Raw genomic sequence first — 72089 nt, 5'->3', positions numbered from 1 at the left:
CTGGTCACCCACATGTGTGGGTCCCAGCTGCTCCCTGCTCCCCTCACTGAAGCAGGTGTGCAGGGTTACTGCCCTGGGAACTGCAGGGCATCAGTGGACATGGGGCTGGCTGGAGGCAGGGCAGGGGCTGACTAGAGGTAGGGTCTGGCTGCAGGCAGGGCAACGGGTGCAGGGCTGGTGCGGGCAGGACAGGGTGTGCGGCAGGGGCGGGCAGGAGACAGGCTGGCTGAGGGCAGGGAGTGCGGGGCTGGCTGGAGACCGGGGCTGGAGGCAGGGCAGGGAATGCGGGGCTGGCTGGAGACGGGCCGGTCAGGCAGGGCTGGTGCAGGCAGGGGCTGGCTGCGGACAGGGGGTGCAGCCCACCCTGTACGGTGGTTGCCCCCTCTTCCTCCCTCCCCCACCAGGGTAGCAGCAGCAGCCCGGGCTCAGGGGCTATTTAAAGGGCCCAGGGCTCCCCTGCTTCTACCGCCCCAGCCCTTTAAATAGCCGCCAAAGCTGCACCACTTCCCAGAGCTCCCCAGGCCCTTTAAATACCCCAGCCCGGAAGAAGCCGTGTTATACCAATATAATAAAACCAACAGGATCTAATTAAGAGGATAAGGCAAAGATGCCACATTTATTGTAAATACCATAACAAAACAAAAGACAACAGTAAACAACGTTGTTTTACTACTTATTTCTATCACTACTTATTCCTTATACACACACACACACACACACACACACATATATTCATTCACACAATCATTCATTCAGGTTCTGTACAGATGTTATAGTTACCAGCCTAGACATTGCTCATGGCAAGTTACTGGCCAGGTATCTTGGTCATGAGGATGGAGCCAAGTCTGTGTCAGATGCATTTGATGCTCCTGGAGGCTGGCAGCAGAACCATAGACTCAGGCTGTGGCTACACTTAGCACTTCAAAGCGCTGCGCGGTAGCGCTGCTGTGGCAGCGCTTTGAGCGCTAAGTGTAGTCAAAGCACCAGCGCTGAGAAAGCTCTCCCAGCGCTGTCCGTCTCCACCTCCCTGTGGGGAATAACGGACAGCGCTGGGAGCCACGCCAATGTGCAGCGCTGGAGAGGGTGTGTTTTCACACCCTGCTGCAGCGCTGCAAATTTGTAAGTGTAGCCAAGCCCTCAAAGTCCTCAGTCTTTAGAGTCCAGTTTGATAGGAATTTATTCCTATGTCAGTCCATGAGACTGTTCATTTTGCTGTTGCTAAATCAATCAGCAGGTGGCTGGCTCCATTCTGTCAGATGCTTGTTTTTCCTTCCTTTGAGGTACTGGGGGTCATCTGGTTGATCCCACTTGACACCTTCTTCAGCCGACACTGAATTCTTCAGGCTGGTAACTTCCTAACCATTCATTCATTGTTTAAACTAGGCATGCATTCACATACATTCTCTATCTTAATTACATCTAGTTCACTGTCTTTTTACCTTTAGGGTGTTACCAATTTATGTGACCCTCCTGTCTTTTAACAAGCAAAGATAAAGTGAGATGAAAACTTACAGAGGGTGGGGATCTCTATTTATACACTATAACAGCTACTGTTTTGGCTTACTTAGAGATAATTAATGTTTAACAAGTTTTATACAAAGTATTTCTTTGAGCTTAACAAGTTTTATACCAAGTATCTCTTTGAGCAGGCTTCACACAGATACAGCTGGTGGCTTGCAGGTTAGAGGCTAAATGTTGGGAATCACAAATTTACTTCTAACATAAACCTTAAGTTATAAAGTATTAATTAACAATAAATTAATAAATCATTTCTTTTATAAACCATGTTTAATATAAACCTTCTTTAATATCCCTACAGCCGGGCCACCCGGTACAGCGCACTGCTCTTGCCAGTACACTGTACTGGGGCTTGGGCACAGGGCCCTCTAGGGGCGGGGCCCGATTCAGGGAATTGGTTGAATTGGCCTAAAGCTGGCCCTGCTGGCAGCTCCAGCCTTTTATAGGCAGAGGCTGGCTGGTGTGTCACACAATCTCTTTATTACTCGCCTGAGATGGGTCACCTGTTACTTGTGGCTCTGAATATGCATATAAGGAAAAATCCCCAAAGGTCTGACCATCTATGGCCATCAGGTAGCAGTGATATGGAAGTGCCATCACCACAGCGGTGACCATAAAGTCAGGTGTTTTGACCACCTATGGCCTGTGATGTTATGGGCGTAATATAATATCTTATTCAGCCAATCACTCAGACAAAGAAGTTGTTTATATCTGCAGAAGATAATGCTGCCTGCTTCTTGTTTACACTTCTCTGCACGAGATGTCACTATTGTTTCATTGGCAATGGAGTGTGATGTCACAGACTGTGTACATCATCATGTAATGACTGACTGCACCCACCACTTTTAAACCACTTGGTTTGCACCCATGCCCTTAATCCTGTCCTAAAATTACCTTTTCATGTCACTAAGCTCTCTTCTTGCTGTGGGGTACTGTAGGTGTGAGGCAGGGCGGGTTGGGAGAAGAAATATTCTTTATCTGAAGAAGTGATCTGTATGAGGAAAACATTTGAAAACTTGTTTACTGAGTAATGTGAGTTCTTCACTCTACTTGATAGCATTTCTCTGCTTGTAACATGAACTTGTGAACACCACATCCAAGCAATTCCAAAATTCCAGGAATATTCTAGGCATCAGTGAGCAGAACCGTATTGGTTTTGGTGAAAATTGGAATGGGAAATAGACCAGTCGTGCTTAAGTTAGGTTTGGCGCCTAACTCCTATTGAAATCAGTGGGTGTTATGCACCTAATCTGCTGGTGCAATTTTCAAAAGCACCTTTAAGCATCTGTTTGCATCTTAAGCACCTAAATATCTTTGAAACACTGGTCCTTCATCTCTGCCTCAGTTCCCCATCTATAAATGGAGGTTAATAATACTTTATCCTACTGTTTGCCTATCTTGTCTATTTGTTTAGATTGTATTTGAGGCACGGGACAATCTCTTACTATGTTTTTGTAATGGGACCCTGAATTTTGGCTGGGACATCTAAACACTACCATAAAACAAAAAATGATCAGCCCCATAATATAAAGGCCCACCAATGATCTATTTTTCAGGGCAAGTCACAGGCCCAGCTGCCTCAGAGGAAAGTCTGAGAAACACAATATCAAACAATTATGGATTAACCTGCCCATAGGAGAAGGTTCTTCCTGACCCCTATCAGTTGGTGGTAGGCTTATATCCTGAAGCATAAGGATTTATATCCCTTCTACATTTTGTATACCAGCGAAGTTTGGATGATATGGTCCATATAAATGTCTAATCCTTTTCTGAATCAGCAGCGTCTCACCCAGGAAACTCAACGCCAATATCCTGAGGAGAGAGAGAGACACACACAATCAGACAGAGACTTAGGGCTTCCCCCACCTTTAGCAACAACTGAAACCCCCTCCCCACAGAGGCATGTCCTGATTTTATTTGCCCCCATGTTAATCCAGCCCAGAGCCTGCCCCCCCGCCCGGCCTGGTGACAGTGAGTGAGGGCAGGGGAGGGAGGGGGCCGGCGTGAGCAGGGCAGGGCCTCGGGGAGGGGCCACGGCAGATCCGGGGCTGCTCTGAGGGTCACAAAGGGCCCGTGGGCGCGAAGAGGCTGCAGCCCCGGAACTGCCGGACAACGCACAGCTTGACTCTGCCCCTCGGTCCCTGCGCACACGGGACGGGACCTCGCCCGGCCCCGCGGCCCCAGGCCGCCGCTCGTGGGGCTGCTCCCCGGCAGCTCAGCCCCTGCCCCACCTGCTGCTGCCCCCCAGGCCCCGCTGAGGGGGGTGTGAAGCCCTTTCACTCCGCGCTGCCTCTGCCCTATGACCCCCCCGCCCCAGCCCGGCTCCCGGGGCAGGGGCGCGGCAGGGGCTGGGCCTGGCGCCTGGCACTGGGGGTCTGAGCCCCAGCCCGTGCGGAGCCGCCACTCACCGTCCCGCCTCAGCGCTCCTCGGACCGGCCCGCCCGGCCGCCGGCTGCCCGCGCCCCGCTTGAGCCCCCAGCAGCGCCGGGTGGGAGTCCCACTGGTGCCGCCCGCGAGGACTGAGCGCGCAATCCCCCGCGGCTCCCGGGGCTGGGGCCGCCCCTGGCCGCGAGCGGGATTCGAATCCCAACGGCCGCAGCGCCGGGCGGGCGGGCGGGGCGCGGCCTCGGGCGAGGAAGCGGGCATTACCTCGCGCCGAGTCTCTGTCCCGCGCTCTCGCCGCCAATCAGGGAGCGGGGAGGGGCACGGCGAAGTGACGGGATATGGCCCCTCCTCCACTAGAGGCCGCCTGCGAGAGGGAGAACTACACTACCCAGTGTGCACTGGGAGGAGCGTTGTCTGAGCAACCAGGCCGTCCCTGCCGCTCTGAGAAGAGCCAGGAACTACCACTCCCAGCCTGCCCGGGCGCCCCGTCCTCGAGCCCAGGAAGGGCGGGTCCCTGGGTCAACCTGACACCTCTCCCCACCCCGTGCAGTGTATTGACCTGCCCCGTAGGAACGTGCCGCTGTTTCGCCCCTGCACAAAGCAGCTGAGCGGGGCGGGGGAGGGCGAGGACCGGGCGGCGAAGCTCCCGCCCCCCAAACCTGGCGGGGGGGGGGCAGGTCTGTGCGGGGCAGGTGAGTGCCGGGTCTGTCTCCGTCCGGTGACTTTACACCTGTGTCTGCACCGCGGGGATGGTCCCAGCGCCCCTTGTTTGCTGGGGCGCTAACCCCCCCCCGGGGTGAGCTGGTTTCTGTGCGTGTCTGGGGAGCCGTGTACCCGGCTCCGGGTCAGCGCCACTCACTCCCCCTGACCCTCCCCAGCCACCCCCCCGTCCGCCTCCCTCGGGCGAGCCCGGCTTTGAACACCCCCTGCAGTAACAGTGTCACCCACAGACAAAGCTGCCACTGAACTGAATTAACCCTCCTCATCCCCGAGCCCCCCCTCGCTCTGCCCGTTCCCCCAAAGCCCTGCCCCTGCCCCTGAGGTCCTGCCCTCACGCTGCCCCTGCCCCCGAGGTCCCTGCCTCACATCACCTGTCCCTTCCTCCAATGCCCCACCCTCACTCTGCCCCTTCCCCCGAATCCCCCCGCCCGCACGGCCCCCCCCCCCTACCCCCCGCCTCTGCCCTCACATTGCCCCTTCCCCCAAGCTCCCGCCCCTGCACCACCCAGTGACCCAGGAGCAGGCCAGACCCGGGACGGGGGAGGCATAAACATGCTTTGCTCTGCCACAGACTTCCGAGTGTCCTTGGGCACATCACTCAGCCTCTCTGGGCCTCAGTTCTCCCATGCGGGAAATGGGGCTATGTGGTGCTTCCCGCCTTCGCACGAGCCTGGGAGGAGAACTACCCTACAAATTAGGAAGATGCTGGGATCCTGGAGTCATGGGGGAGGGTTCAGGGGGAGCATATTAGCACCATCATTTGGTATATGGAGTCTGTTTGGAAACAAAATATTTCCTTGAAGTCATTCCAAATCCTGTATTCAGCTATCACCTTGGGAAATACGTAATGTAGCGGTGTGGTTTTCCTTGTGTAGCCAGCAACGACCTGGCACCACCCCAGCTCTGCCCCCTTCCTGCCACTGCGACCCCATCTCACCTCCTGACCCTGGCTGGGCACCCGCAGCCCCTCGTAGCAGGGGCTGTGTAGGGGTCTCCTTGCAGCCCTCAGTGGGTGTCTGGTGGGTGCTGTCACCTCTGCCAGAGACCCCCAAGAAACTCACTAGCTTCCTCCTCATGTGGGGAAGGGCTCCTACTTTCTGATGTGGGAGGGAGATTCCGTGATGTCAGAGCCCTTGGGAGGAGGGGTTCTAATCACAAGTCTGGAGTGGCAGGGCAACCCCCTCCCCCAGTCAGATTCTGCTAGGGGGCTGGGCAGGGATCTCTAGGGAGGGAGACACAGGAAAAGACAGTTGCCACTATGGAACCCAGGAGTCCTGGCTCCCAGTCCCCCGCTCTCACCTCTAGACCCCACTCAGCTCCCAGAGCTAGGGATAGAACACAACCCCACCCTGCTCTGACCATTAGACCCCACTCCCCTTTTAGGCTCACTGCCTCGTCTATCCACCCAGCCCACCTGTCCATCCCTTTGCTGCAGGTTTCTGGGGTCACCCCTGCTCTGCACTCCCCCAGTGCAGCCCAAGACCTTTCCTCCCCCCAGCCACATTTCCTCTCCCCCCTCGTGCTGGATCATCTGCTTGGCCCCCCACTGCCTCTTGAGGTGTGCTGTGCGGCGTGACTGGGGATTGTGCAATGGCTCAGCACCAGGCAATGCAGAATGTAAACCACAGACGCTGCCCTGCCCGACCCACGGAGCTGCCGTCCAGGGGCATCGGAGCCCAGTGCCCTGCACCTGTGCCCTCCTGCCCCACGAGGGCGAGCTACAGTCCCCACCACGTTCCGCAGAGGAGAAGGGTCAAGCCAACCAGCCCATTTAGGATGGGGAAATCAACACCCTTTTTCTGCACAGCCACTGACCATCAGCAGTATTCCTCCTCCTCCTCCTCCCTCCTGTGCTTCAGTGCGACTAAATCTCCGCACCTAGACAGCCGGTCCATCCGCTGCACCCCAGTCCCCCTTACCTAAGCCTCCCTGCCAAAGTCCTGCACCTGACCCCATAGAATTAAGTCTCATATGTCTTTGGGATCTCAACTTCTTGTGCCCAGAGAGTCTCAGCCCCCTCAGTAGATGATCTTAGTCTGAGAAACATAGTGTCTGTCTTCTCCAAAGAAGTACTTGGAGAGAGTTTTCTTATGTGACCATGTGGCCTAATGGATAAAGTAGCTGACTTTGGATCAGGTGATTGAGGGGTCAAGTCCCGTTGTGCTTGTGCAGTTTTACCTTCATGCTGAAAGTCCTGCTCCCTTCAGGGCTGGAACCTCTTCTTGGCCACTCAGGCCAATGCTCTGGCTTAAGCAAGAGCCCCGGGAAGGAGTTGGGGGGTGGGCGTCACAAAGGCTGGGGCATGAGTCCCAGGTGCTTCCTGACTTGCCAAAGAAAATGGGCATCTGCCCAGGCTAGCATGTAGAGCAGTTTCCCTCTTCCAAATGTGCATCTGTCCCTGTGCTTGAGGGGGTTTGCTAAATAGCACCGTGGGAGCTTGGGTGTTTCTCTGCTTCTCGCCAGCTGGGGAAAAGCCTCTTTGGATAAAATCTCCTGCCCCACTGCTAAAGTGAGCACGGAGAGTGGGAACGGTTAGAGGCCCCACCGGGGGTGGCTGGCCCTGCTTCCCTACCGTCTTCTGATGTTGGCCACAGACCATCAGCAGCCGCTGCGCATGCTGATCTGTGGGTGGCCTTCAGTGGGGGTTTGGCATGGCAGGGAGCAGGCTGGCCAGGGGTCTTTGTCGCTGTCTGCTGGCCATGCATAGGCATGGTCCTCCCTCCTCTGAACAACCAGAGTTAGTCTGTGCTTGAAAAGAGACACAGGAGACTCAAGACAAGAGGGTGAGAAAGATCGAGAAAGGACCTATGAAGACAGCCCACACAACAGGGACACTGCCTGGTGAAGGGATGTGGAGGCACCAAATTGCCCCATTTTTCCTGGTGCCCTATGCAGCTCCGTACTCCTCCAGCGGCCAGCCCGATCCCCCGACTGGCTGAGCCGGCCAGGAAAGCTGCCCCTGCTCCGCCTCTTCCCCAAAGCCCCTACCCTGCCTCTTCCCACCCCTGCTCCATCCCATCTCCCCCCCCCACTCCGCCCCTTCCCCTGAGCTACATCCCGGTGGACTGCAGGAGGGATCAGGTGCACCCTGCACTCACCGGGCGGTGGGAAGTGGAACGACCTGGCCCCAGCCCGCTCTGCTCCACCAGCTCCCAGCTGCACCGCTGGTGATTGTTGGGGGGTGTTTCCCCACCCCACCCCCCAAGTTCCAAGGCTGGGAGCAGAGTGCAGCGGGCTGGGGCCGGATCACTCCACTTCCCGCCGCCCTGTGAGTGTGGGGTCGGGCCTGCCCTGCAATTCCCGGGCGGCGGGAAGTGAAGTGACCTGGCCCCAGCCTGCTCCACTCTGTCAGCTCGGGCTGGGGGACGGGGGTGCTAACGGGGGGGATGGGACTAGGGAACGGGGAACAGGGACACAGGCAAGGCTCTGTGGTGTCAGAGCTGGGAAGTGGGACGTGGGGTGAACACTCTGCAGTGTCAGAGTTCATAGACTCATAGACTTTAAGGTCAGAAGGGACCATTATAATCGTCTAGTCTGACCTCCTATACAACGCAGGCCACAAACTGTCACCCACCCACTCCTGTAACAAACCCCTGACCTATGTCTGAGCTATTGAAGTCCTCAACTCAACGTTTAAAGACTTCAGGGTGCAGAAAATCCTCGAGCAAGTGACCCGTGCCCCACGCTGCAGAGGAAGGTGAAAACCCCCCAGGGTCTCTGCCAATCTGCCCTGGAGGAAAATTCCTTCCTGACCCCAAATGTGGTGATCAGCTAAACCCTGAGCATGTGGGCAAGACTCACCAGCCAGCACCCAGGGAAGAATTGTCTGTAGGGATGTGGGGTAAACGCTCTGCAGTGTCAGAGCTGGGAAGGGAACAATGTGGAACAGACTCTATCACTGTATAGAGATAAGCCTGACTGGTGTGAAGGGCTTCGGAATCTGCTTGCTTGGAAATTAACCCCAGTAAACTTCACTTTGCCTGTGCTTCCGACTTCTGGTCTTTTGCTGCCTGCGTGACAAGAACCAGGGAAGTGGGCAGGGGAAGGGAATGCCCACTAACAATGGCACCTTCTCCTCTAGGTGGAAAAGAGGAGACTAAGGTGGGATATGATAGAGGTCTATAAAATCATGAGTGATGTTGAGAAAGTGGATAAGGAAAAGTTATTTACTTGTTCCCATAATACAAGAACTAGGGTTCACCAAATGAAATTAGTAGGTTTAAAACAAATAAAAGGAAGTTCTTCTTCATGCAGCGCACAGTCAACTTGTGGAACTCCTTGCCTGAGGAGGTTGTGAAGGCTAGGACTATAACAATGTTTAAAAGGGAACTGGATAAATTCATGGTGGCTAAGTCCAAAAATGGCTATTAGCGAGGATGGGTAAGAATGGTGTCCCTAGCCTCTGTTTGTCAGAGGATTGAGATGGATGGCAAGAGGAAGATCACTTGATCATTGCCTGTTAGGTTCACTCCCTCTTGGGCACCTGGCATTGGCCACTGTCGGTAGACAGATACTGGGCTAGATGGACCTTTGGTCTGACCCGGTACGGCCTTTCTTATGTTCTTATATTTTCCACTGCCCAGGAGACCCAGGCAGGGACTGATGTGCTGGAGATATGTTGGGAAAAGGAACTGTCTGAATTGCCAAGGCAGGAAGCCAACAATCTACAGCAACATCATTAACCACAAACTCAGTCTGAGCATGCTCCAGCCAGAAGGGAAATGGACAGGGATTCTCGCTGTTCAGCCATGGCCACACATACAGAGATGCACAGCAGTGAGGGTGCTGGGCAAGCTGGTCTGAGCGAACAATTGGAAATGATCCTTCCGTTAGAACAGAACCAGAGTGTAGAAAGGCCCCTGTGTTAAGTGGTTGAGGCTGAGGCCTTAGGAAGCTGGCCTACGATACCATAGGGATCTTTCTGTGGAGGTTTGATTCTTGCCAGCTAGGGGAAGCTGGTGTGTGGTGTCTTTGTGGCTGCACTTTCAGTGATGCAGGTTTCTCTATCCCGTTGTTCCAGGGTCATCCTACTAGATTGCCAGCTGCTTTTCAGCTGCAGTGTGGAGACTGTTTGTGTGTGTGGAGAGACAGTGTGTGTGTGTGTGTGTTGGGGAAGAGTGAATGTGTTGAGGTAGGTAGGAGTGGATCATTATTATCCCTACTTGAAAGAGGGAGACGCTCAGGCTGAGAAAGGAGAATTGAATTGTCGAAGAAAAACTCAGTTCTCGCTTTTTGTTTGGATGCAGCAAAATCAAATACTATATTATTTCTCCAGTAATTACAATGGAGGGAGAGAGTGCCATAGGACACAGGGTCCTGGACAGGTCTCTCAACTGGTAAACAATTACATCAAGCCTTTATACCTTTGTTACAGACAAGCTTAGACAATCATGGAGACAGTAAAAAGCAACAAATACATTTTGTTTATACATAAGCTTTTCTACTATCATACTAGAAAAAGCAAGACTGCACATTGCAAGGTCGTAATACTTTCACACAGTTCACTCTGTCTTACATTATCTTGCTTCTACAAATCTCACGTCATAAGGGTCACAGTATGGCCTGACTCTTGCTAACTGACTAACATGCATTAAAATCCCCTTCAAATCCTTATTAATTCTTTCCTTGCTTCCACAGACTTGTCTTAGGTCACAAAGCCAGTCAATGGCTGAATTGGGAATAGGACCCCCAGAGCCCTGATTTTCAAATTAACCATCGGATCTTGAATGTCATACATTGAATGACATCAATAAAGTGCTCTTAGATGAGCTCCAGTCCAACAAGTGTGCACAGTAATTATTCAGCCAGTATTTGAGGAGAACTGCAATGTTAGAGAGAATCATGAACTGCTCAGAGACCACTAATGCAGAGAATCAGCAAAATTTGTCAAACATATAACTGGTTATGACTTATTTACTTGGTCTTAAAAGAGAACAACAAGGACCTGAGTCTCCTCCCTGTCAATAACCCCCTGCTCAGACAATCAGGATAGAGACTGAGGATGGGAGGCTGAGGGGTCTCACCAGAGAGCTAAAAGGATGGCCCAGGTCACTGGCGGGGATCACTGCCCCAGCACTACTGCAGCTCCACAGTTTTGGGTGGACCTCCCACAGTGAGAGCTGCCGAGCACTCCCACACACACACACACACACACACACACACACACACACACACACACACACACACACACACCTCCTGGTGTTGGGAGGGGAACAGGAGAAAGGACAAAAGAAGCAAGAGAGGAAGAGAAAGGAGGAAGGGATGGATGGAGGAAAAGTTGAAACTAAAAGGACAAACCCTAATGTCCCCAGTGATTCTAAGGGACAAAATCCCAGGTGTGGAATAAAATTCTGCCTCCTTAAGATCATGTTTTCCATGAATTCAACTGTCACCAGAATGATCAGACCGAACAGTTTCAAACCTCGAGGAGGCTCTAACCCTCTAAACAGGGACATCTGTTTTCTAGTATAATCACTAAAAGAGAAGGAGAAAACTCGAAAGAGGTTCCTCCTGGTGCTCAGGTGCGTGAACCCCAATACTCCCCCAGTCCTCAAAGAGAGACCTGGAGAGGGAGACTTGCTGAAGCAAAGCCACAGGGTCTCTGAGGTTTCCCTGGCCCCTCGCCCCTGTCCTGCCTGGCTGATGTCAGCATCTCTCTGTGAGGTCACCACCTCCCCACCGCCTTTGACCAATAGTCTGAGGTCCTGCAAAAGGCCTTTGTGATGTCACTGCCACACCCCTCCCTTGCTGTGCTAATGTCCTGCCCCTGGCCAGGCACTTTGGAGGTTTGAGCTACTCCCTGTGGATCACCCCACTCAAGGAGCATTCGTTCTAGGAAGCAAGCCGGCTAGACAGTAAAACATCAGATGCTGCTCCCAATGCTACACTCAGTTTTTCAGAAATTAGTTGACTTTATGGCCAGAAGAGACCATTAGAGCATCTAATCTGACCCCTGCATATCACAGGCCTCCTGTATGACACAAGAGCTACTTTGGGGGTAAACACATTCCAGAAAGGCATCTAGTCTTCATGAAATGACGTCACGAGATGGAGAATGCACCAATTTCCTTGGTAGCTTGTTCCTGTGGTGAATGATCCTCACTGTTGAATATTTGTGCCTTAATTGTAATATGAATTTGTCTCTTTTCACCTTCCCGCCATTGGGTTTTTTAATGCCTTTCTCTGCTACATTAAAGAGCCCTTTAATAGCCAATCTTTTCTCTCCATTAAGGCACTTCAACGTTTCAATGAAGTCACCTTTCAATCTTCTTTTGAGAAGCTAAACAGGTTGAGCTCTTTCAATAGCTCACTAGAAGGCATTTTTCTCCAGCCCTCAGAACATTTGGTGGCTCTTTGCTGCCTCAACTCCAGTTTCACACCATCTTTTTCAAATGAGGACACCAAAACTGGAGGCAGTATTCCAGTATCAGTGTCACTGATACCCTGTCACCTCCTGTGACGTTATTGACATAATCTGTAACTGTATAGATCACCGTTGCCAACACTGTTCTATATTTGCAGCCAATATTGTATAAAGGTGGTCACATAAAGGGTCTATGGAGAGGTGATGATTGGCTGATTATAATTATGCTATCTCTAGATTAGTATCATTTTTGTAGTTGACATTATGAATATTGGCTCTATGCTGCCTGTATTTCCAACTTGTGCTATGCTTCTGGGGAACACCCCAGCCAGACAAATTGGTGTCAGCTCTGCCTAGCCTGCTTGATGGCCCATTAAGGACCATCAGCTATACAACTGACCCATTGAGAGAAGGCAGATATGCCTTGTGGCTCAGCAAGGTGTGCAGGGACCTGCCTATGGACAGAACTCTAAGGTTTTTCTATGTCGTGTGCTGGATAGAGTGTCCTTGGGACAAAGAAAGCAAATACCACATGGCAAGAGACTATAAAAGACTGATGCCTCATCTCCATCTGGTCTTCAGTCCTGCTTCATACCTCTGGAGGGACTTGGCTACATACTGAAGCTCTGTACAAAGGACTGAATGGCCCATCCCAGTTGTGGATGTACTCCAGAGACTTGATTTGAACCTGCAGTTTATTCCATCACTGCTACAAGCCTGAACCAAGAACTTTGCCAAAGTACAAGTTTTGCCCAGGGCACCGTTTCCCCTAATGCTGGTTCTTGGTAACATTTCTTGATGGGGGGGGGGGGGAAGGGGAGAGAGATGAGGCGTTTTCTCTCTGTTTCTTTCCTCTCCATTTTCTGCTCCTTCCTTCAATTCCAGAAACCTCCCTTGTGTTTCAGACTGTGCAGTGACACCCTCCCCACCCCAGGACTATGGAGCCTTTGGAGCAGAAAGATCCTAGGAGCTAAGGATGAATCCAGGGGTGAGTAGCTGGCAGGAGGGAGAATGTAGAGAAGGGGGAGTCATTCTTCCCCTGCACTCCCAGAAGAGTTGCTAGGACTCCTTCCTGCCAGCTACTCACCCCCCCCCCATCAAGAAATGAGGCATCAGTCTTTTATAGTCTCTTGCCATGTGGTCTTTGCTTTCTTTGTCCCAAGGACACTCTATCCAGCACGCGACATAGAAAAACCTTAGAGTTCTGTCCATAGGCAGGTCCCTGCACACCTTGCTGAGCCACAAGGCATATCTGCCTTCTCTCAATGGGTCAATTGTATAGCTGATGGTCCTTAATGGGCCATCAAGCAGGCTAGGCAGAGCTGACACCAATTTGTCTGGCTGGGGTGTTCCCCAGAAGCATAGCACAAGTTGGAAATACAGGCAGCATAGAGCCAATATTCATAATGTCAACTACAAAAATGATACATATCTAGAGATAGCATAATTATAATCAGCCAATCATAACCTCTCCATAGACCCTTTATGTGACCACCTTTATACAATATTGGCTGCAAATATAGAACAGTGGTGGCAACGGTGATCTATACAGTTACAGATTATGTCAAGAACGTCGCAGGAGGTGACATGGTATCAGTGAGACTGATACTGGAATACTGCCTCCAGTTTTGGTGTCCTCATTTGAAAAAGATGGTGTGAAATTGGAGTTGAGGCAGCAAAGAGCCACCAAATGTTCTGAGGGCTGGAGAAAAATGCCTTCTAATGAGCTATTGAAAGAGCTCAACCTGTTTAGCTTCTCAAAAGAAGATTGAAAGGTGACTTCATTGAAATGTTGAAGTGCCTTACTGGAGAGGAAAGATTGGCTATTAAAGGGCTCTTTAATGTAGCAGAGAAAGGCATTAAAAAACCCAATGGCGGGAAGGTGAAAAGAGACAAATTCATATTACAATTAAGGCACAAATATTCAACAGTGAGGATGATTCACCACAGGAACAGGCTACCAAGGAAATTGGTGCATTCTCCATCTCGTGACGTCATTTCATGAAGACTAGATGCCTTTCTGGAATGTGTTTACCCCCAAAGTAGCTCTTGTGTCATACAGGAGGCCTGTGATATGCAGGGGTCAGATTAGATGCTCTAATGGTCTCTTCTGGCCATAGAGTCAACTAATTTTTGAAAAACTAAGTGTAGCATTGGGAGCAGCGTCTGATGTTTTACTGTCTAGCTGGCTTGCTTCCTAGAACGAATGCTCCTTGAGTGGGGTGATCCACAGGGAGTAGCTCAAACCTCCAAAGTGCCTGGCCAGAGGCAGGACATTAGCACAGCAAGGGAGGGGTGTGGCAGTGACATCACAAAGTCCTTTTGCAGGACCTCAGACTATTGGCCAAAGGTGGTGGGGAGGTGGTGACCTCACAGAGAGATGCTGACATCAGCCAAGCAGGACAGGGGCGAGGGGCCAGGGAAACCTCAGAGACCCCTGTGGCTTTGCTTCAGCAAGTCTCCTTCTCCAGGTCTCTCTTTGAGGACTGAGAGTATTCGGGTTCACGGACGTAAGCGCCAGGAGGAACCTCTTTTGAGTTTTCTCCTTCCTTTTAGTGATTTTACTAGAAAACAGATGTCCCTGTTTAGAGGGTTAGAGCCTCCTCGAGGTTTGAAACTGTTCGGTCTGATCATTCTGGTGACAGTTGAATTCATGGAAATGGATTCTTTGCCTCAGTCTTCACGGCTGAGGATGTTAGGGAGATTCCCAAACCTGAGCTGGCTTTTGTAGGTGATAAATCTGAGGAACTGTCACAGATTGAAGTGTCAGTAGAGGAGGTTTTGGAATTAATTGATAAACTCAACATTAACAAGTCACCGGGACCAGATGGCATTCACCCAAGAGTTCTGAAAGAACTCAAATGTGAAGTTATGAACTATTAACTAAGGTTTGTAACCTGTCCTTTAAATCGGCTTCGTACCCAATGACTGGAAGTTAGCTAATGTAACGCCAATATTTAAAAAGGGCTCTAGGGGTGATCCGGCAATTACAGACCGTAAGTCTAACGTCGGTACCGGCAAATTAGTTGAAACAATAGTAAAGAATAAAATTGTCAGACACATAGAAAAACATAAACTCTTGAGCAATAGTCAACATGGTTTCTGTAAAGGGAAATCGTGTCTTACTAATCTATTAGAGTTCTTTGAAGGGTCAACAAACATGTGGACAAGCGTGATCCAGTGGATATAGTGTACTTGAACTTTCAGAAAGCCTTTGACAAGGTCCCTCACCAAAGGCTCTTACGTAAATTAAGCTGTCATGGGATAAAAGGAAAGGTCCTTTCATGGATTGAGAACTGGTTAAAGGACAGGGAACAAAGGGTAGGAATTAATGGTAAATTCTCAGAATGGAGGGGGTAACTAGTGGTGTTCCCCAAGGGTCAGTCCTAGGACCAATCCTATTCAATTTATTCATAAATGATCTGGAGAAAGGGGTAAACAGTGAGGTGGCAAAGTTTGCAGATGATACTAAACTACTCAAGATAGTTAAGACCAAAGCAGATTGTGAAGAACTTCAACAAGATCTCACAAAACTAAGTGATTGGGCAACAAAATGGCAAATGAAATTTAATGTGGATAAATGTAAAGTAATGCACATTGGAAAAAATAACCCCAACTATACATACAACATGATGGGGCTAATTTAGCTACAACGAGTCAGGAAAAAGATCTTGGAGTTATCGTGGATAGTTCTCTGAAGATGTCCATGCAGTGTGCAGAGGCGGTCAAAAAAGCAAACAGGATGTTAGGAATCATTAAAAAGGGGATAGAGAATAAGACTGAGAATATATTATTGCCCTTATATAAATCCATGGTACGCCCGCATCTCGAATACTGTGTACAGATGTGGTCTCCTCACCTCAAAAAGATATTCTAGCACTAGAAAAGTTTCATTAAATATCATATAAAATGATTAGGGGTTTAGAGAAGGTCCCATATGAGGAAAGATTAAAGAGGCTAGGACTCTTCAGTTTGGAAAAGAGAAGACTAAGGGGGGACATGATAGAGGTATATAAAATCATGAGTGATGTTGAGAAAGTGGATAAGGAAAAGTTATTTACTTATTCACATAATACAAGAACTAGGGGTCACCAAATGAAATTAATAGGCAGCAGGTTTAAAACAAATAAAAGGAAGTTCTTCTTCACGCAGCGCACAGTCAACTTGTGGAACTCCTTACCTGAGGAGGTTGTGAAGGCTAGGACTATAACAATGTTTAAAAGGGGACTGGATAAATTCATGGTGGCTAAGTCCATAAATGGCTATTAGCCAGGATGGGTAAGAATGGTGTCCCTAGCCTCTGTTCGTCAGAGGATGGAGATGGATGGCAGGAGAGAGATCATTTGATCATTGCCTGTTAGGTTCACTCCCTCAGGGGCACCTGGCATTGGCCACTGTCGGTAGACAGATACTGGGCTAGATGGACCTTTGGTCTGACCCGGTACGGCCTTTCTTATGTTCTTATGTTCTTATGAAAACATGATCTTAAGGAGGCAGAATTTTATTCCACACCTGGGATCTTGTCCCTTAGAATCACTGGGGACATTAGGGTTTGTCCTTTTTGTTTCAACTTTTCCTCCATTCCCCCCCCCTCTCTCTTCCTCTCTTGCTTCTTTTGTCCTTTCTCCTGTTCCCCTCCCAATACCAGGAGGGGTGTGTGTGTGTCTGTGTGTGTGTGTGTGTGTGTGTTGCGGGAGAGTGCTCGGCAGCTCTCACTGTGGGAGGTCCACCCAAAACTGTGGAGCTGCAGTAGTGCTGGGGCAGTGATTCCCGCCAGTGACCTGGGCCATCCTTTTAGCTCTCTGGTGAGACCCCTCAGCCTCCCCTCCTCAGTCTCTACCCTGATTGCCTGAACAGGGGGTTATTGACAGGGAGGAGACTCAGGTCCTTGTTGTTCTCTTTTAAGACCAAGTAAATAAGTCATAACCAGTTATATGTTTGACAAATTTTGCTGATTCTCTGCATTAGTGGTCTCTGAGCAGTTCATGATTCTCTCTAACATTTCAGTTCTCCTCAAATACTGGCTGAATAATTACTGTGCACACTTGTTGGACTGGAGCTCATCAAAGAGCACTTTATTGAGGTCATTCAATGTATGAAATTCAAGATCCGACGGTTAATTTGAAAATCAGGGCTCTGGGGGTCCTATTCCCAATTCAGCCATTGACTGGCTTTGTGACCTAAGACAAGTCAATTCTCCTTTCTCAGCCTGAGCGTCTCCCTCTTTCAAGTAGGGATAATAATGATCCGCTCCTACCTACCTCAACACACTCACTCTTCCCCCAACACACACACACTGTCTCTCCACACACACAAACAGTCTCACAATTCAGCTGAAAAGCAGCTGGCAATCTAGTAGTATGACCCAGGAACAATGGGATAGAGAAACCTGCATCACTGAAAGTGCAGCCACAAAGACACCACACACCAGCTTCCCCTAGCTGGCAAGAATCAAACCTCCACAGAAAGATCCCTATGGTATCGTAGGCCAGCTTCCTAAGGCCACAGCCTCAACCACTTAACACAGGGGCCTTTCTACACTCTGGTTCTGTTCTAACGGAAGGATCATTTCCAATTGTTCGCTCAGACCAGCTTGCCCAGCACCCTCACTGCTGTGCATCTCTGTATGTGTGGCCATGGCTGAACAGCAAGAATTCCTGCCCATTTCCTTCTGGCTGGAGCATGCTTAGAGTGAGTTTGTGGTTAATGATGTTGCTGTAGATTGTTGGCTTCCTGCCTTGGCAATTCAGACAGTTCCTTTTCCCAACATATCTCCAGTACATCAGTCCCTGGCTGGGTCTCCTGGGCAATGGAAAACATAAGAACATAAGAAAGGCCGTACCGGGTCAGACCAAAGGTCCATCTAGCCCAGTATCTGTCTACCGACAGTGGCCAATGCCAGGTGCCCCAGAGGGAGTGAACCTAACAGGCAATGATCAAGTGATCTTCCTCCTGCCATCCATCTCCATCCTCTGACAAACAGAGGCTAGGGACACCATTCTTACCCATCCTCGCTAATAGCCATTTATGGACTTAGCCACCATGAATTTATCCAGTTCCCTTTTAAACATTGTTATAGTCCTAGCCTTCACAACCTCCTCAGGTAAGGAGTTCCACAAGTTGACTGTGCGCTGCATGAAGAAGAACTTCCTTTTATTTGTTTTAAACCTGCTGCCTATTAATTTCATTTGGTGACCTCTAGTTCTTGTATTATGGGAATAAGTAAATAACTTTTCCTTATCCACTTTCTCAATGTCACTCATGACTTTATATACCTCTGTCATATCCCCCCTTAGTCTCCTCTTTTCAAAGCTGAAGAGTCCTAGCCTCTTTAATCTTTCCTCGTATGGGACCCTCTCCAAACCCCTAATCATATTAGTTGCCCTTTTCTGAACCTTTCTAGTGCTAGAATATCTTTTTGAGGTGAGAGACCACATCTGTACACAGTATTCGAGATGTGGGCGTACCATGGATTTATATAAGGGCAATACTATATTCTCCGTCTTGTTCTCTATCCCCTTTTTAACGATTCCTAACATCCTGTTTGCTTTTTTGATCGCCTCTGCACACTGCGTGGACATCTTCAGAGAACTATCCACAATGACTCCAAGATCTTTTTCCTGACGCGTTGTAGCTAAATTAGCCCCCATCATATTGTATGTATATTTGGGGTTATTTTTCCCAATGTGCATTATTTATCCACATTAAATTTCATTTGCCATTTTGTTGCCCAATCACTTAGTTTTGTGAAAGCTTTTTGAAGTTCTTCACAATCTCCTTAACTATCTTGAGTAGTTTAGTATCATCTGTAAACTTTGCCACCTCACTGTTTACCCCTTTCTCCAGATCATTTATGAATAAATTGAATAGGATTGGTCCTAGGACTGACCTTTGGGGAACACCCTCTCCATTCTGAGAATTTACCATTAATTCCTACCCTTTGTTCCCTGTCTTTTAACCAGTTCTCAATCCATGAAAGGACCTTCCCTTTTATCCCATGACAACTTAATTTACGTAAGAGCCTTTGGTGAGGGACCTTGTCAAAGGCTTTCAGGAAATCCAAGTACACTATGTCCACCGGATCCCATTGTCCACATGTTTGTTGACCCATTCAAAGAACTCTAATAGATTAGTAAGACACGATTTCCCTTTACAGAAACCATGTTGACTACTGCTCAATAATTTATGTTTTTCTATGTGTCTGACAATTTTATTCTTAACTATTGTTTCAACTAATTTGCCCCGTACCGACGTTAGACTTACCGGTCTGTAATTGCCAGGATCACCTCTAGAGCCCTTTTTAAATATTGGCGTTACATTAGCTAACTTCCAATCATTGGGTACAAGCCAATTTAAAGGACAGGTTACAAACCTTAGTTAATAGTTCATAATTCACATTTGAGTTCTTTCAGAACTCTTGGGTGAATGCCATCTGGTCCCGGTGACTTGTTAATGTTGAGTTTATCAATTAATTCCAAAACCTCCTCTAGTGACACTTCAATCTGTGACAGTTCCTCAGATTTGTCACCTACAAAAGCCAGCTCAGGTTTGGGAATCTCCTGACATCCTCAGCCGTGAAGACTGAAGCAAAGAATTCATTTAGTTTCCGCAATGACTTTATCGTCTTTAAGCGCTCCTTTGTATTTTGATCGTCAAGGGGCCCACTGGTTGTTTAGAAGGCTTCCTGCTTCTAATGTACTTAAAAAACATTTTGTTATTACCTTTGGAGTTTTTGGCTAGCCGTTCTTCAAACTCCTCTTTGGCTTTTCTTATTACACTCTTGCACTTAAGTTGGCAGTGTTTATGCTCCTTTCTATTTGCCTCACTAGGATTTGACGTCCACTTTTTAAAGGAAGTCTTTTTATCTCTCACTGCTTCTTTTACATGGTTGTTAAGCCACGATGGCTCTTTTTTAGTTCTTTTACTGTGTTTCTTAATTTGGGGTATACATTGAAGTTGGGCCTCTATTATGGTGTCTTTAAAAGGGGCCCATACAACTTGCAGGGATTTCATTTTAGTCACTCTACCTTTTAACTTTTGTTTAACTTTTGTTTAACTAACCATTTGCTTCCTCACCATGGGGAACAGGGGGAGAAAATGCTTTTTAAAAAGCCTTTTGAAAAGTAAAAAGTAAAACAAGCCAAGCAACCCCCTCCCTTGCTTTGTGCTGGGTGCCCAGCTGTGGGCTTGTGTGTGTGTGTGTGTGTGGGAGGCTGGCGGGAGAGGTGTTCTGAGCACACTCCGGTCAGGAAGGGTGGAGTTGGCCAAAGGGCAGGTTGAATCTTTAGCAGAGAATTCCTTTCTCCATTGTGTTAGCTAAGCGTTGCTGTTAAATGTCAGCCCACAAATGCGGCATTTGAAACAATCCGACTCTAAATCCCCACCCTCTCAGTTGCTGTAGTTCTCACATCCTCTGCTCTTGTGATGTCACCACATGACATGGTGTCTTATTCCCATAGTGTCCTGTAGGTTAGACAGGAATAAGGTTATGAGGTAAAAACTTAAGCATAACTCCATCCCTTCCTCCTTTGACTTCGGAAAATAAATCCTGTCGCCTCCCTCAGTCCCAACCCAGCCCCACCGGCGCTGCTGCGGCTTGGAGACAGGAGCCCTCTCATCTGGCCCTGAGCTGCTGTGGGAGAGAGGGCTGGAGGGGCAGTTCTTTTCTCTGGGGCAACCTGCTCCCCAATCTCCTCATTCCCAGCCCCACCCCACAGCCCGCACCCCTGCGCCCCTACCTCTGCTCCAATGCTGAGACCCTCATTCCCAGCCCCACTCCAGAGCCTGCACCCCAGCCGGAGCCCTCACATCACTGCGCCCCAATCCCCGAGCCTCTCCAACACTCCAAAACGTTCTGCCTCACCCCTGCCACACCCCATACATGTGCAGAAAGAAATTTGTAAGGAGCGCAATATGCAGGTGATGTGTCACACCTCACCTCCATATTTGTGCCCAAAACAAAATTCATTCCACACATGGACATAACAAATTAGAGGAAACACTGCTCCTGGCTTTCAGCCTCTCTCTCACATCTTGAATTTCACACATTGAGTGATCAGAATAAAGTGCCCTCAAGTGAGCTAGAGACCAACAGTGGTTCATAGTAATTATTCAGCAAGTATTTTAGAAGACCTAGGACATTATTGAAAATCAAGACCTGCCAAGAGACAATTAATGGAGAGAAGCAGCAAGATTTATTCCATACATTGGATTGGTTGTGACTTATTTGCCTGATTTGAAAAGAGACCAAACTGACCTGTCTCCTTGGTGTCGATAGCCCCCTGCTCAGCCAATCAGCACTGAGACTCTGAGGGGCAGGAGGCTGAGGGGTCTCACCAGATGTCCCAAAGGACGGCCCAGGACACCATCAGAGGGGATCACTCTCAGACCCAGACCCACCTCTTGGTGAGGACCTCCCAATGAGAGCAATACCCTCCTGCCCACTCCAGACCCGTCCCTCCTAGGTAGAGGGAGGAAGCTGGAAAAAAAAGAAGCAAGAGAAGAGGAGAAAGGAAGGAGGAAAGAGGAAAGATAAACCAAACAGGATACACCCCAATGTCCCCAGGGATTCCAATCATCATAACCTAGGGAGGAAATCAAATTCTGCCACCTGAAGCCAGTGTTGTCTGTGCCTAGAATGCTGCCTGCGCCAGGTGGATCAGACTGAACAGGTTCCAAACCTCTCTGAGCCTCTTACCTTCTCAAAGGGAAGTTTGTTTTCGGCACAATCAGTGGGAGGAAAGGAGAAAACTCCACAGAGGTTCCTCCTCATGCTCACAACTCTGAATCCTAATTCTCTCTCAGCCCTCGAGGAGAGACCTCGCGAAGGTGACTTGCGGCAGCAAAGCCGGGAGGTCTCAGAGACTGGCCTGGCCCTGCACCTCTGTCCTGCCCGGCTGATGTCGGGGTCTCTCTGTGAGGTCAGCCCCTCCCCAACACCTTTGCCCAATAGGCCGAGTTCCTGCAAAAGGCCTTTGTGATGTCACTGCCACACCCACCCCTCCCCTCAAAGCTGATGTCCTGCCCCTGGCCAGACTCGTTGAGTGTTTGAGTTGTTTCCCCTGGATCTGAGGTTGCCAACTTTCTGACCCAACAAAACTGAACACCCTCATCCTGCCCCTTCATCGAGGATTCTGGCCCACTCAATCCATCTCCCTCCGTCGCTCGCTCTCCCCCACGCTCACTCACTCCTTTTCACCGGGCTGAGGAGGGCTGAGGAGAGTCCCTTTTCAACTGGGTGTTGTCGGGACAGACCTGGGAAGGAGGCTGCCTGCCAAACACCTTTAAGAGGAGCCGTCCCTCCTGTCAGAAAATCATCTCCCTCCTTCAGTTCAGTGACCGCCTGAATTGTTCCTTGTCTCGGCAGAGTCGGAGGATTGAAAGCAGCAACGTCAAACCCCTGTGCAGCTAGCAGGAATGGACACAGACTCTCCCTTGTATCTCAACAGATATTTAGTTTTACTCTTGGTAAACTACAAGGCTAAAGGCGGCCGTGGCACCAGATCTAAGGAATGAAATACAACACAATCATCATCGTTATGCCCATCGTTGCCCCTTTAACCTTCCGTTGTCTCTCTCTGACCACCATCACCCTCCGTCGGCTCACTGAGATTGCCACACTCATTGCTTCCAACACACACCTGATCTCCAATTTTGCAGCCAAAAGAAAAGTGATAGGCTTTCTTAACCATAGTGTTTGTACTGCACTTTTGTGATGTAAAAGTCACCTCACCACAAACATAGCACAAGTTATCTGCACTGTTCACACAAGTACGAGGCATTTCTGCTCACTTTGGCTAAAGAGAAATGGGTCCCTTTGCAAAATCAAACACTGACAAATAAGAGAGCAAGACACTGTATGATTTCTAGACCTGATATAGGGCAATTGGTTCAGCTTCATTATGATTGCATCATCCATGACTTCTAGGAATAACATGATGCAGTTCATATCATGTATGAGGCAATACCAGCTTCAGATTGTATCCTTCATTGTTTTGCCTAAAAAGCAAGTACTGTCCAAAGCCATTCATAGATTTATTCATAGATCCAGTCAAAGATGTAGTTTAGTCATTACTGGTTTAAATTGAGATCCGGTCCCTTTATAACTCACTTATCCTCCCCCATTCACAAGTCAAGGGTCATAAATACTGACTCAATAGCATATCTTGAAAACTAGAGCCAATCAAGAATTTTAAGCATCATTTTCGTTCTCAGTGACCCAGAATTAGTAAAGTTGGACTCCATTTATTTCAGAAGCATTTTGGCTGTAGAGCAGTGTAACAAGCCTCTCCTAGCTGCCTCCTGGTGGGGGGAGGCTGGGGAGCTGTGGGGACCTGTTTGAGAGGGTCACTAGTAGCAGCGTAGCACAGGAGGTGTCCTATCGGGTTGAGTCATTGCAGATGATGATGTAGTGCAGCAGACCCCCGTTTTGCCAACCGTGCATTAGGCAGCTTTCCATGTTAGCGAACTCCCAGTGCCCAGGTGCAGCAGCCGGCGATTTGTCCTGTGGCCACTAGGTGGCGCTGCAGCCTCGCACTTTCCCGTTCCCCCGGGTATGGGAAGGTTTGATAAGGTGAGCTGGCTCCACCCGGCCCCGGGGAGATGCCGTCAGTGGGGTCTGCTGTGTAAGGGCTGAAAGTCAATTTTACTGGCATTTTATGATCTTTCAATCATGAAGGGGAGCAACTGCTTACCCTGACTGAAGCATCTTATCTCGTTTCCAAATTGAAGTGTCTCCTCTTTGTGTGCGAAGAGACAGTTTAAGGACGCCACAAACGGGAGATGCTTTTGGTTTGGAAAACAAAATATTTTTGCAAAGATTTTTCATCCAAATTGATTTAGGATTAATGGGGTCAAATTCCATGCTGTGCCCTGTGGCTTTAAGGCATTGGAGAACTGCTGAAGAGGTTAAAGGCCGCAGAGCTGGGTAGCTGGGTGTGGGGCCTCCAAAGTTATTGTGCTCTGGTGAGACTGAGCAGTTGTGGGGATTGTGCAAGCTGTGGTGTTTACATGCACATAGAAAATGTAATGAAACTCCATTTTTAAAACCACTCATGTCTGGGAATGGAAGAGAAGCTCTTTGAAATAAGTGTCCCTTCATACTCTTCAAGATCACTGGCTCCAACACTCAGCTGCCTCAGGGAACTCAGTGGTGGTGCATTTGAGGGTGGATCGAGAGGTTTCTGGTTCAAGTCCAGCTGCTCTCTTACATGTCCTCTTTTTCATATCCATCTCCTGTATGTTCAGGAGTTCTGCTGAACGGGGAGGTGAAATGAATTTAATCATTCAGTATATTCCTGTTAAAATGTACAAACACTGAGCAAAGCTGTCCATCAGCTGAAATCCATTCCGGTCCTCTGAGGTGGTAGTTTGTTTTCATTCTTGAAACAAAGATAGAGTACGACTGTAGATGTGCAGCTCCTTGTTCTCCACGAGCGATGCTGTGCAGAAGAAGAAGAACCAGTGGCTATCAAGTGGACACTAGGGAGTTTAGACTTGCCTTCCAAGGGGAGTATTGGGGGCAAAAGACATATCTGGCTTCAAGACTACACTTAATACGTTTATGGAGGGGATGGTATGATGGGCTAGCCAAATTTTGGCAATGAATTTGGCAATTGATCTTTGATTCTCAGCAGGTAAGTATGCCCAGTGGTCTGGATGGGATGTTAGATGGGTTGGGATGTGAGTTACTGCAGAGAATTCTCTCGTGGGTGCTGGCTGGTGAGTCTTGCCCACATGCTAAGGGTTTAAGTGATCAGCATCTTTGGGGTCGGGAAGGAATTTTCCTCCAGGGCAGATTGGCAGAGGCCCTGGAGGTTTCGCCTTCCTCTGCAGCATGGGGCACTGGTCACTTGCTAGAGGATTCTCTGCAGCTTGAGGTCTTCAAAGCACAATTTGAGGAGTTCGGTAAGTCAGACATAGGTTAGGGTTTGCTATAGAAGTGGATGGGTGAGATTGTGTGGCCTGCGTTGTGAAGGAGGTGGGACTAGATGATCACTATGGTCCCTTCTGACCTTCGAGTCTATGAGCCCATGAGACCATGGGAGGGTGGGGAGGAGCTGTGAGGCCGGCAGGTGTGTGCGGTGCAGGGCATTTGGAGTGTGGGGGCTGCTGGGGGGCCGGTGGGTGCCTGGGATGCTGCTGCTGCCCCAGCCGGGTCTGTATGGGGGAGAGATCTGCATTAGCCCCCTTTGTGCCCAGCTCTGGGGGGCAGGGAGGGTTCGGACTCTTTGCGGTGGCTGGAGCCAGCCGCTGAGCCGGAGCCTGCCGGCGGCAGGGAGAGACCTGGGGAAAGAGCTGCGGCTGAGCAGGAAAGTGAGTCTGGAATTCAGCTCACCGCCACAGATCTGCCGCTGAGTCCAAAGCAGAGGGTTCTTTTGGTTCAGTTCTTGGGTAACCTGCATTGAGCTGTGCGCTCATTGCTTACAATCCCTTCAAGCCTATCTTTGCATAGTTAATCAATGTGTGTTCTATTTCCCCCTAAAACTCTTCGTTTTGCTAGATGTGGTTGGGGCACCTGCTCAGGACCAGAGACTGGTGCATGATCCTCTCCACTTGGAGGAGGAGCAGACTGGGTAATAAAGTGATCCCGTCAGGCTTTTGGCCAGGGCAAGACGCTGCAGCACTGGGGACCTAGGCTGGGGAGCTGGGAGAAGCTTCCTGGTCCCTGCAGCTGGGTGTGTCCCTGCCTGTGCAAAGGTTTGTGTGAGTGCAGGGACGGGAGCGAGCTGCATCTTCTCCCAGCAGCAGTGTGAGGGCGCCCAGGCTGGGGAGACAGAGAGCTCAGCGGTACCCCAGCTCCAAGTTGCACCCAGGGGGCCTTTAAACGTTAGGAACCATCAGAGTTAAGGTGACGTTTATAAACTTTGTGCAGTGCTGTTGTGCATGCGTGTTATGATACAGACTCATAAGCGTGGCCTTGGGGTGAATTCTCTGCCCCGACAGCCTGTGAGCGAGGAGGAGCCTCCTTGGGGTTTCCCTTCCCACTGCTAATTGAGTGAGAAGACAGACGTCCCTGTGGAGCAGATAAGAGCCTCAGAGAGGTTTCATGTTGTAGCACCTCAGCTCCTACCTATTACTTGGGAACAGCTCGGCTCCTACCATTTTCGGGGCATTCAGAGAAATGGACCCTGAGCCCCAGAAGGAACTGCAAGGGAAGCCCAGAGCTCTCACTTCAGATGCCAGGCAGAAGCCCTGAGCCCAGGTACCCAGAGTGCCGTCAGGAGTTGGGAAGGGCATGAAAGTCCTGAGCCCAGTGCCCCAGCCCTGGCTGCAGCCACAGGGGCCAGAAGCTCTGAGTCCGGGCACCCAGAGATGTGACTGGAGCAGAAGCTGCCAAGGCCAAAGCCCTGAGCCCAACACCGGGCTGATGCAGCACACTCACTTCTGCATTGCCTCTGCAAGTGCGTCTGATATCCCCACGGAGAGGAAGTCCTGTCCCCAGCCGGGCAGAGAAACAGCTAGGAGGCCCCTACTGGGTTCTCCTGGCTGGGGTCCAGCAGGACAGGAGATCGGATTTCACGGGGCAGGGCTAATTCGATCTAGCCAAAAATGGCACAACAAGAACCAATGGCTGTCAGCTGAAGAGTAAAAATTTCGTAACCTTTTAATCATTTTGAAAATCCTGACTTTCTTTTCCTAATTATTTTTTGGTTTATTTTATTAATGAAAGCAAACTTAAGTAATGTTAAATGAAGGGTTTTTGGTTTGCTACTTTCCTTATTTTTTTCTTAATATATAATAGTTTTTTTCTTTCTATGTACTGTTTAAACAATGAAGCTCTTACTCATCTGTTCTTTTCAATATATATTTTATTGCCATTCTTATCTTTGTGAAGGTCCCTTTTCACCACTCAATCCTGTGTTTATCAGAGAATTGAAAGTAATTAAATTAAACTGTATTAAAACAAAACTCATTTTATGCAACTTCAGTTTCGCTAAAGTTCTAAGCTATAACCCTGAATGTGCAAGGAGCAGATAAACAATATCCAAGAAAAAGAGCTGGAATTTTTCATCTTATTTTCACCTAGTCCTTACTAAGGAAAGTAGCAAACAATTGCCCTTTGTAACGAAACACTGCACCCTACTACAGTACAAACTCAAATGAGCACAGCAGGAGGCTATCGCGGCTATCCACATCTGGCCCTGTTTCTTTACAAACTTCCTTTGTGTAATGATGCTCTGGTAATAAGGGGCAATCAGTCATCAAAGGTAGCTCTTGCCATGGTAGCCAGGTTGCTATTCATTCTCCGCAAGTATGCAAATGAACTGGAGGGACGGGTGCTGAGTGGTGGATCCTCTCTGATGTCACAATGCTACTGCTCAGCCAGCACCAGGTAGCAGCAAATGTGCAGTGTGTATGAGGAGGAGGGTTTCCCAGGGCTCCTGTTTCCCCAAATTTCCTAAAGAAGACAATAACCTAACTACATAGAACAGGCATTAATGATGATGCCACACATGATAATTAGTCTCTGAAATTTGATTCAAGTCTCGCATGGCTTTTTTAGAAACAAGGGTTCCAAAAAAGGAGAGACCTTGTAAAACAGAAAATGTTGATGCTCTGATGTATTTGCAGTTGTGTTAAAATTGAATACTGTGACGTTACATGTTGGGCAGCGTTTCTGTACGTGCTTGCATGCTAGGCAGCTCAGTAAGGCAGAACAAACTTGGGACTTAGCACCAGTCAGTCAGCAGGTACCCAGTGAGTTGTGCCTCTCTGTTATAGGCAGTAGCCTATGTTCTCTCCCTCTGATTTTTGGGTTCTTATGTGCTACTGTTCTGGTCTTAATAAACAAATTGACAAGATATTGCAAACTTTCAGCAAGAATATTTTATGTTTTCTCTAACTTGTCTGCTTGTGTGCCACAAAACAGAAAAGCCACAGTCTAAAAAAAAAAAAATCTGAAGCCAAAAGTCCTTTCGAAAGGAAAAAAAAAAGAAAGTTTTCCAGCACAACATTTATTTCAGCTGGGAAATGTTGATTCCTTGTAATTGAGACATTCCCTGGGAACACGTCCATCTCAATGAGATGTTGTTTGGTGGGCTTCCCACCAAAATGGAAGTGGAAGAGTTCAAAGGTTGTTGTAGGAGAGTCACAGCCTTGCCACCCTCACTGCCGTCCTGCCTTCAGACCTGGGCTTGGAGGGAAGGAGCCACCAACCGTTCTGAAACTACAAGACATTCCCAAATGTGGAGGTGGCCACAGGGGTCAGAAGCCCTGAGCCTGGGCACCCAGAGATGTGGCTGAAGCAGAAGCTGCCAAGGCCAAAGCCCTGATCCCAATGACAGGCTGATGCAGTGCACTTGCTTCTGCACTGCCTCTGGAGGTGCATCTGATATCCCTACGGAGAGCATCCATACAGGGGAAGTCCTGTCCCAAATCCAGAAGACAAACAGCTAGGAGGCACCCACTGGGGTGCTCCTGCCTGAGGGGCTCCCAGCAGGATGGGGAGATCGGATTTCATGGGGCAGGGCTAATTCAATCTAGCCAAGAAAGGCACAACAAGAACCAATGGCTGTCAGCTGAAGCCTGAGAAATTCAAATTAAATGTAAGGCACACATTTTTGACAGTGAGAGACACTAGCCACTGGAACAAATTAGCTAGGGGAAAGGTGGATTCTCTGTTTCCAGCTATCCTCACATCACAACTTGTTGTCATTCTGGAAAGTGCCTTTTAGTGAATTCCTACAAGCAATTGGGCTTAATATGGTGCTAAGTGTGTGAAATTTCATAGCCTGAGAAATAGAGGCCGGATTAGGCCATCAAATTTTTTCTCAACTGACACCTCTGTGAAAAACTCATTGTGGGGTGAGGAACAGACTCTGCTGTTTTACTGGGTAGCCTGCTTGCTCCCCAGAATCAATAATGACCAAGTGGGGAGATCTTGGGGTGCAACTCAAACATCGAACCGGGCTGGCCAGGGGCAGACATCAGGCCTGCAAGGGAAAGGTGAGTGTGGCAGTGACTTCACAAAGGCCTTTGGCAGGAATTCAGCCTATTGGGCAAAGACGATGAGGCGGATGTGACCTCACAGAGCTCCCTTGACAACAGCCAGGCAGGACAGGGATGGGGCAGGGGGAAGCTCGAGACCCCTGTAGCCTGGTTGCAGCAAGCCTCCATCTTTGCTGTCTCTCTGTGAGGACCAAAGGGGATTGGTGGGGAGGAGATTCTTTGTGAGTTTTTTCATTTCTGTGTTTAGATTTTGTCGAAAGAAGTCATCACCTGTGTAGAAAGTAAGACAAAATATAGGCTCTGTGTACAAGATAGAGGATTCAAACCTGGGAACCACCAACTCTGAAAAGACTTGGGGTCATGGGGATAATCAGCTCCCCATGAGTTCCCAGTGGCCAAAGGGCAAATGTGACTCTTGGAGCCATACAAAGAGCAGAATCTCAAGTAGAAATAGAGAGGTTCCATATTTGTGTACTGAGCACTGGTGCAACCACTCCTGGAAAATTGTGTCCACTTCTGGTGTCCACAGTTTGAGACAGATGCTCTCACATTGGACAGGGTTCACAGAAGAGCCACATAATGATGAAAGGATTAGCAAACACTCCTTGTGCTGACAGAGTACAGGAGCTCATTCAAAGAGAAGGGTAAGCGGTGAGCCTAAGGGAAGAAATATTTACTAATGAGCTCTTCACTTTAGCAGATAAAGGTTAAGAGCAGACAATGGCTGAAAGTTGAAGCCTAGACCAATTCACACTAGAGAGAAAGCGCATTTTTAACCTCAGGGTTTGGAGCCATACACCAAGGGTTGTGCTGGATCCTCCACAACTGGCCTTTTTTAAAATAAATCAAGATTGTGTGATTTTCTAAACAATCTGCTTTAATTTCTGTGGGAATTATTTTCAGGGAAATTCAATGGCCGATGTGAAATAGAAAGTCAGACCAGAGTGGTTCCTTTCGGCCTTGGAATTTATGAATCTGTGACTCGCTGCGGGTGTTTGAAATTTGTCCTTTTGGGCTTCCCTCTTCCTCCTTTCCTCTTTTCTCATCTTCTCTTTCCTCTTATTCCATTTCTTCCTGCTGATCTTCTTCCTGGGATCAGATAATGAAAGTCTGCATCATCATGGAAATGCACAAGAGGACTGAATTAAGGGTGCCCAGGGCAACACTTATTTGGACATTTGCTAACAAGAGAACATAAAATTTCGTAATCTTTTAATCGTTTTTGAAAATTTTGACTTTGTATTTCCTAATTTTTTTATGGTTTATTTTATTGATGAAAGCAAACGTAAGTAACGTTAAATGAAGGTTTTTTTGGTTTGTTAATTTCTCTATTTTTTTCTTAATATATAATAGTTTTTTCTTTCTATGTACTATTTAAACAATGAAGCTCTTACTCATCTGTTGTTTTCAGTATATATTTTATTGCCATTCTTATCTTTGTGACAGTCCCTTTTTCACCACTCAGTGCTGTGTTTATCAGATAATTGAAAGTAATTAAATTAAACTGTATTAAAACAAAACTCATTTTATGCAACTTCAGTTTCGTGAAAGTTCTAAGCTATTACCCTGAATGTGCAAGGAGCAGATAAACAATATCCAACAAAAAGCTGGAATTTTTCATCTTATTTTCACCTAGTCCCTACTAAGGAAAGTAGCAAACAATTGCCCTTTGTAAAGAAACACTGCACCGTACTACAATACAAACCCAAATGAGCACAGCAGGAGGCTATCCCGGCTATCCACATCTGGCCCTGTTTCATTACAAGCTTCCTTTCTGTAATGATGTTCTGGTAATAAGGAGGCAATCAGTTGTCAAAGGTAGCTCATGCCATGGTAGCCAGGTTGCTAGTCATTTTCCCCAAGTATAAGAACATAAGAACGGCCGTGCAGCTCAGACCAAAGGTCCATCTAGCCCCGTATCTGTCTACTGACAGTGGCCAATGCCAGGTGTTCCAGAGCCAGAAGAGTACCCTGAAGTGACCTACCACAGGACAGGCCCAACAAAGAAAATAACAGAACGCCACTAGCCGTCACCTTCAGCCCCCAACTAAAACCTCTCCAGCGCATCATCAAGGATCTACAACCTATCCTGAAGGATGATCCTCACTCTCGCAGACCTTGGGAGACAGGACAGTCCTCGCTACAGACAGCCCCAACCTGAAGCAAGCACACACCACACAACAACAATAATAACCAAGGAACCTATCCTTGCAACAAAGCCAGTTGCCAACTCAGTCCACATATCTATTCAGGGACACCATCATAGGACCTAATCACATCAGCCCCATCATCAGGGCTCCTTCACCTGCACATCTACCAACGTGATATATGCCATCATGTGCCAGCAATGCCCCTCTGCCATATACATTGGCCAACCCAGACAGTCTCTACATAAAAGAATAAAGGACACAAATCAGACGTCAAGAATTATAACATTCAAAACCAGTCGGAGAACACTTCAACCTCCTAGACACTTGATTACAGACCCAAAAGTCGCAATTCTTCAACAAAATAACTTTTCCAAAAAATTTCCCCATGCTAATTTTTCCCTAGTGTTACTCACACCTTCTTGTCAACTGTTTGCTATCCTGATTATCACTACAAAAGTTTTTTTTTCTCCTGCTGATAATATCCCACCTTAATTGATTAATCTTGTTAGAGTTGGTATGGCAACCCCATTTTTCATGTTCTCTGTATATATATCTTCTTACTGTATTTTCCACTGCATGCATCAGATGAAGTGGGTTTTAGCCATGAAAGCTTATGCCCAAATAAATGTGTTAGTCTCTAAGGTGACACGAGTACTCCTCGTTCTATAAACTACAATAGGGCAGGATTTCATCCCATGATATCAAAATTCATCTTAGTAAAAGTATCAATGAATCAGTTTGCAGGATTTATATCAAGCATCCTAAAGTAGTTTACATATTGCTCTAATTAAGAGATCATCTCTCTGCTGGAGAATGTTATCTTAGGATAATGGTCTCCGCTGCGAAGCATTTATGGAAAAAATGTTGACGTGTGATATTTATTTTCAAAACCTAAGGCTTTGATCCTCTCTCAATGTTCTGTTACGATGACTTTGTTTCTGTTCAAATTATCAGAATATATATCTAATAATTTTCTCAGCTGAATGTTGAAGCAGTAACGTAACAGATGTTTCCCAAACAGTTATTGACCTGAAGCATCGTGATTCGTTTAGAACAACTTATTGTTTGATTCAGCCAGTCAGATCAGTTCAGTTTATCCATAAAAACACATCCAGAGAAAGTTGACAATGGTGATGGAGAGGGTGGGTGAGAGGGGCTGAGCTGTTGTCTTAAATACTCTTTATGCATCTGATTAATTAGCACAGATTTAATTTAATATACATCTAGTTTAAAATTGGAAGAACTTTACTACTTACTCTCTACTTTCTCTTCATGTAAATTCAAGCATTGCACTATGCAAACTTGGGACAGCTATAATGTTAAAGAACCTGAATCTCTAAATAGGACTCAGGGAGGGCATTCGGATAAAAATCCCAGCACCTTCCCTCTTCTGACATTTGGGGAAGAGGAGTTCTCTGGGCTTCTCCCCAGGGCATCGCCCTGATCCTCCCCTATATTTCATATTTACTGCTGATTGATAGATTTAACCCTCCAGTTGGTTTGGTGGCTTTAGCTGGTTTTGTCAAGCTCTGTTATTGTCTCTAATTCCTTCATCAGCACAGGAAAATACAATGAATCAGCCTGGCTGATTCTCCTCTGTGTGTCTTTAAAAATACCGTGAATTTAAAAGACACTATTATTGTTTATTTTTGTTTGCACAGGTTCCATTCTGGGAGCTATGTATACAAGTCATTGTTAAACCTCAGGAACATCTGAGTTCAACGCCTTTAAAATAATGTTTGAACTATAAAGAAAATTAAACAGTGATTTCTTTTGAAATGTCAAGCTATTTTGCCCTTTTTCTAAAAAAATTCTCCGTGTCAACTAAGTCCTTGGATTGTTTGAAAACAAAATGTATTTTTGCATGGTAGAAAATTTTATGTTCAATACCCACATGAGTAACTCGTGGGTGCTGGGAATCCTTGCAAGGGGGGACACAAGGAAGCACTCTCCCTCCTCAGTATGCAAAATGGGAAAAGATCAATGGCTGGAGTAGCTTCCACTGCTCTAATACCCTATTAAAGTCAATGATTTAGGTACATAACTATAGGCACTCAAGTATGGAAATTTTGGCCTATGTGATTTGACCAGGGCCACAGTGGGAGCCAGTGTCAACGCTAGGATTAGTCCTTTGTTCTCATCCCTGAGCCCACTACTTACTATATTGCCTCTTCTATTTGTCTGCCCCTTTTTGTGGTCAAACGTCATGCTGGATGCTCAGCAGAAGAACTTGTGATGGTCCTAATGTATCAACGGTAGCCTGAGTGGTGCTGCCCACTCCAGCTGCAAAATGATCTGGGGCCTTCCCAAAAATCAAAGAGCTTCTGGCTGTGATTTGTCACTCCTCAAAGGCCAGCCAGGTGACTGTAAATAACTTACAATCATTAGGAAAAATTAGTATCAAGATTCCAACTCTAGCAGTCAGACAACATTGGTTCAATTTACAAGAGATTACTTTTTATATTCCTTGGTTCCCCCCAAATTAGGAAGGGCCTGTGACCACAGGTCCTGCAGGGTACAAAGGGCAGGTCTACATCCCTTTTCTCTTTGTGCATAGTCCTGCCTGCTACCTTTTCAGTTTCAGTTCTGCTACCACAGCACTGATCAGCACATAAGAATAGGAAAGGGCACACACACACACTCCCCTCCTGGTGTTGGGAGGGGAACACAGGAATGTTATGTGCTCTTATTCAGCACATAGGAATGTTATGGCACATAGGAATGTTATGGAATAACATAGGAATGCCTTAGGGCACATAGGAAAGGGCACGCTGGTAGCACACGGCCAGGCGGACCAGTGTGCCTCTGCCTCCCAACGGGGCTGCGCACCTGTGTCTGTCTGTCTCCCCCCCAGCTCCACCAACGTGGCCTGATAGTTCACGCTTGCGATCTGGTCACCCTCCCCCTCCGTCCATCCTTCACTCCCTTCCCTGCGTCTCTCCATCCTTGTCCTCTGTCCTGTCCCGTCTGTCCATCCGTCCCTGCCCCCTTCGTCCCCTCCGTCCCGTCCCTGCACCCCCCAGCCCTGTCCTCTGTCCTGTCCCGTCTCCATCCGTCCCTGCCCCCTTCGTCCCCTCCGTCCCGTCCCTGCATCCGCCGCCGCCTCCCCTCCAGCACAGGTGCGCGAGGCGCTGGGTCGCTGACCGCGAGCGGGGGGGCGGGGGGAGGAGCCGCCCTTGCGTCGCGGACTCCTCCTCGCTGACGTCATTGCCGCGCGCTGCCAGCCAGCTGCTTTGTTTGCGTCACGGCCCATCCTTACCCCCCTCCCTGCCCCACGTGTGCCGAGAACGTTTGTTTTGGTGGTTGCCGCGGCGACAGTGGGCGGAGCCCGGGTGACCACGCTGGTTGGGCGGGGGGGCAGAGGGCGGTGACGTCACAAGTGGGGCGGTGTCACAGTTCCGAACGGACAGTGTCAGCGCTCTGGGCGCGAGCCCCGCCCGCGAGGACACCCCCCCTCCACCCCCCGCGCACCAGCTCGCAGCAGCAGCGGCTCCCCCCGGCAGCGGCGCGAGCAGGGAATCCCCGGGAGCCGTCTCGCGCCGCCCCCTCCTGCTGCCTCAATGCTGCTGCTGCTGCCCGGCGGCGGGACCGCGGCTGGCCCCGCCCCCCTGCTCCGGAGGGGCCCGTCCGAGCTGTAATTAAAGGGTTTTTGTCTTGCAACTTTTTCATATTTTTGGTGCAACGTTTTTACCCCCCCCCCTTTGAGCCTCTCCCCAGCTGGACTCTCCTCCGGGCTCCCAGCCCGAGCAGCGCCTGACACTTCCATGGGGTGGGGGGGGTGTCCCCCGCTCCCGTGGCACTTGATGGGTCTCGGTGGCACAGCAGCGTGGATCCGGGTCCCGAGCAGCGGCTGCGTTACAGGGCTGTCTGGTTCTCTCCCCCGTGTTGTCTGCAGGCAGCCACCCGGCCAATTGGACACGGCTCTCAGCGGCACGCTGCTGCCCTCCCTCGCGATCCTCGCGGCGGGCAGGGAGAAAGCCCTGAGGCAGGCAGGTGTCAGCAATGCGAGTATCCCTCCCCACCCTGCACAGCCTGCCCGGTGCTCCGCGGTGCCCGGTGCTGGATCGCAGCGCAGGGGAGCTGCCCGGCCCCACCTGGCGAAAGGGACCGGGGCTGAGCTGGGCTGCAAATGAACGGGAGGGAGGGGGTGCTGAGTGGTGGATCCTCTCTGATGTCACAATGCTACTGCTCAGCCAGCACCAGGTAGCAGCAAATGTGCAGTGTGTATGAGGGGAACAGGGTTTCCCAGGGCTCCTGTTTCCCCAAATTTCCTAAAGAAGACAATAACCTAACTACATAGAACACGCATTAATGATGATGCCACACACATGATAATTAGTCACTGAAATTTGATTCAAGTCTCGCATGGCTTTTTTAGAAACAAGGGTTCCAAAAAAAGGAGAGACCTTGTACAACAGAAAATGTTAAGAACATAAGAAAGGCCGTGCAGGTCAGACCAAAGGTCCATCTAGCCCAGTATCTGTCTACCGACAGTGGCCAATGCCAGGTGCCCCTGAGGGAGTGAACCTAACAGGCAATGATCAAGTGATCTCTCTCCTGCCATCCATCTCCATCCTCTGACGAATAGAGGCTAGGGACACCATTCTTACCCATCCTGGCTAATAGCCATTTATGGACTTAGCCACCATGAATTTATCCAGTCCCCTTTTAAACATTGTTATAGTCCTAGCCTTCACAACCTCCTCAGGTAAGGAGTTCCACAAGTTGACTGTGCGCTGCATGAAGAAGAACTTCCTTTTATTTGTTTTAAACCTGCTGCCTATTAATTTCATTTGGTGACCCCCTAGTTCTTGTATTATGGGAATAAGTAAATAACTTTTCCTTATCCACTTTCTCAACATCACTCATGATTTTATATAACTCTATCATGTCCCCCCTTAGTCTTCTCTTTTCCAAACTGAAGAGTCCTAGCCTCTTTAATCTTTCCTCATATGGGACCCTCTCTAAACCCCTAATCATTTTAGTTGCTCTTTTCTGAACCTTTTCTAGTGCTAGAATATCTTTTTTGAGGTGAGGAGACCACATCTGTACACAGTATTCGAGGTGTGGGCGTACCATGGATTTATATAAGGGCAATAATATATTCTCAGTCTTATTCTCTATCCCCTTTTTAATGATTCCTAACATCCTGTTTGCTTTTTTGACCGCCTCTGCACACTGCGTGGACATCTTCAGAGAACTATCCAGGATAACTCCAAGATCTTTTTCCTGACTCGTTGTAGCTAAATTAGCCCCCATCATGTTGTATGTATAGTTGGGGTTATTTTTTCCAATGTGCATTACTTTACATTTATCCACATTAAATTTCATTTGCCATTTTGTTGCCCAATCACTTAGTTTTGTGAGAGCTTTTTGAAGTTCTTCACAATCTGCTTTGGTCTTAACTATCTTGAGTAGTTTAGTATCATCTGCAAACTTTGCCACCTCACTGTTTACCCCTTTCTCCAGATCATTTATGAATAAATTGAATAGGATTGGTCCTAGGACTGACCCTTGGGGAACACCACTAGTTACCCCTCTCCATTCTGAGAATTGACCATTAATTCCTACCCTTTGTTCCCTGTCCTTTAACCAGGGGAGGGATAGCTCCGTGGTTTGAGCATTGGCCTGCTAAACTCAGGGTTGTGAGCTCAATCCTTGAGGAGGCCACTTAGGAATCTAGGGCAAACTTTGGTCCTGCTAGTGAAGGCAGGGGGCTGGACTTGATGACCTTTCAAGGTCCCTTCCAGTTCTAGGAAATTGGTATATCTCCAATTATTACCTAGCTCTCAATCCATGAAAGGACCTTTCCTTTTATCCCATGACAGCTTAATTTACATAAGAGCCTTTGGTGAGGACCTTGTCAAAGGCTTTCTGGAAATCTAAGTACACTATGTCCACCTGATCCCCTTGTCCACATTTGTTGACCCCTTCAAAGAACTCTAATAGATTAGTAAGACACGATTTCCTTTACAGAAACCATGTTGACTATTGCTCAAGAGTTTATGTTTTTCTATGTGTCTGACAATTTTATTCCATTGATGCTCTGGTGTATTTGCAGTTGTGTTAAAATTGAATACTGTGACTTTACATGTTGGGAAGGGTTTCTGTAAGTGCTTGCATGCTAGGCAGCTCAGTAAGGCAGAACAAAATTGGGACTTAGCAGCAGTCAATCAGCAGGTACCCAGTGAGTTGTGCCTCTCTGTTATAGACAGTAGCCTATGTTCTCTCCCTCTGATTTTGGGGTTCCTATGTACTGTTGTTCTGGTCTTAATAAACAAATTGACAAGATATTGCAAACTTTCAGCAACAGTATTTTATATTTTCTCTAACTTGTCTGCTTGTGTGCCACAAAACATAAAAGCCACAGTCTAAAAATAAAATAAAATTTGAAGCCAAAAGTCCTTTCGAAAGAAAAAAAAGAAGAAAGTTTTCCAGCAGAACATTTATTTCAGCTGGGAAATGTTGATTCTTTGTAATTGAGACATTCCCTGGGAACACGTCCATCTCAATGAGATGTTTGGTGGGCTTTGCCACCAAAATGGAAGAGAAATACTTGAAAATGATACTTGAAATGGTGATGTGAGTTGATAAAATTGGCTGTTGGGAGACAAGCAAGTGATTTAAGGAAGAAGTGAGAAGTTAACTCTGTAGTTGCTAGAGGAACAGCAGTTGAACTTTGTAAAAATGCTAAAGAGGAAAGTTCTTGGTGTCTTTGAAATGTTTGTAAATAAATCCAGGCAAGAAATTATTTGATTGCAACTATTTGGCTATGAACAATGTAGTCGAATTAGCTAAAGAAATGTATATAGTGCTATGTAATTAAAACCCTATTAGGCTCTAAGGGGCCACTATAAGTAGTGATATTTTCTTTCAGTGTTTGAAAGCAGGAGTTAAAAGTAAAAAGCAATCAAAATTCTGGTAAAGTTAATTATGTCCCTTTTAAGGTAAGAATCTTTAAGCTGTGAATAGCTTTGGATCCAGAAGCAAGCCAGAAAGCATCTCCATTAATGCAAATTAGCTAACTGATAAGGTAGAAGCCACTGAAACCTGGGCTGCCTATGAAACATATACAAGAAAATACAGGGTAATTCCCCTCTTTTGCCTGAAATCAACAAGGGTATTTGTATCTTTTAAGCAATGACTGACTGCCCAGAAGGGTAGACCTCTGTTTTTTTTGTCTTTCAGATAATCAGAACACTGCTGCCAGCTGAACAGCATTCAACGTACCATGCATTTACTGGCACAATAGGAATTATGTTCTGTGTTCTATGTCCTGTCTTGTGGGGTTTGTCTCGTGGCCAGAATTGCTGTGTTTAATATTTTCATCAAATAGTCTAGTTTAAAATCAAACAGGAGGGTTAAATAAAAAAAAAAGCAGATACTTGTTTTATTCAACTTGGAATACAAATTCATTCATTCATTCATGCCCGTCACCCCAACCGGGGTATGGGCCGCCAACAACAGATCTCCATAGTCTTCTATCCTGGGCCATTCGCTCTAGCTGGTTCCAGGTATAGCCCATTTTTTGCTATCAACCTGAAGGTCGCGTCGCCAGGTATTTCTTGGCGGCCTCTTTTCCGCTTGCCTTGGGGTTCCACTGCAGTGCCTGTCTGGTGATGTTGGTTGGCTGCTTGCGTAGTGTATGTCCTATCCAGCCCCACCTTCTCCTTCTAATTTCTTCCTCTGCTGGGAGTTGATGGGTCCTCTCCAAGAGGTGGATGTTACTGATGGGGTCTGGCCAGCGGATCTGGAGAATCCTTCTGAGGCAGCTATTAATGAAGGTCTGGATCTTCCTGGTGGTTGTTTTGGTTGTCCTCCAGGTTTCAGCTCCATACAGTAAGACTGATTTCACGTTGGAGTTGAACAGTCGAATCTTTATTGCCAAAGACAGCTCTCTGGAGCTCCAGATGTTCTTGAGCTGTAAGAAGGCTGCTCTTGCCTTACCAATCCTTACTTTGATGTCTGCGTCTGTGCCACCCTGCTGGTCGATGATGCTACCTAGGTAGGTGAAGGACTGTACTTCTTCCAGGGGGCTTCCATTCAGTGTGACTGGGTCGTTGCTGATGGAATTGATCCTAAGGATCTTGGTCTTGTCCTTGTGGATGTTGAGGCCAACCTGTGATGACGTGGCTGCCACTACGTTGGTCTTCTCTTGCATCTGCTGTTTACTGTGCGAAAGGAGTGCAAGGTCGTCGGCAAAGTCCAGGTCATCAAGCTGGGTCCACAATGACCATTGGATTCCATTCCTACGCTTGTAAGTGGATGTCTTCATAATCCAATCGATGACGAGAAGAAAGAGAAGTGGTGACAACAAGCATCCTTGTCTGACTCGGTTTGCACCTGGAAGCTGTTTGTGAGCTGCCCTCCATGGATCACTCTACAGTGTATGCCGTCGTATGAATTCTTGATCAGGTTGACCACCTTTGCTGGGATGCCATAGTGCCGAAGGAGCTTCCAGAGGGTCTCTCGATCCACGCTATCGAATGCTTTCTCATAGTCAACAAAGTTGATGTACAACGAGGAGTTCCACTCCATAGACTGCTCGACTATGATGCGGAGCGTTGCTATCTGGTCCGTGCATGATCTGTTCTGCCGAAACCTGCCTGTTCATCTCGTAGCTGTGGATCGACGGCATCCTTCATTCTCTCTAAGAGGACTCGGTTGAAGACCTTCCTGGCACCGACAGGAGTGTGATTCCTCTATAGTTGGCACAGTTGCTGAGGTCTCTTTTCTTGGGGATTTTGATGAGATATCCCTCTTTCCAGTCAGCCGGAATCACTTCTTCTTCCCATATTTTCTCAAAGAGGGGTACAGCATTTCCACTGAAGCATCCAGGTCTGCTTTCAGGGCCTCTGCTGGGATATCGTCAGGTCCAGCCGCCTTCCTGTTCTTCATCATGGTGATGGCTTTTCTGATCTCGTCTCTGGTTGGTTTATCGCAAGTGATTGGGAGGTCCTCGTTGGCTGGGTCGATGTCTGGTGGATTTGGTGGTGCTGGTCTGTTCAGGAGTTCCTCAAAGTGCTCCGCCCATCTGTTCATCTGTAGTTCTATTCCTGTTATAGACTTCCCTGCTTGTCTTTAACGGGACGTTCTGGCTTGCTGAACTTTCCAGACAGTCGCTTGGTAGTATCGTACAGCTGTTTCATGTTACCGCTGTATGCTGCCTGCTCTGCTTCTGCTGCCAGTCCATCCACATAATCTCTCTTGTCCTTCCTAATATTCCTCTTCACTGCTCTGTGGGCTTCAGCATACTCTTTTGAGTTTTGGCCTTTGCTGCTCTAGTCCTGCTGTTGTTGACTGCTGCCTTCTTCTTCTTTCTGTCTTCTATCTTTGTCAAGGACTCTGCTGTGATCCACTCTTTCTGCTGGTGTTTCTTAATTCCAAGCACTTCCTGGCATGCTGACCTAAGTGTGTCTCTCACTTTCTGCCATCTGTTGAGTACACTGTCTTCCTCTTCCTCAGACCGATCCTGTAGTACTGAAAACTTATTCTTCAGCGTCAATCCAAAATCTTCCTTGGTCTTATGGTCCTTCAGAAGGTTGACGTTGTACTTCGCTCTTCTGTCTGACGCGTCTATCCAGTTGTTCTTCAGCTTCAGCTTCAATCTGGCCACCACTAAGTGATGGTCGGACGCCACGTCTGCTCCTCTTCTAACTCTAACGTCCTGCAAGGATCTTCTGAACTTCTTGCTAATGCAGACATGGTCGATCTGGTTTTCTGTCATGCCTGCTGGCGATACCCAGGTACTCTTGTGGATCCACTTGTGAGGAAAGATGCTGCCTCCTATGACCAGATTGTTAAGTGCACACAGATCCACAAATCTCTCTCCATTCTCACTCATCTCTCCCAGAGCATGGGTCCCCATGACTTGTTCGTATCCGGTGTTATCAGGTCCAATTTTGGCATTAAAGTCTCCCATAAGGATGGTAATGTCTTTGTCTGGGAGAGTCTCTAATATTTTCTGGAGTCTGTTGTAAAAGTAGTCTTTGTCCTCCTCTTCACTGTCATTGGTTGGAGCGTAGCACTGAACAACATTCATCTTAATCCTCTTCATTTTAGTTCTGAAGGATGCTGTGATGATCCTGGGACCATGTGCCTCCCAACCAATCAGTGCTCTCTGTGCCTGCTTGGACAACATGAAGCCTACTCCCTGTGTGTAGTGTGCGTCGCTCTCTTCATGTCCTGAATACAGCAACAGCTCTCCTGTCAACAGTCGTCTCTGTCCAGCTTGCGTCCATCTTGTCTCGCTAATGCCTAGTAGGGTCAGGTTGTTGCTCCTCATCTCTGCTGCAACCTGCGCTGTCTTTCCTGACTCGTACATGGTCCTCACATTCCATGTGCCGATGGTAATCCTCCTGGCTGCAAGAAGGGTGATCGGCTTAGTGGCTTCCTCGCGGCTTTCACCACCCAGCGTCATGCATCTTCGAGTTGAAGACCCTTCTTTTTCCAGGCTAAAAGTCTCTGTTAACTCTATTGTTGGCGTTTCTGTAGCAAGCTGATTTTTACAGGGTGGAGTTGCTAGCCCCACGCCCAACCCTCCTCCTTTACCCTGACTTGGGACAGGCAAACTCTCTGGTGGAGTTTTGGAATACAAAGTGTTTGGATAAATCAGGAGAACGTGATATACTAAAGTCTAATACATTTACTTAAGTAAGAAAAAGAAACTTCATTGGCCAGATCTTTTAACTGGAAAAATTCTTGTTAAAATTTGCATACCAACAGTCGTTGGAAGCAAGGACATGAAAAGTTAACCCACTCCCCATATTGCACATGGGATCCTTCTGGCTACCTCAGATTTCTAGCCAGAGGGCTGGGGTGGGGGGGAAGCCATTGGACACAAGAGGTTGTACTGAGTGGACTCCTCAAAGTGGGTGTGCTTGTCCTGGCTTGTTGCTCCAAAGCTCTGTAATAAAGTTATTTTACTGGAAGGGTATATGTGGCATACATTGAATAATAAGACTAATGTACTGTATAGTGGCAATGTTTATGTGTTCATTGTTGGGAAAAGGTGTATGAGTGAAGAGTGGAAGTTTCCTTTGTAGGTTAAAAGAAGCCAAGAAGGGGAGAAGGAAAAAGAACAGAACGAATTAACTGGGGGAAAAAAATAGCTAGTATGCTCAGTCTAAAGATAAGACATTGGCCCCATTCAAGGACACTGCTCGCAGCTAAGACTTAGCTGAAAACCAAGAAAAGGTGGGGCTTGAATGTGCCCAAGCAGCTATGAGATCTGCAAAACACTGCCAGGCATCAATGAAATGAGTTAGGTTTCTTTTCTCACAAGTAAAGAAGCGCTGCCCAAAGACCCTAGCAGCCCTGCCACTCCTTGGAACCAGGAGCCTGGATCTATGTAAAGGTCCATCAGCGAAAGACTGCTCTGGCTCCACACTGGAAAGGCCCTTTCTGAGTCCTGTTAACCACCAACACTTCCATGAAGTGCCAAGGACTACCTGCCTGGACCCATGATTCTCACTGCAAAAAGACCCCTCCACCTTGGGAGGATTCTCCTACTGATGATTGGCCTATTTCTCCTTCTAGCTTTGCTGTGCCTTCTGGACAGCAGGGAAAAAGGACAAGGTGAAGTGCTAGTAACCTCTCCCTTGTCCACTGACAGACCTACTGTGCCTTTGGATTTTTCTTCAAGAAGCAAAACCATGACAGGGTGATGTGCTGGTAACCTCTCCCCTGTAGGATGCCCTACCACGATTGTTTCGGGGAAAAAGAAGGGACACTTGCTCCACCGAAATTGCCAAAGTCCAGGAATTCCTGACTAGAAAGGACATTAAGAACTCAGCCTGGTGGAGAAACAAAGAATTATACACTAGCAGGAAGAAATTTGTGGGACCCATGCTTGGGAATGTGGTATTGATTGGATGTTGGGGTTTATTTTACAGGCTGTGCCCTGTGTTTTGGATAAATCCTTCAGCATGTATTGCCCTCCCTAATTGGATTTTAAATGACAAGTACCAAAGGCACCTTGTTGCCACTGCCCTGCCATGTCCTCCATTACACTGTTACCCCTGTAATATATCCTGTCTGTTACAGCTCCATTTTGTTTCTTAAAGCTGTCCCCTTACTCCATTTTGTTCTTGTTCTCCTCTATGGCCGCCCCTCCCTGGCTGTTAAGTTGTTTACCAGGGCCTCTGCCCTTCTCAAAGGGAGGGCCCTTGTTGTCTAACCAGAGCCATTGCCCTTCTCAAAGGGATGGCCACTTATGCTAAGTGGGACCACTGCCCTGTTCAAAGGGTTAGTCCTGGTATCACCTTGTTAAAACCTGGGCTTGGTGTAGGGTGGCCACTGTCCAGAGCTGCAAGACCTATTGTGTTTTTAGGATCCTGGGCATGAGTCATACCTCTGGGCTCAGGGCTAGTCCAAACATGCCTCTGTGGCTGCCTGCAGTTTTTCTCTGCCTCCCTCCTCCCTGTAAGAGGGGAGCCAATCAGAGTAACTGGCGGGAAGCTGCCAGGGTTTGCCTTTAAAAACAGACATTTTTGAACAGACTTCAGAAAGGTTCTTGCATTGCTGCCTGGTCTGATCAACCAGGGTTCTGGGGTCCTTTCTGCTCTCGTTTTATTTTTGAGCGTATCCCTGTTTTTAAACCCCCACGACGAACCACTTGCTGCCGGAGAGAGCTCCTGACTATCAAGACAGTACCGAGCCGTCTGATGTGCTTGCTGTTTCTGCCTCTGCTGCTGCCTTGGGGATGGTAAGAATCCTCTGTGAGACTTTCTATACTTTTATTTTATTATTTTAGCTGCTGGCTCTGTCTCTCAGCACACAGACTCAAGCTAAACCTTGGTCTGTGTCCTAAAACCTCTCTTACAAACAACCCCGCATCCTGGCTGCTGGCTCTGTCTCCCAGCACACAGACTCAAGCTAAACCTTGGTCTGTGTTTTAAAACCTCTCTCTTAAACCCCGTGGCACTCTGCCACTGAAAATAAGTTTGTGCTGCTGCTAAGTTCTGCTCCTGTGGGCTTTGCCTTGGACTGTTATCAGCTGTATCCACTGCTGCAGTCACTGCCCCCTCTTGGAGCTGTGTCCTGACACACACCACTCAGCCCTCTGGAACTATCCTTAGCATAAGGTGCACCCATTAAGTTAAGTTTAGCATTATACTTTGTAAGTTAGGCTTAGGGAATTGTTGCATTGTGTTTTAATTTGTGTAGTCTTGGTTAAGTTAGCTCTTAGATCAGATTTTGCTGTGTTCTGTCTAATTGTAATTGTCTGTCTTCCCACTGCAAACATCCCCGCCCAGCTTCTCTGTGTCTTTTACCTTGTTACACTCTCTCTGCTGCTTAAGCTTGCAGCCTGTTTGTTCTGTCTCACTAAGTTTAAATCTCTAGCATAAAACCCCATTGGTTACTTTCTTCCTCTCTGATACCCTCACATTCTACATTTACACCACTGTGACACATTTTTACCTGAAATTGTTTGTTATTTAACACATTTTACCCATAACTGTTAGTTGGTTATATGCTGCTGTGACACACCTTTTACATAGAAATCGCTAGCTACCTGTTACATTTATACCTCAGTGTTAACTGATTACCCACTGTATTGTATCCTACTGTGTTGTACCCCACTATTGAAACCCCTTACTGTTCACCAAAAGAAACCTCCCCAATTGTCTACCTTAACAACCCCATACCCTCACTGCTGGGATAAGGAACAATTGAGGCCGTCACTGAAGTGAAGGAGGGAGATGATTTTCTGACAGGGAGGGACGGCACCTCTCAAAGGTGTTTGGCAGGCAGCCTCCTTCCCAGGTCTGTCCCAACAACACCCAGTTGAAAAGGGACCCTCCCCAGCACTCCTCAGCCCGATGAAAAGGAGCGAGTGAGTGAGCGTGGGGGAGAGCGAGCGACGGAGGGAGATGGATTGAGCGGGCCGGGACCTCTGCGAAGGGGCGGGATGAGGGTGTTCAGTTTTGTTGGGTCAGAAAGTTGGCAACCCCAGATCCAGGGAAAACAACTCAAACACCCAATGAGTCTGGCCAGGGGCAGGACATCAGCTTTGAGGGGAGGGGTGGGTGGCAGTGACATCACAAAGGCCTTTTGCAGGACCGCGGCCTATTGGGCAAAGGTGGTGGGGAGGGGGTGACCTCAGAGAGAGAGAGACCCCGACATCAGCCGGGCAGGACAGAGGTGCAGGGCCAGGTCTGTCTCTGAGAGCCCCCGGCTCTGCTGCCGCAAGTCTCCTTCGGGAGGTCTCTCCTCGAGGGCTGAGAGAGAATTCAGATTCATGGATGTGAGCATGAGGAGGAAACACTGGAGTTTTCTCCTTTCCTACCATGGATTGTGCTGAAAAAAAACTTCCCTTTGAGAAGGTAAGAGGCTCAGAGACGTTTGGAACCTGTTCAGTCTGATCCACCTGGCGCAGGCAGCATTCTAGGCCCAGACAGCGCTGGCTTCAGGTGGCAGAATTTGATTTCCTACCTAGGTTTTGATGGTTGGAATCCCTGGGGACATTGGGGTTTGTCCTTTTGGTTTCTCTTTTCCTCTTCCTCCCTCCTTTCCCCTCTTCTCTTGCTTCTTTTTCCCTTTTCCCAGCTTCCTCCTCTACCGAAGAGGGATGTGTGGAGTGCGGCAGGGAGGGTATTGCTCTCATTGCAGCGGTCCTCACCAAGAGGTGGGGCTGGATCTGAGAGTGATCCCCTGTGATGGTGACCTGGGCCGTCCTTTGGGACATCTGGTGAGACCCTCAGCCTCCTGCCCTCAGAGTCTCAGTGGTGATTGGCCGAGCAGGGGCTATTGAGAGTGAGGAGACTCAGGTCCTTTTGGTCTTTTTTCAAATCAGGCAAAGAAGTCACAGCCGATCCAATGTACGGGATTAATCTTGCTGCTTCTCTCCATTAATTGTCTCTTAGCAGGTGATGATTTCCTCTAATGTTCTAGGTCTTCTAAAATACTTGCTGAATAATTCCACTGAACCACTGTTGGTCTGTAGCTCACTTGAGAGCACTTTCTTCTGATGAGTCAATGTATGAAATTCAAGATCTGAGAGAGAGTTTGAATGTCAGGAGCAGTGTTTCCTCTAATTTGCTATGTCCGTGTGCGGAATGAATTTTGCTGAGTGCACCAATACGGAGGTGAGGTGTGACACCTCACCTGTCTATTGGTGCTCATTCCAAACTTCATTCTGCAGCTGGATCGTGTGGCGGGGTGAGGCTGAAGGCTTAGGAGAGTGGAGGGGTCTGAGGTAGAGCAGAGGGTGGGGTGAAAGGGCTCTGTCTGGGGGAGCAGTGTGTGGGGTGGGGTTGGGGATGAGAGGCTGAGAGCTGGAGTAAAGGGTTGGGGTGCAGGGGTGTGAGGGCTCCGGCTAGGGATGCGGGCTCTGGGTTGGGGCTGGGAATGAGGGGTTTGGGAAGTTATGCTTCAGTTTTCCCTTCTAAACTTAAGTCCTGTCTAACCTACAGGACGCTATGGGAATAAGACACCATGCTTTGTGGTGACATGACAAGAGCAGAGGGTGTGAGAACTACAGCAACAGAGATGGGAGGGGGGTTAGAGTCAGATTGTTTCAAATGCTGCATCCGTCGACTGACATTTAACAGCAACGCTTAGCTAACACAAAGGAGAAAGGAATTCTCTGCTAAAGATTCAACCTGCCCCTTTGGACAACTCCACCCCTTCCCTGACTGGAGTGTGCTCACAACACCCCCCCCCCCCACCAACACACACACACACACAAGCCCACCGCGGGGCCCCCCGCACAAAGCAAGGGAGGGGGTTGCTTGGCTTACACTGGGCTACAATTTTTCAGAGGTCGTCTGCTTCAGAGATCAAATGTGCTATTTAGAATGTATTTTGATGTGCTCAATTCAAATATGACAAAACAACTGATTGGCTTCTGTTTCTAAGATATTTAAGTTTTTACATTTTATGTCTATGTATATTGTGTAGATAGCAGAGTTTTAATCATCAATTTTAAACCTAGGTCTTTTTGTGTGTTTATGGTCGCTTTACATGATAGTATTTCACCTCTCCTGTTTATGTAACAATTTAAAAATCAGCAAAAGGGTTATCTAGCTAAAATGTATTATGAAACAAAAGGCAAATACTATTCTGTACATAGTTTAGTCCTATTCAGTCTCTACTCAGCACTTCTTGGCTTGTCTCTTGTATTCATTAAATGGAGCATCTCCTGTCACTGTCCAGCAATAGTCTGCCAGCATTGATGGGCTCCAATTGACCTGATAGCGGTTCTCCATTGTTGCAATGTCCTGGTGAAATCGCTCACCGTGCTCGTCACTCACTGCTCCGCAGTTCGGTGGAAAAATCTAGATGAGAGTGCAAAAAATGTCTCTTTAGTGACATGTTGCAACCAAGGCTTTTGTAAGCCTTGAGGAGGTTTTCCACCAACAACCTGTAGTTGTCTGCCTTGTTGTTTCCGAGAAAATGTATTGCCACTAAGTGGAAGGCTTTTCATGCCGTCTTTTCCTTGCCACGCAGTGCATGGTCAAATGCATCATCTCGAAGTTCATGAATCTGAGGACCAACAAAGTCACCTTCCTTTATCTTAGCTTCACTTAACCTTGGGAATTTTCCACGGAGGTACTTGAAAGCTGCTTGTGTTTTGTCAATGGCTTTGACAAAGTTCTTCATCAGCCCCAGCTTTATGTGTAAGGGTGTTAACAAAATCTTCCTTGATTCAACAAGTGGTGCATGCTGAACACTGTTCCTCCCAGGCTCCAATGACTGTCGGAGTGGCCAACCTTTCTTGATGTAGTGGGAATCTGTTGCACGACTATCCCATTCGCAGAGAAAACAGCAGTACTTTGTGTATCCAGTCTGCAGACCAAGCAAGAGAGCAAGAACCTTCAAATCGCCACAAAGCTGCTTTATGCACCTCAAAAGTTGTTTCATGTTGTCCTAGGTTTCCTTCATATGGACTGCATGACCAAGTGGAATTGATGGCAAAACATTGCCATTATACAATAAAACAGCTTTAAGGCTCGTCTTCGATGAATCAATGAACAGTCTCCACTCATGTGCATTGTGAATGATGTTGAGGGCTGCCATCACACCATCAATGTTGTTACACGATACAAGATGGCCTTCCGTGAAGAAGATGGGACTAGATCCTTTGACGGTCACGGAGCATGGAAACCCTAACATCACCTGCCAGGAGAGTCCACTGCTGTAGTGTGGAGCCCAACAGCTCTGCTTTACTCTTGGGTAGTTCCGAATCCCTGACAAGGTCATTCCCTTCACCTTGTGTTTTGAGGTGTGGTTCAGAGGAGAAGGATGGGAGAAAATGTGGGTCCTGTGACATTGATGGTTCAGGACCAGAAGTTTCGTCCTCTTCCTCTTCCTCGTCTGACTCAAGTGAGAATGATTCTGGTGCATCAGGAAGTGTCAGTCCTTCTCCGTGGGGTACTGGGCATAGAGCTGATGGAATGTTTGGATAATGCAGCATCCACGTTTTCTTCTTTGTCACTCCTTTCCCAACTGGAGGCACCATGTAGAAGTAACATTTGCTGGTATGATCTGTTGGCTCTCTCCACATCATTGGCACTGCAAAAGGCATAGATTTCCTTTTCCTGTTCAACCACTGGCGAAGATTTGTTGCACAAGTGTTGCAGCATAAGTGTGGGGCCCACCTCTTGTCCTGATCTCCAATTTGCAGCCAAAAGAAAAGTGATAGGCTTTCTTAACCATAGTGGTTCTACTGCACTTTTGTGATGCAAAAGTCACTTCACCACAAACATAGCAGAAGTTATCTGCACTGTTCACACAAGTACGAGGCATCTCTGCTCACTTTGGCTAAAAAGAAAAGGGTCCTTTGCAAAATCAAACACTGACAAATAAGACAGCACGACACTGTATGATTTCTAGAGCTGATAAAGGGCAATTGGTTCAGCTTCATTATGATTGCATCATCCATGACTTCTAGGAATAACATGATGCAATTCATATCATGTATGATGCAATACCAGCATCAGATTGTATCCTTCATTGTTTTGCCTAAAAAGCAAGTACTGTCCAAACCCATTCATAGATTTATTCATAGGTCCAGTCAAAGATGGATTTCAGTCATTACTGGTTTAAACTGAGGTCCCGTCCCTTTATAACTCACTTCTCCTCCGCCATTCCCAAGTCAAGGGTCATAAATACTGACCCAATAGCATATCTTGAAAACTAGAGCCAATCAAGAATTTTAAGAATCATTTTCGTTCTCAGTGACCCAGAATTAGTGAAGTTGGACTCCATTTATTTCAGAAGCATTTTGGCTGTAGAGCAGTGTAACAAGCCTCTCCTAGCTGCCTCCTGGTGGGGGGAGGCTGGGGAGCTGTGGGGACCTGTTTGAGAGGGTCACTAGTAGCAGCGTAGCACAGGAGGTGTCCTATCGGGTTGAGTCATTGCAGATGATGATGTAGTGCAGCAGACCCCCGTTTTGCCAACCTTGCATTAGGCAGCTTTCCATGTTAAGCGAACTCCCAGTGCCCACAGGTGCCGCAGCCGGCGATTTGTCCTGTGGCCACTAGGTGGCGCTGCAGCCTCGCACTTTCCCGTTCCCCCGGATATGGGAAGGTTTGAGAAGGTGAGCTGGCTCCACCCGGCCCCGGGGAGATGCCGTCAGTGGGGTCTGCTGTGTAAGGGCTGAAAGTCAATTTGACTGGCATTTTATGATCTTTCAATTATGAAGGGGAGCAACTGCTTACCCTGACTGAAGCATCTTATCTCGTTTCCAAATTGAAGTGTCTCCTCTTTGTGTGCGAAGAGACAGTTTAAGGGGACGCCACAAACGGGAGATGCTTTTGGTTTGGAAAACGAAATATTTTTGCAAAGATTTTTCATCCAAATTGATTCATGATTCCACAAATCAACCTTGATTAATGTTCCTGGTATTTTCTAACAGAAAACTGTGTCGATGAAAATTGCACGCACATCCCTTCAATTGCTGGCCTCTGTCCCTCCCCCGGGGGTCTTGGTGTCTGCTGATGACAGCAAGAGTGAGAGCTGTTGGCTTTTCTCTCTAGCTGTGCCATCACTTTGCTGTGTGAGCTGGGATTGGTCATTTCCTCTCTCTGTACCTCAGCATCCCAATCTGTGTAATGGGAAATGAGACACGTCTGTAATGCCTGGCAGGAGCAAGGCTGGGCGAGAGAATGGACATTAAAGCACTTTGGGGAGGAGAAAGGGTTGTTTCATGGTGTTGAGTGCCAAGGCATTGTGACATTTGTGAAAATGTCTCGTGTAGAGAAAGAAGAAATGGTTGGGGACAAAGCTTGCAGGAGGATATGAATCAGAGAGGCCAGGGTATGTGTTTGGGGTCTCACCAGTGCTTCCCACCCCTTGCTGTCCTGTGGCAGGTGTAGCCCTGACCCATGGCTCTCCTTGCGGTATAGGCTCTGCACAAGGTCTTGGCCAACCTCTCGGGTGCCATGCTGGGAGCGGCTGCAGAATCCCCACATAGAGACCGGCCCCAATACCTCTTGGTGGTGAGCCCAATGTGCGGGGGGGGGGCAGGAGAAGGGAATTTGATCTTAATGCTGGGGAGACCTGGAACGGAGTGACTGGAAGATCCATTTTCCAGCCTGTCCGCCTAGCTGGGATCCCACTGGGCCATCCAGAAGGTTGAAAAAGCTACTAGAGGGGAAGCTGTTCTAGAGTTGATTTTAACAAATAGGGAGGAACTCATTGAGAATTTGAAAGTAGAAGGCCGCTTGGGTGAAAGTGATCATGAAATCCTAGAGTTTGCAATTCTAAGGAAGGGTAGAAGGGAGTACAGCAAACTAGAGACAATGGATTTCAGGAAGGTGGATTTTGGTAAGCTCAGAGAGCTGATAGGTCCAGTCCCATGGGACTCAAGACTGAGGGGGAAAACAACTGAGGAGAGTTGGCACTTTTTCAAAGGGACACTATTAAGGGCCCAAAAGCAAGCTATTCTGCTGGGTAGGAAAGATAAAAAATGTGGCAAAAGACCAGCTTGGCTTAACCGCGAGATCTTGCATGATCTAAAAAATAAAAAGGAGTCATATAAAAAATGGAAACTAGGACAGAGTACAAAGGATGAATATAGGCAAACAACACAGGAATGCAGGGGCAAGATTAGAAAGGCAAAGGCACAATATGAGCTCAAACTAGCTATGGGAATAAAGGGAAACAAGAAGACTTTTTATCAGTACATTAGAAGCAAGAGGAAGACCAAGGACAGGGTAGGCCCACTGCTCAGTGAGGAGGGAGAAACAATAAGAGGAAAGTTGGAATTGGCAGAGATGCTTAATGACTTCTTTGTTTCGGTCTTCACCGAGAAGTCTGAAGGAATACCTAAGAGAGTGAATGCTAATGGGAAAGGGCAGGCTTAGAAGATCAAATAAAAAGAAGTTAAAAATCACTTAGAAAAGTTAGATGCCTGCAAGTCACCAGGGCCTGCTGAAATGCCTCCTAGAATACTCAAGGAGCTGATAGAGGAGGTATGTGAGCCTCTAGCTATTCTCTTTGGAAAATCATGGGAGACGGGAGAGATTCCAGAAGACTGGAAAAGGGCAAACATAGTGCCCATCTCTAAAAAGGGAAATAAAACAAGCCAGGAAAGTACAGAGCAGTTAGTTTAACTTCTGTGCCAGGGAAGAGAATGGAGCAAGTAATTAAGGAAATCATCTGCAAACACTTGGAAGGTGGTAAGGTGATAGGGAATAGCCAGCATGGATTTGTAAAGAACAAATCATGTCAGAGCAATCTGAGAGATTTCTTTGATAGGATAACGAGTCTTGTGGATAAGGGAGAAGCGAAGGATGTGGTATACCTAGAGTTTAGTGAGGCATTTGATACGGTCTCGCATGATATTCTTATCAGTGAACTAGGCAAATACAATTTAGATGGGGCTACTCTAAGGTAGGTGCATAAGTGGCTGGATAACCGTACTCAGAGAGTAGTTATGAATGGTTTCCAATCCTGCTGGAAAGGTAGACCAAGTGTGGTTCCACAGGGGTCTGTTTTGGGACTGGCTCTGTTCAATATCTTCATCAACGACTTAGATATTGGCCTAGAAAGTACGCTTATGAAGTTTGCAGATGATAACAAACTGGGAGGGATTGCAACTGCTTTGGATGATAGCGTCATAATTCAAAATGATCTGGACAAACTGGAGAAGCGGTCTGAAGTTAACAGAATGCAGTTTAATAAAGACAAATGCAAAGTGCTCCATTTAGGAAGGAACAATCAGTTTCACACCTACAGAATGGGAAGAGACTGTCTAGGAAGGAGTACGGCAGAAAGGGATCTAGGGGTTATAGTGGAAACAAGCTAAATGTGAGTGAACAGTGTGATGCTGTTGCAAAAAGCAAACGTGATTCTGGGATGCATTAACAGATGTGTTGTGAGCAAGACACGAGAAGTCATTCTTCCGCCCTACTCTGGGCTGGTTAGGCCCCAAGTGGAGTATTGTGTCCAGTTGTGGGCACCGCATTTCAAGAAAGATATGGAGAAATTGGAGAGGATCCAGAGAAGAGCAACAAGAATGATTAAAGGTCTAGAGAACATGACCTATGAAGGAAGGCTGCAAGAATTGGGTTTGTTTACTTTGGAAAAGAGAAGATTGAGAGGGGACATGATAGCAGTTTTCAGGTATCTTAAAGGGTGTCCTAAGGAGGAGAGAGAAAACTTGTTCACCGTAGCCTCTAAGGAAAGAACAAGAAGCAATAGGCTTAAACTGCTGCAAGGGAGGTTTAGGTTGGACATTAGGAAAAAGTTCCTAACTGTCAGGGTGATGAAACAGTGGAATAATTGGCCTAGGGAGGTTGTGGAATCTCCACCTCAGGCGATATTTAAGAATAGGTTAGATAAATGTCTATGCAGGATGGTCTAGACAGTATTTTGTCCTGCCATGAGGGCAGGGGACTGGACTCGATGACCTCTCGAGGTCCCTTCCAGTCGTAGAATCTGTGAATCTATGAGGTGCTAAGCAATAGCCAGCATGGATTTATCAAGAACAAATCGTGTCAAACCAGCCCTTGATAGCTACTTTAAGGTGGGTGCATAACTGGTTGGAAAACTGTTCTCCGAGAGTAGTTATCAGGGGTTCGCAGTCAGGCTGGAAGGGCATAATGAGTGGGGTGTCACAGGGCTCAGTTCTGGGTCCAGTTTTGTTCAATATCTTCCTCAGTGATTTAGATCGTGGCCTAGTTTGCAGATGACATGAAGTGGGAGGGGGTGCCAGTGCTTTGGAGTATAGGATGAACTCTCAAACTGATCTGGACAAACTGGAGAAATGGTCTGAGGTAAATAGGATGAAATTCAATAAGAAGAAATGCAAAGTGTTCCACGTAGGAAGGAACAATGAGTTGCACACATACAGAATGGGAAATAACTGCCTAGGAAGGAGCACTCATGAAAAGGATCCAAGGATCCTAGTGGACCACAAACTAAATAAGAGTCAACAGTGTAATGCTGTTGCAAAAAAGCCAATATCATTCTGGGATGTATTGGTAGGAGTGTTGAAATCAAGACACGAGAAGTCATTCTTCCACTCTACTCCGTCCTGATTAGGCCTCAACTGGATTCTTGTGTACAGTTCTGGGCATCACATTTTTGGAAAGATGTGGACAAATTGGAGAAAGTCCAGAGAAGAGCAACAAGAATGATGAAAGTCTAGTAACATGACCTATGAGGGAAGATTGAAAGAATTGGATTTGTTAAGTCTGGAGAAGAGAAGACTGAGAGGGGACATTACAGTTTTCAAGTACCTAAAAGGTTATTACAAGGAGGCGGGAGAAAAAATATTCTCCTTAACCTCTCATGATAGGACAAGAATCAAGAGGCTTAAATTACAGCAAGGGAGGTTTAGGTTAGACATTAGGAAAAACTTGCTAAGAGTCAGGTGGTTAAGCCGTGGAATAAATTGCCTAGGAGGTTGTTGAATCTCCATCCTTGGAGATTTTTAAGAGCAGGTTAGACAAAGCCCTGTCAGAGATGATCTATATAATACTTAGTCTGGCCTTGAGTGCAGGCGACTGGACTCGATGACCTCTTGGGGTCCTTCCAGTCCTATGATTCTATGATCCAAAGGTCTTTACTTGCCTTAATGTCTACAAATCTCTGCAAAACTAAGTATGGGCCATTGAGCAGCCTCTGATGTTTTCATGTGTCACCTGCTTCGTGTCCAGAAGTAACACTGAGTGAGTGGGGGTGGGTGTGACACAGCAGGAGCAGCTCAAAGATGCAAAGGGGCTGTCCAGGGCGGTGACATCACACTAGCCTTTACAGGAGCTGGGCTGATTGGTCAAAGGAGGTTGGGAAGCGGTGACCTCACAGAGAGTCTATGAGCAGGGGCAGGTAAAGAGGCTGCAGGGTGGGGAAATGGCTTTGCTGCAGGAGTCTCCTTCTCAAGGTCTCCCTTGAGGAGTGAGAGAGAATACAGGGTCACGCCTGTGAGCGCGAGGAGGAGCCTCCTTGGGGTTTCCCCTTCCCCTGCTAATTGAGTGAGAAGACAGACGTCCCTGTGGAGCAGAGAAGAGCCTCAGAGAGGTTTCATGTTGTTGTTTCATGTTGTCATAGGTTTCCTTCATATGGACTGCATGACCAAGTGGAATTGATGGCAAAACATTGCCATTATGCAGTAAAACATCTTTAAGACTCGTCTTCGATGAATCAACGAACAGTCTCCACTCATGTGGACTGTGAACGATGTTGAGGGCTGCCATCACACCATGGATGTTGTTGCAGGCTACAAGATGGCCTTCCATGAAGAAGAATGGGACAAGATCCTTTGACGGTCCCGGAGCAGGCTACATGAGGAAATCAGTCCTTTCGTTGGACTTGCTGGTAGAAGAGCCCAGTGATGTTGGAGCTCCCGAGCGTCAGTGACAAACGCAGCGCTCCAGCAACTGAGCTCTAGGGCTCGCTGCTGAAAGAAAAGCTTCAGGAGTGACAAAAGGCAAAGGGAGGTGCTGATCTTTAGCCAAGGGCAGGGAGCCCCATCCTCCAACATAGAGCATTTCCTCGTTGTCTGTCTGTGCTGGGGCAGGAGAAATAACACGGCCTCCTGCTTTTGCTATTGCAGAGAGTCGGTTCTGACGGTCTCTCAAACCCAGGGTGCGAAACAGGCCTCAGAGTTGACTGGGTGTAAACAAGAACTACGCAGATAGACTGAGCCAGCTGGGAATTCAGATGTGCCCCTTTCCTGGAGAGATGGACTGAGCTGTGAGGGGACTGGAAGCGGAGCTCCCAATGTTTAACTTGCACTCGTTCAGCATCTTTCCTGCGAGTGCCGTCACTGTAGGTTAAATCCTCCAGCCCAGGACTCCCACCAGCTGTGGGCCTGACAAGCTTTCCTGGGATTGGATTCTGTAGAACAGGGGTGCAGGGAACCAGCAGGTGCATCTGACTCCTTGGTGAGGTTTTGCATGCAAGATGTGTGTGTGAGTCTTTGTGTGTCGGAAGCAGTGAGTGTGGAACTCTCAGTGAACCGACAGAGGGCGACGGTGGTCAGAGAGAGACAAAGGAAGAATAAAGAGGCACCGATGGGCATAACGATGATGATTGTGTTGTGTTTCATTCCTTAGATGTGGTGCCACCGCCTGTCCCTTTAGCCTTGTAGTTTACCAAGAGTGAAACTAAATATCTGTTGAGATACAAGGGAGTGTGTGTGTCCATTCCTGCTAGCTGCACAGGGGTTTGATGTTGCTGCTTTCAATCCTCGGCTCTGCCGGGATAAGGAACAATTGAGACCGTCACTGAAGTGAAGGAGGGAGATGATTTTCTGACAGGGAGGGACGGCACCACTCAAAGGTGTTTGGCAGGCAGCCTCCTTCCCAGGTCTGTCCCGCCAACACCCAGTTGAGGGACTCTCCCAGCCCTCCTCAGCCCGGTGAAAACGAGCGACTGAGTGAGCGTGGGGGAGAGCAAGTGATGGAGGGAGATCATAGAATCATAGAACCTCAGGATTGGAAGGGACCTCAGGAGGTATCTAGTCCAACCCCCTGCTCAAAGCAGGACCAACCCCAACTAAATCATCCCAGTCAGGGCTTTGTCAAGCCAGACCTTAAAAACCTCTAAGGAAGGAGATTCCACCACCTCCCTAGGGAACCCATTCCAGTTCTTCACCACCCTCCTAGTGAAAAAGTTTTTCCTAATGTCCAACCTAAACCTCCCGCTCTGCAAGTGAGCGAGCCAGGACCTCGCTGAAGGGGCGGGATGAGGGTGTTCAGTTTTGTGGGGTCAGAAAGTTGGCAACCCCAGATGCAGGGGAAACAAATCAAACACCCAACGAGTCTGGCCAGGGGCAGGACATCAGCTTTGAGGGGAGGGGTGGGTGTGGCAGTGACATCACAAAGGCCTTTTGCAGGAACTCGGCCTATTGGGCAAAGGTGGTGGGGAGGGGGTGACCTCACAGAGAGACCCCGACATCAGCCGGGCAGGACAGAGGTGCAGGGCCAGGTCTGTCTCTGAGACCTCCTGGCTTTGCTGCCGCAAGTCTCCTTCGCGAGGTCTCTCCTCGAGGGCTGAGAGAGGATTAGGATTCACAGATGTGAGCATGAGGAGGAACCTCTGTGGAGTTTTCTCCTTTCCTACCACTGATTGTGCCGAAAACAAACTTCCCTTTGACAAGGTAAGAGGCTCAGAGAGGTTTGGAACCTGTTCCGTCTGATCCACCTGGCGCAGGCAGCATTCTAGGCCCAGGAAACACTGGCTTCAGGTGGCAGAATTTGATTTCCTCCCTAGGTTTTGATGATTGGAATCTCTGGGGACATTGGGGTTTGTCCTTTTTGGTTTCCCTTTTCCTCTTTCCTCCCTCCTTTCTCCTCTTCTCTTGCTTCTTTTTTCCCTTTTCCAGCTTCCCTCCCTCTACCTAGGAGGGACGGGTCTGGGGTGCGGGCAGGGGAGGGGTATTGCTCTCATTGCGGGAGGTCCTCTCCAAGAGGTGGGTCTGGGTCTGAGAGTGATCCTCTGATGGTGTCCTGGGCCGTCCTTTGGGACATCCCGTGAGACCCTCAGCCTCCTGCCACTCAGAGTCTCAGTGCTGATTGGCTGAGCAGGGGCTATCGACACCAAGGAGACTCAGGTCAGTTTGGTCTCATTTCAAATCAGGCAAATAAGTCACAACCAATCCAATGTATGGAATTAATCTTGCTGCTTCTCTCCATTAATTGTCTCTTGGCAGGTCATGATTTTCAATAATGTCCTAGGTCTTCTAAAATACTTGCTGAATAATTACTATGAACCACTGTTGGTCTCTAGCTCACTTGAGGGCACTTTATTCTGATCACTCAATGTGTGAAATTCAAGATGTGAGAGAGAGGCTGAAAGTCAGGAGCAGTGTTTCCTCTATTTGTTATGTCCATGTGTGGAATGAATTTTGTTTTGGGCACAAATATGGAGGTGAGGTGTGACACATCACCTGCATATTGCGCCCTTACAAAATTCATTCTGCACATGGATGGTGTGTGGCAGGGGTGAGGCTGAAAGGTTTGGAGTGTGGGAGAGGCTCGGGGGGGGGGGGGGGGTTGGGGCGCAGTGATGTGAGGGCTCCGGCTGGGGGTGCAGGCTCTGGAGTGGGGCTAGCGATGAGGGTCTCAGCATTGGAGCAGAGGGTAGGGGCGCAGGGGTGAGGGCTCTGGGGTGGGGCTGGGAATGAGGAGATTGGGGAGCAGGTTGCCCCAGGGAGAAAGAACTGCCCCTCCAGCCCTCTCTCCCACAGCAGCTCAGGGCCAGGTGAGAGGGCACCTGTCTCCAAGCGCAGCAGCGCCGGTGGGGCTGGGTTGGGACTGAGGGATGCGACAGGATTTATTTTTCCAAGTCAAATGGAGGAAGGGATGGAGTTATGCTTCAGTATTTACCTCATAAACTTATTCCTGTCTAACCCACAGGACACTATGAGAATAAGACACTATGTCATGTGGTGACATCACAAGAGCAGAGGATGTGAGAACTATAGCAACAGAGATGGCAGTGGGGTTAGAGTCAGATTGTTTCAAATGCGGCATCTGTCGGCTGACATTTAACAGCAACGCTTAGCTAACACAATGGAGAAAGGAATTCTCTGCTAAAGATTCAACTTGCCCCTTTGGCCAACTCTGCCCCTTCCCTGACTGGAGTGTGCTCAGAACAGCCTCCCCCCCCCACACACAAGCCCACAGCTGGGCACCCAGCACAAAGCCAGGAGGGGGTTGCTTGGCTTGTTTTATTTTTACTGCAGAAGGTTTTTTCAAAAGCATTTTCTGCTCCTGTTCCCATGGTGAGGAAGCAGATGGTTGTGGGGAAGGGAACCTGAGAGCGGTGGAGCCGGGCAGTGTGGGGAGTTGGGGGAGGCTGAAGGGGGCAATGGGGGAAGTTGGGGGAGGCTGAAGAGAGCGATGGGGGAAGTTGGCGGAGGCTAAAGGAGCAATGGGGGAAGTTGGGGGAGGCTAAAGGAGCAATGGGGGAAGTTGGGGCAGGCTGAAGGGGCAATGGGTTGAAGGAGGCCGGGGCAGAGAGGCTGTTGGGGGCTGCTCGTCCCCACGGGAGGGGAGGAGGAAGAGGAGCTGCCCTTCTTTCTGAAGCTGTTTCCTGTTAGATCTTGCAACTTCACTGTTCCTGAGCAGGGTCCTGTGATGAAAAGGAAACTAGAGAGATTCGTGGTCCTGCTTTCAGCAGGGGCTTAGGCTAGATGAGCTCCTGGGGTCTCTTCCAACCCTCATTGTCTAGGATTCTGTGTTTCTGTGGAGGACAGGTCCATCAATGGCTGTTGGCCAGGGTGGGCAGGGATGGTGCCCTAACCTCTGTCTGTCAGAAGCTGGGAATTGGGCGACAGGGATGGCTCCTGGATGATTCCTGTCTGTTCATTCCTCTGGGGCACCTGGCACCGGCCGCTATCGGCCGACAGGACACTGGGCCAGATGGAGCTTTGGTTTGACCCAGTCTGGCCGGTCTTCCTTCTAATGCTCTTCTCACATGCTCAGTAACAGCTGCAAGCTGCTGCCCTCACGCGCCATCAGAATCTGCTCCTGCAATCAAAGGTCGGAAAATCCCCTGAAGGGGGAATCGGAGGGGCGGGATGGGCAGAGGGACAAAACTGGGACAGGATCAGGGTTCAGACGGGGCTGCCATGCCAGGTAGGTGCAGAAGGAAAACCCCAGCCAGAGGGAGGCAGAGGGGATAGAAGTCCCCACAGATGGGGTGAGCCGGCAGCAGCAGTTCCAAACTAGGGTGTGGTGGATGGTAGAAGGACTCGTGTTCCTCGCACGATGGTCCCTCTCAGCCCCCCCTCCCCATGGCTGTGGTGTTAAAGGCCCCGCATGGCCCAGTGCCCAGGCACCACAGCAGTGCTCTATCTAAAATGGTGACTGAGCTGCCAAGGGAGCAGGAGCAGCTCCAGGCCCCAGCACGCCAAGCGCGTGCTTGGGGAAGCAAGCCAGGGGGATCTCCGCTGGTCCCACAGCTTCAGTGGACCCTCCACAGGCAAGCTGCTGAAGGCAGCCTGCCTGCCGTGCTTGGGGCGACAAAATCCCTAGAGCCGCCCCTGCAAGGGAGGCGTGATTGAGGGAAATAGTTTAAACCACTCCCCCACCATCATAAAACAAACTGATGATCATCAGTTCATCCCTTCCCCACTGAACTGCCCAGTGCCTGGCCTGGAGGTAGAGGCAGGAGGAGAGAGACAAGGGTGAGATTTCAGCATCTCCAGGTAGGTCCCACGGCTCCAGTTGCCCCAACAAACACTGCGGAGTTTTAACTGTAGCTGCAGGCCAGCTTTAGGGCTATTCCACCAATTCCCTGAATTGGGACCCACGCCTAAGAGGGCCCCTGCACCCAGTAAGAATCCCTTCCTGGCTAGAGGCGCCTTTTTAATTTTTACTCACCCGGCGGCACTCTGGGTCTTCAGGGGCATGTCGTCGGCGGGTCCTTCACCCGCCCGAGTCTTCGGCGGCACTTTGGCGGCGGGTCCTTCAGTGCCGCCAAGACCTGGAGTGAGTGAAGAACCCACCACCGAAGTGCCACCAAAGACTCGGAGCACCGCCCGTGAGTACAAGCCCCACGTTTTTTTAACGTGGTTTTTTGTTTTAGTCATCCTGGCGGGCCCCATCGAAACTGTTCGAATTGGGCCCCGCACTTCCTAAAGCCGGCCCTGAGCATAATTCTAATCAGCCAATCATAACCTCTCCATAGACCCCTTACACGACAACCTTTATGCAATATTGGCTGCAAATCTAGAATAGTGGTCACAACGGTGATCTATACAGTTACAGTTTATGTCAATAACATCACAGGAGGTAACACGGCATCAGTGAGCCTGATATTGGAATACAGCCTCCAGTTTTGGTGTCCTCGTTTGAAAAAGAAGTTGTGAAATTGGAGCTGGGGCAGCAAAGAGCCACCAAATGTTCTGAGGGCTGGAGAAAATGCCTTCTAGTGAGCTATTGAAAGAGCTCAACCTGTTTAACTTATCAAAAGAAGATTGAAAGATAACTTCATTGAAGTGTTGAAGTGCCTTAATGGAGAGAACATATTGGGTATTAAAGGGCTCTTTAATGTAGCAGAGAATTATTACTATTATGCTTCCCCACTGCAGAACTCCAGTTTTAGGCTGTGCAAGAAGCCAGAGCAGGCATGAGGGTTTCACCCATAGTTTTAATAGAGCTCCCGCTGCTTAACTTTGCTCTTCATTCATATCTCCTCAGTTAATATACAGTGAACCAGTGTGAACATAATCTTACTGATTTCAACAAGAATGCTGGTTCTTGAACGTAATCAGAGTTTATTCCTAGTTTGTGGTTTTAATTGACTTCTTATAAATAGTCTAGCTCCTGGCTTAGTTATGGAAAAGTAGGTAGACACTAGACAGACGGATTATTTTTCTATGGGGCTAGATAGAGAGAGACATGGTTACGTCTGGGGTTAGATAGACAGAAGCACGTCATTAGACAGACACAGGAGAAAGGAAGGATGGTCCAGAGGTTATCGTGACTCGACTAACACTTGAGGGGTCTGAGTTTAAGTTCTGCCTTCACTGCAGACTTCCTTTGTGACCTTGAGCAAATCACTTAGGGCCAGATTTTTTAAAGGGATTTCAGTTCCTAATTCCCATTGAAATCAATTCAGGCCTCAGATCAGGAGCAGGGGCTGTCTTAAAGTCCTCTGCACAGAATAGCATCTTGACAACGGCTTCACTGTTGTGATGCACTTTTAACCTGTTTCTATGCACATTCCGAGGTGCGTCCCTGCTGCGGGGCCTGTGTACATTGCAGGTAACAGCATGACCCCTCCCTACCACCTCAGAAGGCCCCTCCCATCAGTTTTGCAATTTGTACTTTTCCACAAGGAATAACACCAGCAGAAGATCCCCTGCATCAAACGATCGCTCACAAGGAGAGAGGAACCCCCTTTATCCCATCGAATTGGGACCAGGGCCAGATTAGTTAACCAAAAGGTCGGATCATCGCATGAATGGGAAAGTGCCAGGCTGCATCGCCATCTAGTGACCATAGGAGAGATTGCCCACTTCTGGACCTGTGTGCGCTGGTTGTTGGGTTCATATGGAGAACCGGAGAATTCTGGAATGTGTTTGCCCCAAAAGAAGCTATTGTGTCATACAGGAGGCCTGTGATATGCAGGGGGTCAGATTAGATGCTCTAATGGTCTCTTCTGGCCATCAAGTCAACTAATTTCTGAAAAACTAAGTGTAGCATTGGGAGCAGCGTCTGATGTTTTCCTGTCTAGCCGGCTTGCTTCCTAGAACGAATGCTCCTTGAGTGGGGTGATCCACAGGGAGTAGCTCAAACCTCCAAAGTGCCTGGCCAGGGGCAGGACATTAGCCCAGCAAGGGAGGGGTGTGGCAGTGACATCACAAAGGCCTTTTGCAGGACCTCAGGCTATTGGTCAAAGGTGGTGGGGAGGTGGTGACCTCACAGAGAGATGCTGACATCAGCCAGGCAGGACAGGGGCGAGGGGCCAGGGAAACCTCAGAGACCCTGTGGCTTTGCTTCAGCAAGTCTCCTTCTCCAGGTCTCTCTTTGAGGACTGGGGGAGTATTGGGGTTCACGTACCTGAGCGCCAGGAGGAACCTCTTTCGAGTTTTCTCCTTCCCTTTTAGTGATTTTACTTGAAAACAGCCGACCCTGTTTAGAAGGTAAGAGCCTCCTCGAGGTTTGAAACTGTTCAGTCTGATCCATCTGGTGACAGTTGAATTCATGGAAAACATGATCTTAAGGAGGCAGAATTTTATTCCAAACCTGGGATCTTGTCCCTTAGAATCACTGAGGACATTAGGGTTTGTCCTTTTGTTTCACCTTTCCTCCATCCATCCCTCCTTTCTCTTCCTCCTTGCTTCTTTTGTCCTTTCTCCAGTTCCCTCCTAACACCAGGAGAGGTGTGTGTGTGTGTGTGTGTGTGTGTGTGTGAGTGTGTGTTATGGGGAGTGCTCGGCAGCTCTCACTGTGGGAGGTCCACCCCAAACTGTGGAGCTGCAGTAGTGCTGGGGCAGTGATCCCTGCCAGTGACCTGGGCCATCCTTTGAGCTCTCTGGTGAGACCCTCAGCCTTCCATCCTCAGTCTCTACCCTGATTGTCTGAGCAGGGGTTAATGACAAGGAGGAGACTCAAGGCCTTTTTGTTCTCTTTAAGACCAAGTAAATAAGTCATAACCACTTATATGTTTGATGGATTTTGCTGCTTCTCTGCATTAATGAGGCAAGTATGAAGCCTCATTCAAAGACCAGGGTCACTATATTACTGCACAGTCAATCAATGCAGTCAATCAATGCAGTTGTAGATAAATCTCTGCATTATGCATTTTTGTATAACTTGTATATGACTTTGTATTGAACCTTGGTAATATGTTATAGCGGGCCCCTAAGGTAGTGTAATTAAGGTAAAAGAAAAGTGTCTTTTGCTAGAAGTAGAATAAGATCTCCCCCCCACTTGGTAATCAACTGCCCTGTTGAATGAATGAGGTGTGACTGAGCAAGGCGTGGAGGGCAGTACCTCCAGACAGCTGCAATCCTTGGAGAGGGGCTGGCAGCCCAACCAAGGACAATCAGGCTTGGCAAGTGGGCTGACTAGAGAAGAGCAGACATACTGATGGCCTCGGGGATAAGAAGCAAACACCTTCCTGTGGGAACAACCCCCAGCCCAGAGAAAAGCAGCTAGAAGGACCAACAGACACAGTCACAGATTTTGAATCTGGGAGATTTGCCCTCTCCATCCACCGACTCGCTGCTTGCCTCCTCACCCCCACCCCAAGTATAAAGCCTCATTCAAAGACCCAAGGAGTCACTATATTACTGCACAGAGCCCTCCCCTCCCCGAGGAACTCTGCCCTCACCTGCCTCAGGCTCTGCAAGGGAGTTTGGGTCGGGCGAGGAGGTCTGGGGTGCAGCCCTGGGTTGGGGCAGGGGTTTGGGGTGTGGGATGGTTGAGAGGTTGGGCTCTGGAATGGAGTTTGGGTGCTGGGTGCAGGCTCCAGGCTGGGGCACAGGGTGGGGGTGCAGGATGGGTGGAGGCAGGGGCGACTCTAGGCACCAGCAAAGCAAGCAGGTGCTTGGAGCAGCCCATTTGCAGGGGCGGCAGCCAGCAGGGATCCAGCCTGGGAGCTGAGAACCAACAGGGGTTCCCTGGGAGCTGTAGTTCCTTGGTTAGCTCCCTGCCTATAGAGCCAGCTCTGGAGCAGGGAAAAAACTACATTTCTCAGCATTCCCTTGGCCGCTATCAACAGGAAAGGGAGGGGGAGGGAGTACGGTAGCTGAAACCTCAAGCTGCAGCTTGCTGTCAATGGAGAGCTCACTGCTAGAGCGGGGTGGCACTGTGAATGGGGAACGAGTGTGCCCAAGTTGTAGAAGGCTTTGCCCTAGATATCCCCTTCAGAAGACATCCCCAGACTGGATTAGAGATACTGGTGTGACCTCACCTTGCAGCCCCCAAGGAAGGAATTGGGTGGACTAAATGGACAGTTCCCCTCTTTATCTGAATCCTAGCAAGGGAGGTACGTGGATCCCACTAGAATTTAAGAGTAAGGAGGAGAGGCTCTACTGGACCTGGGCAGCTTTAGATACAGTACCAGGCACGTAGAGGATTTCCACTTCTGAGCCATCGAAGCAGAAATTGACTTTTCCTTTCCAGATTTAGCTAATATTCAGAAAGGGAATCTAGCACCTGCCTTCCAGATTTGAACACCCTCAAAATTCAGGAGTGCTGAAGCTCAATTTGGGCAGCTGTTACTTCATTTCTCCCAAATCAAATATACTGATTCACTGTAATTTGCTGTAGAAAAGTTGGATAAACTTGAGCAAGAAATGCTTCCCAGTGGTTTTTAAGACTGGAATTGCTATTTTCAACAGCCATTGCCTTTGTTTGTTTGTTTTATAGTTTTATTTGTTTAAAAGGAAGACAGTGATATTGCATTGGCAAATTGCCCATAGAAACAAAGAATGGAACATAAGAATAATAAAGGCACCTCAACGTTTCCTCATTTCTGTAGGACAGTCTTATAATATGCATCCAGATATCCTTTAATCACACAAGCTGGAAATTGTTGCATGTTACTGCAGTTCTGTAACCATATGGGAACCAATCCTGTCTGTGTTCTGTGCACATCCAAAATTCCTGCTGAATGACCCACTCTGGGAGCAAGTTACCAGTGACCCAGGGCTGGGGTGGAAGGAGGGTGCAAGTGGGCGGGGGGAGCCCAGAGCTGGGGCAGCACGGGGTGCATGTGTGGGGAAGATCCCAAGGCTGGGGTGGCAGAGGGTGCTGGTGTGTGTAGGGAGAGCCCAGGCTGGGATGGCATGGGGTGCGGTGTGTGGGAGAGAGCCCAGGGCTGGCAGTAGGGGTACAGGTTGGGGGAGGCCCAGAACTGGGGCAGCAGGGGTGTGGGTGGAGGGGCAGAGCCCAGGGCTGGGGCAGCAGGGAGATTCAGAGAGGAGCCCAGGACTGGGGTGGGGACAGCTAATATTTTTTTTGCTTGGGACAGCAAAAACCTATAGTTGGCCTATCTCCACCCACCGTGAGGTAGGTAGGAGCGGATCATTATTATCCCTACTTGAAAGAGGGAGAAGATAAGGCTGAGAAAGGATAATTGACTTGTCTTAGGTCGCATAATCAGTGGCAGAGTTGGGAATAAGACCCAAGAGCCCTGATTTTCAAACTAAGCATCGGATCTTAAATTTTCTACATTGAATGATCTGAGTAAAGTGCTCTCAGATGAGCTCCAGACCAGCAACAGTGCACAGTTAAGTATTCAGCCTATATTTTAGGAGAACTGCATGTTAGAGAGAATCATGAACTGCTCAGAGACAATTAGTGCAGAGAAGCAGCAAAATTCATCAAACATACAACTGCTTATGACTTATTTACTTGGTCTTAAAAAAGAACAACAAGACCTGACTCTCCTCTCTGGCAATAACCCCCTGCTCAGCCAATCAGGGAAGAAACTGAGGATGGGAGGCTGAGAGTTCTCACCAGAGAGCCCAAAGGATGGCCCAGGTAACTGGTGGGGATCACTGCCCTGCAACACACACACACACACACACACACACACACACACACACACACACACAGCCCTCTCCTGGTTTTGGGAGGAGAACAGAAGAAAGGATAAAAGAAGCAAGAAACGAAGAGAAAGGAGGGAGGGAGGGATGGACGAAAAGGTGAAACAAAGGACAAACCCCAATGTCCCCAGTGAATCTAAGGGACAAAATCCCAGGTACACAATAAAATTCTGCCTCCTTAAGCTCGTTTTTTCCATGCCTAGAATTCAACTCTCACCAGATGACTGAGACTGAACAGGTTTCAAACCTCGAGGAGGCTCTTGCCTTCTAAACAGGGACATCTGTTTTCTAGGAAATCACTAAAAGAGAAGGAGAAAACTCGAAAGAGGTTCCTCCTGGCGCTCAGGTACGTGAACCCCAATACTCCCCCAGTCCTCAAAGAGAGACCTGGAGAAGGAGACTTGCTGAAGCAAAGCCACAGGGTCTCTGAGGTTTCCCTGGCCCCTCGCCCCTGTCCTGCCTGGCTGATGTCAGCATCTCTCTGTGAGGTCACCACCTCCCAACCACCTTTGGCCAATAGTCTGAGCCCCTGCAAAAGGCCTTTGTGATGTCACTGCCACACCCCTCCCTTGCTGTGCTAATGTCCTGCCCCGGCCAGGCACTTTGGAGGTTTGAGCTACTCCCTGTGGATCACCCCACTCAAGGAGCATTCGTTCTAGGAAGCAAGCCGGCTAGACAGTAAAACATCAGATGCTGCTGCTCCCAATGCTACACTCAGTTTTTTAGAAATTAGTCGACTTTATGGCTAGAAGAGACCATTAGAGCATCTAATCTGACCCCTGCATATCACAGGCCTCCTGTATGACACAATAGCGGGTGGGAGGGGGCTGAGGGGGTTGGCAGTGGCGGGGGGACAGGTGAGCCAGTGGCTGACCCCAGCTCACCTCCGCTCCACCTACTCCCCTGAATGTCCCACCCCGCTTCCGTGAATCAGCTGTTCGCGCAGGAAGCCTTGGAGGGAAGAGAAGCGGTGTGGCAGCTTCGCGCTCAGGCCCAGTAAGGTGGAGACAGAGACAAAGTGAGCTGGGTCAGGGGGGCCGCCCGCACCACAGCAGGTAACCCGGGGGGTGCACAGGGGAGCTGGGCCCCACCCCAGCTCACCTACCTCCTCTGCCACCCTGGGCCTTAGTGTGAAGGCGCCATTTGCTTCTCAGTCCTCCCAGGCGCCCGCGCAACCATCAGGGGCAGGGGTTCCAGAGGTGGTCAGGGACAGGGAGAAGGGGTGGTTGAATGGGGCAAAGGTCCCAGGGGGGCCATCAGGAATGAGGAGGGGTTGGATGGGGTGACAGGGGGCAGTCAGAGGACAGGGAAGGGGTGGGATCCAGAGGGGGGGCATAAAAGGAACGCAGGGGGTTGGATAGGCGCAGGAGTCCCGGGGGGACACAACCCCCTGGGGTGAGGAGGGAACTGGTTGTTAAGATTTTGGTAGCTCATCCCTGGCCAGGGGGGTGGGAGGCTGAGGAGGAGAGCAGGCGGGCAGTGGCAGGGGATGAGTATGCGAGCCGGGGAGGGGAGAGCTGAGGTGAGCTGGGGGACTGAGGAGGTGAGCGGGCAGGAATTGGTGGGTTGGCAGGTGAGCTGGCGGTGGGGAAGGGGGTTGAGAAGGTGAGCGGGGGGTGGGAGGCTGAGGAGGCGAGTAGTGAGTCAGTGGCTGACCTGTTCTACTGATCTGGTCTGGCTCCCATCCTCCGAGGGTTGCAGCTGTCTGGGGTGTTGCCTTCCACATTCACACCTCATTCATTCAATAGCATAATTGACTACAAAGTGGGGAAGATCTTCTACTACTTCTAGCAACAATAGAGTTTTCTTTTACCTTCGTTATACTACCTGAGGGGCCTGCTATAACTTATTACCAACATTCAATACTGCTGTTTTGGCGGGGTGGTGCTGGGGAAGGAGGGTTTGTTACCACAGGGCGGACAGTGGTTGGGGGGTGATTTGTGGGGCTGGGTGGCACTGGGGGGTTTCAGTGAGCCAGGGGTTTTGGCCTCAGCTGTTTTCTTTGGAGTACTATTGCCCTTGCCGCTTTACGAGTTGTGCAGTCCTGGACTAAACCACAGACTCTGGACTCAGCATTCAAGTATCCTGCAGTCTGAACTTCGAATCTGATACATTCTCATTGGCTACCATTGTTTTCCCAGCATGGAAGTGCTTTTGTCCAACAAGGCAGCCAGATTGGGATCCATAGGCATGGAATGGCTCTGAAGGAATCAGCTGTTTCTCTCTACGCTTCATGAAACTTTGGATTGAAATGGTAAAGGACAGTTGTTCCCAATTTAATCATGGTGTCCTTAGGAGTGTGACCAAGGCCACTTAACTAGGGAGCAGGGGTCTAAAAAGAGTTTACCTGGGCCACAGGTCACCATAGCTTCCATCTCGGGGGTGAAAATCAACCACCAGTACCTGCAATTTCTACCCGAGTTCTTGTCAAATCTGTGACCTTGCTTGGAGTAATTTTATACTTCTCTGGCGTAGAATTCTTCACCAACTGCACAACAGATCAGTAGTGATAGTGAGGTACAACTCCCCCAACTATGCCCTTTTATTTCTTTAATCTGGAGGCACAGATTTAAATTAGGACTAAATTCAGATGCAGCTTAGAATCCCTGTAAGACACCAAATGTCAGGTCTCTATTAAAAACAGGCATCTTTCTGCAGCTATATCACATTCAACACACCTTCCATTTTCTACACATTTGCAGCACCTCCAGGGGTGAGCTGAAGACAAATGTCATTTCCATTTTTCCCATCCCTACCTCAATATGGATTGTATTTCCCAAATAATAGGCAATAAGCAGCTGATTAGGAAGGAGATATCTTCAGGAGCGACTCTTGCAGGGCCTGGGCCACAACGACTTTGGTAGTGAAATCCATTGGTATTTTGCTTCATTCCAAGTCATTTACTAAGGAATCCTCTTCTCAGCCCTTTAGAAAAAATAGTGACCTAACCAATTGAACAAATGGAGGATTGGAATGGTGATCGGGAATAAGGGAATCCTCTGACTTACACTAACTTCTTCTGTTGTTACAAAGGGTGAAATGACATTTTCCCTATCCCTGCCCTGTTCCTGCTCTTTGTTATAGTTCAATATATTTTAAGTGAGGAAAATGATAATAAAAATATCTGCTCTCCAGCACAACCTGAAGCAACATCAGAGCAACTGGGAATGAAACAATTGGTTTCAAAGGGGGAACTCGATGACTAACACTTGGTTTGAAATGGGGGAACAGTATAACCGTGATGCTCAGGGTTTGTTTAGACTAGGAAAAGTGATGGAGTTTAGGTCAGGTCAAAGGGAAAGCTAATGCCAACCACTGCACCTGGGCTGCAGCTGCATCTGCACTACAACTATCATTGTCTTTACACCAAGATCACTAACTTGAGCAGCCAATGCCATGTACAGCCCTAGTGGATGGAAGGCACAGGTAGTTTTTGCCTCAGTGTAGCTTGTTGGGATCAAACCTCTCTCTCACCTGGAGCTGATGAACATTCCTGGCTGGAGGGACACACACTCCTACGACTCAAAAGGAAAGGAGTTGATAGAAAAGATCACAGGACTGACCCCAATGAAGGGTGAGCTGCAAAATGCAGAAGCAGGTAACTCATGTGTGGAGCTGAGAGACCACAGTGAAGATGGAGCAAAGACCACAATGCAGGAATGAGCAAATGCGATAAAAACAACAAAAACTCCCTCAACCTTTGGCCAGCCCTAATCAAGGCATTTATTACAGTTCTCTCCCATGTGGATTTTCTGATGTTTAATAAGGTTTGTGCTCTGACTGAAGCTTTTCCTACACTCAGATCATGTGTAGGGTCTCTCTCCACAGTGGATTCTCTGAGGTGCGATCAGGGTAGAGTTCTGAGTGAAGCTTTTCCCGCATGCAGAGCATGTGTAGGGCGTCTCTCCTGTGTGGATTCTCTGATATCTGATAAGGTGTGAGCTCTGATTGAAGCTTTTTCCACACTCAAAGCATGTGTAGGGCTTCTCCCCTGTGTGGATTCTCTGATGTGAAATGAGGGTTGAACTATGAGTGAAGCATTTCCCACACTCAGAGCATCCATAAGGTTTCTCTCCTGTGTGGATTCTACGATGTGTGATAAGGTGTGAGCTCCAATTGAAGTGTTTCCCACACTCATGGCATGTGTAATGTGTGTCTTCCAAGTTGATTCTCTCACTTGTAATAAGGTCTGTGTGGCTACTGAAGTTTTCCTCTGGCCTCTGCTGAGTCTCACAGGCTTTTGCTTTTGCTTTTTCTGGGAGTGCACAACTCCAGGAAACATTCCCTTTCGATCTTCCTGATAATGTCCCATGTGGTTCTATTGGCTCAGCATCTTCCTGCTGGGGTTTCTCCTCCTTGTTATCACTCACCATCCTGTCACCTGATGGGAGACAGAGAGAATGAGACATAGGTCACTCTCTGTGCCTGAGAGAAAGGAAATCTCAGAGATAGGAATGGAAAAAGGGATGAACCAACCAAAATATATGTTGAGATTTTCCCAAACCTCTCCCCAGAGGAGAATGGAAGGGATCAGTTTTGGTCTGCATCTCACCAGAACTCTCAGGGAAAGCGAGATTGGGGGGGACCTGCTGCCAGTTGACAGTCAGGATAGGTGGGATGCTGTAAGTGACATCTATCTAATGATGCCACATCTGCAGGGAACAATCCTGAACTTGGAGAGCTCACAAGGTCTTTGTAGGCATCCCAAATGTTTCCTGGACAGTTTTCGAGTTGGTTTAACCACCCCACCTGTGCAGGCAGCTCTCAGGGGCACTTCTTTCTCAGAGCCCTGAGACCTGGGACCCACGGCTCTTCCCTCATTCCAGCTGCGAGATCACATCAGGTTTGGAAACTGGAAACTCTACTCAAGGCAAAGAAATCAAGGGAGGTCAGTGGAATTTGTGGGATACTTTTCACAAATAATAGTCCATGGTTTTAAGCCAATCTCCTTTTAAGCAGTAACATCCCAGGGCCAGCTTCCTTGGCTCAATGTGGCAGGAGAGTAATTATTCTAAATCACATTCATTACCTCAGTGCCTAGGGACCAACTAACAGGGGGTCCCCATTGTGCTAGGCACAGTACAAACGCAGAATAGTAGATGGCCCATGCCCTGAAGAATTACAATCTAAATAGAAAAGACAAACACAGAATGGAGGAAGGGGTCGAATCCTCTGTTAGAATAGAGATATTCAGGCCTGCCTGTAAAGCCTATACATTAAGAACTTACAATTGTTTTTTATCACTTAACTAGTTACAGGAGTATGAAAACAAAGAATGAAAATCTCAGTCTGCCTGTGTATGGGTCTTCTCTCACTAGGATCAGGGCCGGCTCCAGGCACAGCTGAGCAAGCTGGTGGTTGGGGCGGCAGATTCTAGGCGGCATCCGCCCAATCCTAGGGCGGCACTGACGGGGTTTTTTCTGCTGCTCTGGCTGCCCTGTAGGGGCGGAGGAGGGCAGCGCCTGCAGCGAGCCCGGCAGGGCAGCCCGCATCCTTCCCACCCGGCCAACCGGAGCAGCGGCAGCGCGGAGCCCTCCCGGCAGGCGGCGCGGAGGTGGTGTTTGAGCAATTGGTCCAGATTTGGCCCTCTCCGGTGCCGCCTGGCCCCGTTGTTTTTGTTTTTGTTTTTTCCCTGCAGCCCGGTGGCCCCCACCCTCCATTTTTTTTTTTTTTTGCTTGAGCGGCAAAGCCAGAGCCGGCCCTGACTAGGATAGTCTGAGGCCTTTTCTTAGGCTAAGGACTTTGGCTACAGCAGGGGCAGCCATTAGCTGGGAAGCGAAGGGTCACATCCTCTCATCCCAAACCAGTCACACTGAAATAAGGTGCTATTAGGCTGTTAGGAAGACGATCCTGTCTGTATGATGCCCATCACCACCAGATAAAGAAACAGATCTTAAGGTGGATAAAAGAAACTTAGTTTGACAGCATCCTGTCTGGCAAGAAATCACTTATCAATGGCTCTGACTGCGAAACTCTCATTTCTGTATTGTTCTATCTTCATGGCCCTCACTTTTCTGTTGTTTATCTGTCTGGTTCTCTAATTGTTTCTCTCTTCTGTACAATCAATCGTGCTAGGTGTAGCTGAGAATATGACTCTATAAACTGGGGTCAAACAGGAGGGGGAAGGGAAATTGGAATCATGTTTATTAAGTGGGGGGAACAGGAACAGGGACACAGGCAAGGCTGGGAAGGAGGACGGGGGTAAATGCTCTGCAGCATCAGAGCTGGGAAGGGAACACTGGGGAACAGACTGTATGGGTGTATAGAGATAAGCCCGAGTGGTGTGAAGGGCTTCGAATATGTAATCTTATAGGTGTAACAATTGTACGGGCTACACAACCACCCAGTGACATCATCAACAAAGTGCCCATTTGTGCCTGGGTAGCGGCCCTGCTATGGGAGGGAGTGTGACGTTATTGGTATAAACTGGGACCATATAGAACATGGTTTGCAACCAAGGTCCTGTAGTGGCACCAAATCTTAGATAAAGGGGGTCATATAAGGTGTCTAAGACCAGGTTATGGGTGGCTGGTTATGA

Source organism: Mauremys reevesii, linkage group 21 (genome assembly GCF_016161935.1).
Source record: "Mauremys reevesii isolate NIE-2019 linkage group 21, ASM1616193v1, whole genome shotgun sequence".
NCBI lineage: Eukaryota > Metazoa > Chordata > Testudines > Geoemydidae > Mauremys > Mauremys reevesii.
Note: the sequence above shows the minus strand (reverse complement) of the source record.